Source organism: Melospiza melodia, chromosome 6, assembly GCF_035770615.1.
Source record: "Melospiza melodia melodia isolate bMelMel2 chromosome 6, bMelMel2.pri, whole genome shotgun sequence".
NCBI classification, from domain to species: domain Eukaryota; kingdom Metazoa; phylum Chordata; class Aves; order Passeriformes; family Passerellidae; genus Melospiza; species Melospiza melodia.
The window spans coordinates 13,951,717-14,023,805 of NC_086199.1; the positions used below are offsets into that span (position 1 = coordinate 13,951,717).

Sequence of the window (72,089 nt, forward strand, 5' to 3'; positions counted from 1 at the left end):
GCTTTCAGCAAGTGGCTGTGGTCGAGAAATGCAAAATTACCCTGAAGAAGGAAGGATAGGATTCTTGGTCTCTGTAAATTCCTATAATTTGCTTAGTGCTTGTTTCCCAACATCTGTCCTGTAAAAACCTCAGATTTCTGAGTAGAGCAACTTCAGAAACTTAATTTTAAATTGTTATTTATTTACCACTCTTTCACTGAGTGTGAAAGAGTGTGTATGTACATGTGAGTGCAATGAGTGACAATTTCCCTGTACTTGCCATGATCTGAATCTTTTTCTTGTTGTAGGACCCATGTCTGCACCTCTATTGTCCTGCATCTTCAGGCAAGCATTTGTATCACTGGGATGCAGATGCTAAACAGCACTATTGCTATCAGGCACTGTCTCACACCCACGCTGAAGTGACATAAATGACTGCAGAAGATGCACAGCAAAGGACAATCAGCCCCCAGGTTTCTGGGCAAAGTACATGGCTCTCGATTCTGCCATTGATTTGTCAGGAGATGTATACTCAAGTAGATGGCTCAGAAGAGGATCCTTTAGGAAGAGTGTGGTCAGATTGACCTCACTTTCACTGCACTGACAGCCTTGTGAAGAAAGTTAAACTGAATATCAAAATCATCAGCAAAAACCTCCTCTTTCTTTGATTGTACAGTTTAAGAGGAGCCATTCGAGCTCAATTTATTCTCTACACAGGAACTTCATTGATTATCTCAGACATTCATGCAGGAAGGAAGATGAGATAAGAAAGTTCTTTTTTTTTTAAGTGATTGCAAGATGGAGAAAACTGCTTTGTGAATGTAATATATACCATAAAGTTCCCTTTGTATAATCTGCTACTGAAAAGTGAGGAGAGTTTACCTTTTCTGAAAAAAAGAAACATTAGGGATGGGCTGATGATTACCAAGGGCAGAGATATGAATACTACAATTAGGGTATATATTCAGATATAGGATTAGCATACAAAAAATAAGTTTTGCTGAGAAAAATTTTGTGAGGGTTTTGCTATATTGTTGTCCTGTCAATCACTAGCAGTGGAAAGAGTGACTGATCACTATTCTTTTTTTTTTTTTTTTCCCAAAATGATATTCTGGTTTTATCTTAGGCTATCAACCATAATAGGGATTTCCACTGACTTTGAGAGGGAATCAATCCCAAATCCAGAGTGCTGCCATGAATGGAGATGGATATTCAGGTATTTTCTACCAAAGTCAAATGAACACTCCAACAGTCCCACTCTGGTAGGAACTTGAACTCTAGGAGCAAACAGAGGCACTGCAGTTCTGCTTCCCTCACTGGTAGGTTACTGGACAGGTAAGGAAGCACCATGTGAGTTTCATCTGAATTTTGGTGATTTTACTGTGAATTGAAAGAATTAAGTATGAACATACCCTGGAGGGTCTGTGCTCTCAGATCAGTTGCTCAAAGGCAGGTATTCCCTTAGCAGAAATCACCACATGCCCCAAGGAGTCAAAGCATGCTCTTTCACATCAGGAGTGTTCCTGTGCAGAAATTGATTGATGCAGAAATTTTCAGTTTATGGATTTCTTGGGTCCATTTACAGAGTAACAAAAACAGTTTCAAAGGCAGCGTCTCATGCAGGCAAGCTTTTATGGTCACACACTTTAAAATTCTGTTTCAGCTGAGGACACCTAAGTATTGTGTGGAGAGAAACTGGAGTGGACAGCAAGACTCAGTCAAAATGTCTTAGTGCTTTTTAGATTTTAGGATTGCTGTGTGTCAGTCTAGTCCTCTGGTACAAGCCAAGGTGACATGTATCAGTCAAGAGTGGCACTAAAATTATGCTACAATTTGTGCTTTTATTCATAACACCTCTGCTGACAGCAGCTGAAGCTTGGCATGGGGGCCCCTGGAATAGCTGCATCAGAAAAACAGCAACACCTCAACCATCCATCTTTAGGTTTCCTTTAGAAAATATCTGAATAGAGATTAATCTCACCCATAACTTAAAACAAAGTTAGTATCTCTAACGTCACTGCTAGGCAGTCATGAAATAAACCAGCAGAAGCATTTTTACTTCACAGGACTTTTCAACAGGGTCACAACCGAGCTGGATGTGGCTACTTCAGGAATTATGAGCTGCAAAGGCAAGTGGAAGCATGTCTCAGAGGAGATAAGCAGATCAGCATGGGTACACCACGTCCTCTATACCTGTTTAGACTGGTCTTAGATTTTGATGTAAGTATAGAATTAAGGGACTTTTGAATTCTAATATCCTCTCTTACATGAAACCTTTCGGCTGGCCTTGGGCAAATCTCCTAACTTTTTTTACTCATATTTTTTAACTTCACAAAAGCAAACACTATACCACCTCTGTCATATTAGTGCTGAGTGTTTGTACACTACTACTGATTTTAACCACAGATTTATGCAGAAGCAATATTTCCCAGAAAGAGCTTGCTGCATCATGATACACCTTTTGAAAACTCAGTACAAGGTAGAATATTCACATTTTGCATTTCTCTGGCACATGTATGCAGGGTGGTATACTTTCTAATATTTATTTTCTCCCAAATGCTCTGAAGCTGACAAATCAGGCATTATTAAATAGACACTTTAAAAAAATTACTCAGCTGCTAAACCAATCACTGTAGGTTGCAGCTCAAAATGAAGTTGGAAATCTGCACCTTTTAATAAAACAATCTGCTTGAGAGCTGATGATATTTGGTTATGGAATTTATCTGTAAATATAATTAAAAATTCAACGAGAGAGTGCTCTGAACTGAGGGGTAAATATTCAGCACGATGCAGAGTGCTCAAGCTACATGATTCCCATTATCGTTAATGGGAGTCCTACAGCTAAATCCCTAAGCATCACGCTAAAAATTTACCCCCTAGTGTTTGCAGATGGAACAAAAGGATTATTGTACATACCAGCTGAAAATAAAGTTACCACTGACATTTTGACCAGCAAGCTTCCATCGGGATTGATCAGTGAAAGATTTAGCCTACTAATTCTCTCACAGACTGTTTCTTTGGGGTGTCTCCCATCTGAAAAGGCATTCTTGTATTTTATTTAATTCACTTCTATTTACTGGCTTTCATGTCATTATATCTCTCAAATTCTTCTCCTTCTGGCTTCCTACCAGAACACTTCTCTCTGCTGCACACCAGGCTTCCTGGCTTCTGTATGCACAGATTTAGGTCCCTGAACCTTAAACATAATGGACATAAGGACAGAAGAAAAGTTCCTATGTCAATGACCTTTCAGCTTAGTTAGCTGAATGTGCAAATTTACCCAGCAACAAAATGCTGCAGGGGACTTTGGAGTGATTAAAAAGTTGAAGGGGGAGGGGAATTCACACAGACTACTTTATTTATGGTTTGCACCTTCTGCTCTTGGGTGTGGACTGGCTACAAGGCTCCCACTCATGAGATTTCCCTACCCTGGTGAAATTAGTATCAATTCAGGAGTCTGAGCCTGATCCTGCCAGCAGATTTAATTAGCACCAATTGATTAGGTGTGGGCTGGAGCAAAACAATGTGATCCATTCACTTTCGTAGAGCTTTTAGATAAAATTTTCTTAAATAATGGAAAAAATGCTTCGGATCCATCTTTTAAAGTGTATGCATATACACACACACATACATATCTAAATGAGAGGAAACCTCCCATTCTTTTAATTTCCAGTCTTGATTTCACATATTCTAAATCAAAAATAGGCAAAAGGATTTGTTTATCATTTGCAGACCATGCTGCAATCCTGAGTGAATTTTATAGGTGAGTTTTAAAGCCCTCAACAATAGAGGCTTATGATGGAAACACTGATAGACTGTTATTATAGTGCTGGTGATAAATACAATGCAATTTCATTTTATATAACATTCTTCATACAAGATCTCACAAAAAGTTTTACAGTAAGTATCAATTGAAAGCTAAAGGAAAGGAAAAGAGAATTTTAAGGCAAAATTTCATTGACTTAAGTAAGGGGGAAAGAATTCCTTTACGAATTATACAAGTAAAAGTCCAAAATTTTCTTCTGTCTGAAATTTGTGTAGAAGTCTCTTATGAGGATGAGAATACATACATAAATCATGCCTTTCTCTCCAAAATTCAAGATTTCAGCTCCTAGTTCCACTATTTATATATTCGTGAGGCTCCATTACATACCTTGGCAAGGCCCTTCATTAGATAGTCTGCCAGGATCAGACGTAAAGTCCTGAATTGTCATTTATTTCCACAGGGCTAAGGGCACCTGACAGCTTGTAGCCTCATAGCCCCGACCCAAGAAGAGCAGAAGGTGCAAAGCAGCAAAGAATGAAGTCACTTGAGTGACTTCCCCTCCCCCCTCAAATTTTTAATCACCCCAAAGTCCCCTGCAGCATTTTATTGCTGGGTAAATAATATAATGAAAAAGTGCCTACATGACACAAGCCGCATGGGCACAGACAGCTATTAAAACTGAAATGATTTATTTCGTAACAATCTGAGGTAGCACACTTTAACTCTAGGTATAGCAACCCCTCCATTTCTGCTTGCCTCATTTGCATAAGTAATTGACAGCTTGTTAACAGCTCATTAGGAACACTGAAAACCATGTGACAGATACAAACCTAGTGCTAGAGGGGAGAAAATCTGTGAATTACAGTATATTGAAAACTCAATCAGATTCAGAATTACAGGTCACAACACAAGTTGGTTATTTTATTAGGTTAAAAAAAATTAAAAGGTTAACATACCATTTTTCGACCTGTATTTTTAAGATAGCAGGCTACAAGGTAATTAATTAAGAATCTGATTGGGAAATGAGCTACTCTCTGCTTCCATGGGTAGGTTTAGGAATGGTACAATGTTAATACATTAGGACAAATAATAATTGCTGAGAATTAAAAAAAAATGTCTTGATGTAGTATTCAATTTTAGTTTGGGAATATACCTTCCTCAAGAAAGCAAGTAGCTTCCAGACACTGCAATCTAATATTCTGTAACTGAGAAAAATGTGAGGAATAATTTGATTTTAGTCTATAAAAAGAAGATAAGTGTTCTGATTTGCACACTCTTACTATCTGTAAATTTTGATGATTTTTTTTTAAGGACATTTAAATATAAACAGTGCAAATGACAGTTATATCAGCAAATCTATTTTTTTGTATTAAACACACAGCCCCCATAATCTTGCTTTTCTAGCACTGTTAGCAGAAATAGAGTAACGTGTAGAAATAAAATTATCTTCTTGCAAAAACTCTCCCTTTCTTTGAAACCGGATATGGATTCCCTGTAACTCAAGTGGCATTTGCTGATGAGGGCAGAGCTGGCCAACTGCACACTAGTCTGTAGAGAAAACCAGTAAGCTGGATGATTTCAGATCTTTCAAATACCAGTCGTTTATAGTTTCTTCCCTCTGAAAAAACACTAAAAAAATGTGATCAGATCTAAACCTCTGACTATGTGGCCAGAGAAACAACAATGTGAAGGTGTGGGATTATCAAAATTCTCAAGTGCTTGTTCATGTGCAAGGTTGCACTGTTTCAAGAGGTGCAACTGCTGCAATATGAATATATATGTTATTTAGACAAGTCTCATAAAAGTAAGTTCTGATAGAGTCTCTTAGTGAAATTTTGGATCTACTTTGGTGCTACGAATACAGGTGTATGACTACAGTACTCTGACTGGTGGGGATAAAATCTCCTTGTTGTGTAGGCATGGTTTAAGGGTTATTAATGAATCCCTGACCTGTGGTACAACCAAAGTGGCGTTTATGAGTCACTTCAGCACTTTTGAAAGCTCCATCTTTAGTCTTCATTACAAGGAACGGCCGCAGGGCCGTTGTGCCCCCTGCGTTAATTACACCGACTCCTGCACCGCTGAAGTTACTCTGTTGTAACTACAGCAATATAAACTTCTAATGCAGACACGCTCCAGTGGTATAAAGAGAGCTTTACACAGGGTACAAATGACCCCAGCTTTACGCTGAGCTTAGGCAAGGCATGACTCACATACACTGAAGAAAAATTAGCTCAGTTTTTGCCCTTGAGGCCAGATCAACTGAAGCGTTTTGCCCAGGGAAAAGTCAGCGCATGACTGGTGAGAGGCAGTGCCGACAGTCAAAGTTCAAGATCACAAACCAAGCCTTATAACATGGCAAATGAGAGATGGTAAACTCACCACAAGTGAGAATAAGAAATTGGTAAAACCTAAAATTCCAAATAAAAAAAAAAATCAATGAATTTTACGTACACGTTCTTTTTTTTTGACAACAACAGTACAAACAGAAATGCAAATGCTGTGTTTGACAATAGATCTCATACCTGAATACTGAACCAAAAGTCTCAAACAAAAAGGGCTTAACTAGAGGTTTTTCCCATGTCATGCTTCATCCAGTATATGGCTTCTCTAACAATATTCTTTGAGTCCTGGGCTTAATTTGAAGTTCTTATATTTTCCCCTCCTTTATTTTTTGAATGAGAATCTCACTTTGATTTGGTTCCTGTAGGTCAAAGATAAACACTGAAAATCAGTGACCACCTTCAAAATGCAGATCAGTTTCCAGTTAGGCTGGACTGAATTGCAGCTGAAATTCTGGGAATATATTCTTTTTCTGTATTAACCACTCAGTCAACCTTTATAAGCAGATGACATGATTAAAATGAAGTTTGAACATTTTCTGTAAATTAATTCTCTCACTCATGACAAGAGCCTTCTAGTTTTCATTAACTTAAGTGCCATTTCCTTGGGACTCTTATTTTAACAGTTTCTAATCTACAGTTCTGTAATGACCTGGTCTCAGGAACATACTATGCTATATTTCCTTTCCCTCAGTCCTCAAGCAAGGGGCATACAGGCTTTTCAAAAAAGGAAAAGGGACTGGCTCACTTTGGCATCCAGCTTATGAGCACATAAGATATTGCATTTTGCTACTGAGAGTTCGTTATGGTGAATCCATAGCTGCAGTCCTCTTGCTTGCTTAACAAAGCTTCAGGTTTCAGTAACAGTGGTGAAAAGTCTTCATCCAGCTATTGATACCTCCTTATTCTTGGAGCATCCCTTTCCTTACCGACATCATGTTGCCCATCACTTTACACTGGAGTTAACTAAAGATTCATTTCCAGAGTGCCAACCACCACAAACCAGCTGCTTTGGCATCCAGGTGTTCAAGAGCACAACTGTACTTTAGGGAACAGAAGTTACCTGCAAGCCTCTTTAGGAAGCATGGGGTAGAGTTTTGGGTTTGCACCTGTGTGACACTTGTTTTGAGCAAAACAAAGTCATTCTTCATCTGTTCATATCAGAAGCTCATACAGGATCTGTTCTCTAGTATCTTATCCAGCCCTTGCCGCAGTGCCAAGTACATTTACTCACTAGCCTTCTCCTAGTTTTTCAGTTGCCAACTGTGATCTTAGGGTGACCTCAATATACATGTAATAAATATCAGATTAATTTTATTTTTTCAGCTCTTTCCTATCAATATACATTGTTTATGTTTGATTATTGACAAGAAAATTTATTAAAATATATCTGTAAAGTTAATTTCTTCTTTTTCTTCTAGTGCAGCACTAAGTAACAAAAAACTTATATATAAGCTCCTGAAGGGCAATAATCTCTGCTGTCAGGATCACTACCAAAGACATCTCTTTTTTACATTGTTGGAATGTGCGTGTAAATGACACTGTTTTTTTAATTTCATACTTTCAAGTCTATTCTTCAGTTATCCCACTTCTGTTCAGCTTTATCCACCTCATGCTTTCTCAAATATTCTTCCCATTCAAACAAATAATGTAAATAGGTGTAATATGTGCAAAGCCTGGGTAAGATAATGTTCTCTCAAAGCTTGGGAAATAAGACCAGATTTCAGTACTGGCTGATGAACTGATAAAAAATCAAATGAATACTTTCTAAGAAGATCCGAGCATCAAAATTTGCAAAAGCCACAAGACATCTTGTAATGTCAGAAGTCAAATTTTGGAGCTGGATTTTGTTTTGAGGGAGTAGAACTCAATGGTGGAGCAAATTTTGCATGTGTTCCTCATAAATTACTACATCATCACATCATTACAGATTGACACTCTACAGACAGCCCCCATTTAGACTTTGAGCACCCTGCAAAGTACAGCAGTTCTTTAATGAAATCTGAAATGAAGATGTATCTATAAATACTGTGTTCTAGGGATAAGAATAAATCATTCAAAGCAAACTCTTTGAGTTGCTACATCTATATAGGTAATAGGCAGCAGACAAGTTTAAACGATAATCAAATCTATGAGTGACATTTTCTCCAGAATACTATCTTATTTTCTGCTGTTCTCCTAGTGGACATCACTTCCTGTATAAGATTGTTTCTCCTATAAGGTTCTGAGAGCACAGCATATGAAAGAACAGCAAAGAGAAGCAGAAAAAATGCCAAGCTGCAAATAAGCTACAGGGAAGGCATGTCTCTGAATCAGTCCATCTACAAATGTTTGAATGTGATCTTGAATATGTAGATACACTGGAAATACCTCTGTTTATACCAACTAAAATAGCTGGTTAGATAAATGCGTATAAAGAAATAGCCAGGTGTTCAAACATCTTTCCAGCCTTTGAAAACATTGCCATCCAAAGAAGTTCAGTTAGCACATCTCATTCATAAACAAATTTGGAAAAAATTATGTATTTTTAATTTTTTTTAATAACTTGGGCTATAGATGCATGCTAGGTGTGTGTCATAAATTACAGCCTGGTTTTATCCACAAAGTGAGACTCACCATAGCAAACCTTTTGAAAAAATCAGAATATATCTAAGTATCAAAATATCTGAAAACAATCCTATACTTCTATGTTGCCCCTGAGTGGTGCAGTTGTATGTATGTATGGCTCCCCCCACCAAGCCCACAGATAACATGGTCTTAGGACTCCATAATTACTAATTATTAATTAGTCTTCCATCAAACACGGGTTATTATTTCAACGTAATACTTCTGTATGTACCAGTTTCAAATGCAGGCATATTTTTAGGATGGGTGTGTTTATGCGTATGAGTTTATGTTGATGCCTGTATGACTGTTTAACTGCACATGTTTAATTTCTGTGTATTGCACAAATGCACAAAATCTCTGTTTCAGGTCCAAAGCTACAGAAAAACACCTCCTTTTAACATCACCTACATGCAGAGGCAGTTCCCTTGGGTACTCAGTTACACTGCTGTTGGGCTGCCTTTTTCTTTAGTTTCCCTTCCTGAAACCTTGGAGGCTTCAAAAACCATTTATTTAATATGGCAGGTGTGGAAAATCTAAAGCACCTCTGGTTTCTTGGACATAAACTTTTTGTCTTGTCATCATTTGCTAACTCAGCTGCAGTGAAGGAGAGGTGTATTACAGAGATTGACCTGAAATTGGAGGATTAGGTCCTATGAATATTTCAGACAGCACAGATCACTGGACTGGGATATCTCCATCCAGAATTGTTCGTAGTTCCAAACATCACAGCAGAAAGTCCCAATAGTGCTGTTGTATAGGTTAGTGTTCATTCAGATTTTTTTAAATCCCTACTTTCATTAGGAATACATCTAATTAAAGGTCATTTACCCCCCACCTGGGAGCCCCTTGTGCACGTCTGAATGAAGCAGTTCAAAACTCTGTCCTTTTCCACTTCCATTTCACTCAAGTAACGACAGGGTTAAATTGCTAATAGAGGTTTCATGAGGTCTGCCAGAGCCCACTCTCCAACACTTACATCTGTTCAACAATTATTACAGCATTTTTGTCATAAAAAATTCAACACCCTGAGTGTCGTGCTAGCAAAACCTGAAAATTTATGCAGTGAATAGAATAGCTAATTTCTCTGAGGAAATGCAGGGGGGAAAATTACAGATTTAACTTAAATTCTCAAGTACTGTAGAGCACACATCTGACTCCCTCTTTAGGTTTTGTCACCATGTAGCATAAGTAGGAACACCATCTACAGTAGAGCAAGAAACCTTTGCAAAGCAAATTTATGCCTTCGAAGAAACAATGCCTAAAACTCAGAAGGGGGCTGTACTGGATTCATCGTTTTACCTCACAAAATCTCATTTAAATAATAAATTATTCAGATTATTCTCAGGATAGGGTTATTCTCTCACTACCTCTTGCTGTTACAGAGTGAGCCACACCCTCTGCAGGGTACAGGTAACCGACAGATATGCGGAGACAAAAAGCCAACAGAAAAACAGTCTTTTGTCTCCTGAACTTTGTGTCTGGCTGCTTGATGTTTGTGGTAAAAGGAAAAAGAAAACAGAACCTGCCTCGCTTCTCCACAACGGTAGGAATATGGATTTTATGCTAAACCTAACGCTGTCTAGTTAAGATGCCAGTGGACTGGAACAACATGCTAGAGGCTACAGCCTTCTATTCTCCAGGGCCGGACTCTTACTTCCAGTTCCAGGGGTTCAGCCGTAACCATAATTGCAGCCATGACGAGCGGGGAGCTCTTTCAGTGTCACAAGAGCAACAAATAAAACAAATGGTTTGGGAGCAGAGGCGGGGGCCTCTCTCAACACATGAGGTGCAAAGGGGAGGCTGCTGGAAGCGAGGACGGATGCCGAGCGTTCCCTTCCTTCAGGCTGAACCCTGCTGGGGTGATGGGAGCTGGACAAATGCTGCTGCTGCAGAGGCGCTCCTGTGTGAGTTCAGATAAAAACTGCACATTGGCTCCAAGGATATTTGTGAGGGCATTTTTGCCGTTTTTCACAAACGGTGCAGCGGGGTTACAAATGTACACACGCTCAGTGGAATGTCTGTAGGGGCTGGACCTGCTAGACCAGTCTGTCACTTGGGCATCGGGAGCCACGAGTGCCAGCCCTCAGGGAGTTCATAGGGCCTGATTTGCTAGCAGTAGAAAAACTGTTCAGAAAAGATTTGCCCTTGGAATTAAGCGCTGGACCAAGGTTTCAAATAGCCAGCATACCAGTGATGTTTGCATAGGAACTGCCAGATTTAGTTCTTACTTATTACTGCATTTTTTTCTGATATCCAGATTATTGATTTGGTTGCAAAGAGTAACAAATGTGTAAGCAAACTTAGATTAAATAAGAATAATTTTCACCCTAGAAATCAGCAGCTAGTGCTAGCCCAGGATCAGCTTTGGGAAGCCTGGGACCTGCAAAAATACTATTTCAATGTTTATTGTCAGTCACTATGTCATATCTATAAAATCAAATGTTCTCAGAATATTTTTTTCAAATACATATTTTTAATACTTTATTTTTGTGTAAATAAAAATTGCAAATAGACAAAATGGTTTGCTCTTCCAGCTCGCATTTCTAAATTTCTGTAAATTTTATGAGTTCATATGAGAAATGATAATACTTTGCTACTGCTCTCCTTTTCCTACTTTTTCCAGCAGTGGAGTCAATACCCATGTAGGATTGCTGGCCATCACAAGACACAGATGCCAAGTGCTGGCAGATATTATTCCAGTGTCAGAATCTTTTTCCTTGTCAGACTCCCTAGGCATTTGTGTTAATGGCTCTGGAGCTGCCTCTGGGTCTGTCACGTGGGGTAGCAGCTGATGGGTTTTCTGCAGTTTGCTCCTGCATGACATCTTCCTTTAACTCATCTTTGGTTCTGACGAATTTGTACATTATTACCTACTTGGAAATAAGATTCTATAAATTTTGCACTGGAGCTATGATTTCTTCACAGATTTGTGTACTTTCCTCAGAACTCACATGTGTGCATGTAGCACATCCTCTCAACAGCTTTGAATGGCAGCATGCAGTTAAATTATATTCTGGCAACAAAGAAATATTGGAGCAAATTAAACTATTTACTAAGGATTTGTTTCTCCTTGTCCTCATCACCATCCTGTCCTCTCTTGCCCCCATTTTTTTAATGATTAGTGGATCATTCTTTGTTAATTGAAGCAAATCTTCTCTCTCTTCTCTTCTTTCATAGGCCAGAGGACAGCTTTCAGCCTGTAGGTTGTTTACAGACTGGTTGTGTGGATTATTGGCTGTTCATGCTGCATGAGTTTGCCATTTAAATTTCAGGATCTTAATCCTGAAAAGATTAACTTCAACTTGGGTGGGTTGTTCAGAACACATGTTAATCTTTGCTGCACTGCAGCCTTTGAGGACCAGCTCCTATAAAGTCTTTGAGGTAAGGAGCCCCAGACCTGGTCATCTGTGCTCCTGTCCATCAGAGAAGCCCCAAGTGTGAGAGTGCTCTGTGGTAAGAACCAGAGCAGGACAAAAGCACTCAGCAGTTTGCAGTGGCGGCAGTGAATAGAGACGAGTCCCTGAGGAGAGCTGCTACGCTTGACTGCAATATAAATACTAAATGTAAACAAATTTGTAAAGCTAACCCACGTCATACTATCATTGCTGTTACTCAACTGAAATATTTTAAGAAGGAAAATAACTATTAGCAAGAGGGAAATTACACACTTTCATGCAAATTTTGAGAAACATTCATTGCAAACTCTGTGAATCTTTCCATTTTTGCAGGCACTTTCAGAAACACAAGACAGTTGTCCTACACATTTACTGCTAGCAAATCGTGTCTCCAACAAAAGAAAATCGGCAATTTTATTTACAGTTGATTTGGTGTATATACAGTAAAAAATCTGTGTTTTTTCTTTCCCATTGTTTTTGTTTTGATAAGAATCTGTGTAATCTGGTTTGGGATCTATACCTTTCTTCCTAACCTGCAAGGGAAGCCCCATGGAGTCTATAAAGAATCAACTAATCCAGTTTTGTAGCAACAGTCTTTGTTAATGTTGTTATCTTTACTTTCTTTTTGATAACAACAGTAACAAAAATCCTGCATCATATTTTCCGATTTCTGCTTCGGAGGGGAGGGAAGCCTCCTTTGATTGCTCTCAGGCTTCTCTGATGTGAGCAAGAAGCAGGCCTTGGCAATATGTTCTTTTCTTTGGCGGCAGACATGGATTCAAGACAGGCTGTGCCAAGGAGTCACTTCGCAGGACAGCGTCACAATTGGTCTTGTTCAATATAGAGAGCAACAAAATACTGAGCAGGAGGGGAGAATGTCATAAATGGATTTTGCCATCAAAACAATGTTCAAGTTGCTGCACCATGAGCTAAACTTCAGAGGCAGATCCAGTGTAAGTGTTGAAGAAAAGGATCTGCCCTCAGGATTTCAGGTGCACCCTGCCCTTCAAAAGAAGTGAGGCTCTTTATATACCTTGTGCACACAAGCAAGCAGGAGATAACCACAACTAACAAACCAAAGTAAGGAAAACAGTGTTTAGTTAATTTTCAGACTGCTTTAGAGATCTTCCTTGTTGATAGCATCTTCGTATAAATTTTGCAGACTCCATTTGCCCTTTTAGCTGCAGGTTCATTCTTCATCTCTAAAAATAAATCCTTGCTAAGTTAAGGTTTTGAAACACTCTCATAATACTCTGGATGAAAAACACCTGCAGTACAGAGGAAAGACCTGATAAGTCCCCACAAATGAAAGCAACCAGGAAATGAAAGTTCCCACCTCCTAAATGCTACCTGCCTTCAGCAATACAACTCTTCAAACCCATGCATAAAAAGCCAGCTACTCAGTTTTCTTTCTTATGCCACAAAGGGAAAAAAAAGTTTTGAGGAAATATCTATAAAGCCAGCTAAAAAGGCTGGAGGGTCAAGGCCATTCTGCCCTAAATTCTCCCACTTTTTGCATTTCCACCCTCAGTCCTGACTGAGCTCTTGAGAGTTACGTACATCCTAGGGTCACTAAGATACAATTCACATTCAGTCTTATTTAAAGTCAAAATGCAAGCAATTATAAGTAAAATATAGATTTGTAAATAGATGAAGTGGGTTTTTTTGTATTTTGTATTTGAACTATTCTTCACATCCTTGTTCCTTATACAAAATAAGAAACTTTGGGGGTTTTTTTAAGTTTTATTTCATAACTTGGTCCTCCTTGCTATCTTTTGTAATCTGAGAGCAGAGAGACTTGAGCTATGTGTAAGTGGCTGATAAATTTCTCTCCTACACAGGCCAAAGACAGGCTCAGCAGCATCTACTCTCCTGTGCCAAAGCCACTCCTTGATGCAGCAGCACGGTCTGTCCTTGTGGGGGGACTTGAGCAGCTTCACCTCCCAAGTCCCGCAAAGTTTGGATTTTCCCACACACCTCCCGCAGGCTTAAATGTTTATTTTATCCTTATTATATTCTTAACCTAAGGCTATTTGGGCCTGATTTTTAGGTATACCCAGGCATGCACAAAGATGCAGCAGCACAGATTTCAGTGGGATCACTTCTGCTGCACATCTGCACAAGCAGCGGCCCAAACAGGACCACTGTTGGGTTTGAGTTTACCTGGCTTTCCTTCATACTGATGAGTCAGTACAGAGTCACAGCTATCTCTTATCCTCCCAGAGTATGGCTCTGTTTCAAAAACTCAAAATAGCAAAGTCTGCTGCACTGCCAAACAGGAGACCCAGATTAAAGAATTTCAGACAGCAGTCTATCACAAGCCCGTCAAAACCATGTATATCGTGCAAAATAGTGATCGGAGAGACAGATCAGGTGACTGAACCAATATAGCAGTGCAATATGTTCGCTACCTTAATTATCTCAATTTTTTTTTTTTTTTTTTTTTTGGTAAGAAACCAAAACTATTTGCTTCTTCCCTCCTTATAAAGATATTTAGTGTTACTACGCCTATGGTTATGGAAATATTTTTAACATAGGCTTAGCAAAGAGGAATGGTTTCTGAAATAGGTCTTTTGTTTAAAAAATGTGTGGGGCCATTGAGTTGGTACTCCAAAGTAGACTTTTATGCAAAAAAAAGTCTCTCTCCACTGTTCCTTCTGTTTGCCCTTTCATCCCTCTCCTTGGAAGTTCATGAGGCTGTGTCCTACCTTTTATTGAAGAATCAGCAACCAAGACAAAGTAGTACACACAAGGGGAAAAACAGAAGAAAGGAAAAATCTATTATTCTTTGAAAAATTGTCCTAGCACTATTTTTAATCTGGGCACAAACAGAAATCTGTATGTGAACACTGCTCCTGTTTGCTTCAGTTTATAACATGGTCATTAAATCCATATCAAACATGCGTGTTTTAGAGTCAAATCCTCTAAGACAAAGAGATGAAATAAGTAATCATTTGATAGAAGTACTTATAATGAATTAGATTTGAAAATGTTGGAAAGTCATTCAAGGAAAATCCTTCTTTTACCTTACACTGAAAACATATCATTAGCTTTAATTTAAGTCAAGGTGAGGAGGGGAAGGGAGGTGAGAGAAGGGGAATAGGCATCGCAGGAAACTCTTGAGTGAGTATTGTTTAATCCCATTTAGGGACACTTTGAACAATGACATATATATAATGAGATATTTAAAATTCTTTGGTCAATCTCTAGCTAAAGGCTTTTACTGTGGAAAAAATTAGTAATTCAATACGGACTACACAGTCTTTCACATGCTTTTATTCTTGATTTGTTGGACATGTATAACATAAATTTCAAAACCAATCTATTAATGACTTAAATTGGAAACTGGTTTCCTTTGCTTTACATACAGCATTTCAGTAACAAGCATAATAACAGGTGGATCAATAGATGCTATTTGGTGCAGTATTTGAAGCATGTGAGCATTAGTCCTGTATCTCTATTATTGAACATTATGTCAACAAATTCCTGTTTCAAGGAGGATGGCAAAAATATTTTCCAGTGTCAAGGTTATTTAACCACATGAAACGGTGAGAGTTTTTTTGTTTCCTCCTAACCTTGCCTCTTCCTTCTTCTTCTTTTAAATAATCCATGTTTTGATCAAATCAGTGGATGAAAAAAAATATTTTTGCATCAAATCTGTGTGCTGTCAACTAAGATTATGTTCTTTAGAATGGATAGTGATTCTGGGAAGAAAATCAATTTTTTTCCTCTTAGAGAAACATAAAAAAAGAGAAAGTCACTACTGTAAACACAAATTTAGAAAGTAACAGAGACAAAGTGAGAGAGAACAAAAACAGTTGAGTTTACCATTTGAAGAATTTAGCTAGGGAATTATTTCTGACCTATAGTTCTCAAACACAGCATGAAAAGAGAGAAAAATGAAATTTTAGTCATTAGAATTTGACAGCTCACAGTCATAATATGCTGACATGTGTAACAGGAATGAAGGGGTTCTGCAGGCAGAATCAGCACTAATATTTTCTTAGGCAAATAATTTCTTTCAGCTCCATGAATCACACAGCATTGGAGAATCACTGGACACTTACAAGTGACAGGTATAATATAACTGTACTCTTCTTTATATCCTTTATTAAGCAGCTTTAATCCAGAGGTATTCATTGCCACCTAACTGGAACAAGGTTTGTATGCCACAAATAAAAGGGGACTCTATGTGATGACCACAGCAGGGAACAGCTTGATGGCTGCAGCCAAAACAAATTCTGCAACTTCTTGACACTCATCTCTAAACTGAAGGTCTATTTTTTCATCTGTGAAAAAAAAAAAACCAAAAAAACCACTTCAGTAGTCCACCATGGGTGTACCATGTTTGACTAATGCTTGGCCTCCAGGGTGTGACTGCACCAGAATTTCTCAGACCTTGAAGGTGTGAAGCACTCTTTGTTCACCTGATCTTTAAGAAATCCATCAAACATACAGTAGGTTGCAGTCTTAAAATGTCAGGTTTGTGAGGAAAACCAACACATTTTATCTACTTAGTACTACAGACAAGTGCACTTCAAAAGATTACTTAAATTATTTCCCTTTTTACAATACATTTTATAGATGCCAACATGTTTTCTGGACCCTTTACAATCCGTTCGGAAGAACTCCTGGAGTTTTAACCCACAAACTCATAACGCAAAGACCAATCCCAAACACATATGATATTTGTGTTAGTTATATGTTGGACAACCCTATGGATCACATTTGTAGGGCTCAGGCAGCTGATGAGAGCTGGCTCAAGCTGGGAAGGTGAGCTCAGTTGGCTTGAGCTGTGTGGTATGGCAGCAGCTGAGCAGCGGGTAACAACGGCAGAGATACAGCACTGCTTTCACACTTCAGCATATGACTCATGCAGAATATGAGTGACTCACATGCAGCATGTCATACCCAACAAAACTGAGCATACTCGGGGAAAACCTCAATATAATACAAGTGCCATGCTCATGCCCTAATCACCTTGTAGAACTAGCTGGGATAAATCCCTACTGCCCCCTGCTTCATCACTAATAGCTACAAAGAGTCAAGGATGAACTCAATATGCTGATTTCAGAACATTTCTCCAGTAGAATCACTGGCATTTTATGAGCACTACATCATAAGGCTTGTTTCCAGCAGGTGTAACTTTATAACATCCAGGTCAGGTGTATTAAGCAACAGGGGATGCATTTCTTTGGCAGTAATCTGCCACTGTGGCACAAACAATCAGGGATGAGCATCTGACTCAACAAACAGCTGTTGAAATTCTCCCTTGCTTTTTGTTCCTAAGCAGATGGCACAACCCACCCAGCCTGTACCCTATGCTTTGTGCAAGTTCAACAAGCTCTTCAGCCGGTGCAGAACCAGTTCCTAACTCAGTACCATAAATCTGCCAACTTCTCTTTGCATATCCTTGAATCCTGCAGAGAGGATAAAAATATCTTTGGAGCTGACAGTCTTTATGTTTTTACAGTTCTTTGTTGCATAAACCCTGTGAAGGCAAAAAACCTTGGTAGCCAAATGTTTCCAGGTAGTAAGGGATGGGCCAAGGGCAAGCAGTGCTACTGGAAATCTTTTTGACAGTGTGTCATTGGCTGTTGGGGGCTTAAGGACTGTCTTTTAGGGCTACAAGGAGGGTTAGTCATACTCTTCCATCATTTTGCTTCTCTCTGTATATTCATTTCTGTTGACCATAAATAAAATCCTGTGTCAAATCCATGAAAATTTCAAAAGGTGAAAGCAGAAGTAGTTCAGAGAAATTAAATAGCATACATCTTGGATCCTGGATCAGTTACTCCTGCATCAACACTCTGAACTCCCTATGCTTTTCTGAAGCTTATCATATGTATCAAAAATTTTTCCTTCTGTCTTTCCTCCTCACTTGTATGCCAGGTTTTTTTTCTCCCAATTTGAATTTTTCCTTCTAAAAACCCATCCCCTTCATCAGAAGAGAATTTGATTTATGTGCCAAGACCCGAGGAATTGCTATGCTCCCTTCTAAAACTTTTGTTTCTATTTCCATGAATTCAGTACTAACTCTAGATATGTGAACTTTTGATGTGTTAAATTATCTGATGTGTTAAATTATCATCTTCTGTCTTTTGCCATGCCCTGTATGCCTTCCTTTGGATTTGCACTTGAAGATGCACTCACCTGAAAACATACTCCAGACTCTGCAGTGAAAGAATGAAAAGGATGAATAAATGAATTCTGCTTGAAGTGACAGTATGTATTATGAAAGAAGTTTTAATTTCAGATAATAAAGACTGAACCCTACTCTCCAGAGGCCTGTGATAATGAGCAGACTAATGGTGGCAAACCCCACCTCTCAGAGATACTGCACTGTGTTCATGGGCTCAGCACTGAACCAGCAGTGCCCTTTATTTCTTCCTCTTTGGATCTGGCATGTGTCAGTTGAGGTATCCAGAGACAGCACAGATGCCCAAACGTGGGCAGGAAGCCAGGTTGCAGGGCTTACAGTATAAATATATATTTTTTTTAACTTCATGCATACCCCTTTTCCCAGTAAGTGTGTTTTTCGGGCTTAGAAACTCTGTGTTCTTAGCTATTTTAAGAAACCTGAAGGGTGAGAGATGGAGAAGCAGCAGACATGTTGGCAACAAAGATCGCTCCATGAACAGAATGCCAAGATTAAAAACAACCAAGGGAAAAAAGGAAGGAAAAAAAAAAAGGAAAAAGGAGGGATACCTTTGACTTTTTCTTGCTCTTTCATCTCAAAAAATTGGCTCGTCTGAAACTGTTGGTTTCTGGCAAAGATTTGATATCAAATGAGAGAAATAGCATGTTCCTGAAGCAAGGTGATTTCCAAAGTGAGGCTAGATGTGCATTCAGCTTCTTCTACTTGGCAGCTATCGTGAAGGGCAGAAAGATTTACCATTTCTTCAGAGGGTATATAACAGGGTTGCCCCAATCTGTCAGGAAGTGTTAGAACTCAGTAAGACTTGAAGTGGGATTTAAAAGTTACTGAAGCTCATTTGTTCACAATGTCAGGTGTGGATCCACCCCAATCAAAATAAAAGATAGGAAGAAGGAAATATTGCAGAGTCCTAAAGGGAAGTTCTTCACACAATCAAGCTTAGTGAGAACACTAAATAAGGAGGGAAAATGCAGAAGTCCTTGCAGTTACTGTATATCAGCTGATCTGTTGGACCATAGGCACATAAATTCTGTTTGTCTATACCAAATGGAAAAGGGTAGTTATGAATTTTATATTTGCAGTGTGTGTGTGAGAGAGAAGAGAGAAAGAAAAAGAAAGAAAGAAAGAAAGAAAGAAAGAAAGAAAGAAAGAAAGAAAGAAAGAAAGAAAGAAAGAAAGAAAGAAAGAAAGAAAGAAAGAAAGAAAGAAAGAAAGAAAGAAAGAAAGAAAGAGAGAGAGAGAGAGAGAAGAAAGAAAGAAAGAAAGAAAGAAAGAAAGAAAGAAAGAAAGAAAGAAAGAAAGAAAGAAAGAAAGAAAGAAAGAAAGAAAGAAAGAAAGAAAGAAAGAAAGAAAGAAAGAAAGAAAGAAAGAAAGAAAAAGAAAATGAGGAAATGAGAATGTTATTTATAATATCAAACTGATTTTTGGATTTTTGGATGCTCTCTTACAGTTTGTATGAGAACATAAGGATGGGATATTAACTAAGGCTCTACATAGGGTTTTTGCATTTTTAAGAAAAAGAAATCTAAAAAATAGCACTGCATAACCTCTACAAAATGGGTCACAACTGGACTAGAAGTAATTGCAGAAGTCCCATTTTGTCTAACAACATTTCTCCAATGGTCTGTCCAGATTTCTGTCTAATCTAATCTATCCATACGCCTATCACTTTGAAAATGACTTGCCATTTTTCACATTTTATTAATCCACCTTTGAAAATTCAAAGTATGATTCAGAAGCAGGAAATGGCCTTGTGAAACAAAAATAATAAGTAAAAGCACATGCCTAAATCTGCACACTGCCTTACTATACAAGAATTAAAATGCATACTGCATCTCAAAGATCTTTTTTATTCTTTCAAAGCAAGAACTAATAGAATAAGGGAAAGAAAAGTTTCCACGGCCCAGATATGTCTTTGCTGAATCACTTTGTAAGGTGTGGACAATTGAGTCATAAACTTTCACACTACAGATGGCTGTGTTTCTTTCATAGTGAATCAAGCTCTAAAAGATCTGTGACACTTTATGTTATATGTTAACTAGAGAGGCATATTATGTAAAAAGCACATAGGGTTTCACATGCACTAGTGCTCTCTGCACAAGAGAGCATCATTTTCAATATTCACTCATAAAACCAGCTTCCATTTTTATTTACTAAATTTCTTGTGCAATTGCCTGAAGTACATTCATACTGCTATCAGACTTGCTGGAGATCCTGCTTTGTAGAGCTTCACAAATTTATTAAATGAATTCTTTTATATCCCATAATATATAATTTTTTTTTACTTTGAAATAAAAAAAATCAAAACATAATATCTTTCTAGATTGGCACTCCAACTAATGCTACTTTAAGAAATGGAAGAAAATACAAGCAACTTGATATATATATATGTGTTTTCCTGTATGGTAAAAGTGTCCAAATATTTTAAGCACATTTTAGAATTTTAGAGTTAATATGACAATGAAAAAATACTTGCTGTCTATCTTAAAACAAATCTCTCTTCAATACAAGGCCTCACAACAGAAATGCTGATACCTGTAAGTACAGGTGCACAATGTACAGTTACAGCGATACTGTAAGGGTTTAAGAGCTCCAGTAAAAAAATTCTATTTATTTTTTGACTGCAAGTATGCTCCTTATAAAAATTAATTTTGAAACCAGTAAAAAAATCTTAAAATCATGCTTCCCCAGCTGACAGGTGGTTCTGTGGCCATGAACAAAAGGGCAGTCACTGAAGAGGATCAATAGATAGAACAAAGATTAACACTTTGTTTCTTTGAGCAGAGAACATTTTGTTCTCATTTTTCTGAACCAGTAGAAGATTGTTACACACTGTAAAATTTGTTTCTAAGGCAATTATAAATAATTGTGTATTTAAAACAAATAAAAATGATAGGCTAAAAAAAGATTACTACAGTCCACCTCTCAAGATATATTTACTCTTCTTTGGACACTACTGCTTTGCATGAACCAATAATTTGATATTGAAGAGAACATTTTCTTAATTAGAAAATGGACTGTATTCATTACTATGCTACCAGCCAGAAAGGGGCTGATGCTGGGGATTAATCCCTGTGTTTTTGAAACTTTTTCTTCAAAAACTGTGTCATTTGAGCTTTTCTGAAGATGTAAAAATGTGTCCGGCTGAATTAAAAACTATGCTTTAGATCAAGCTGGCTAAACATCTTGACCCAGCAGATAAAAAGTTCTTGGAGTAACTGAAAGATCACATTTCTGTCACATCTCTAGGTGCACAAACTAAAGGAAACAGTAAAAATCGGTAGTGGATAAAAAGACAGACACAATGAGAACAGAAATTTTCAACTCTCTTTCAGTGTCTTTTGAGATACAGATTATTTCAAACACACTAAAGATTCCACACAGATCATTGTTCTCATGATTCAAAGTTTGTTATTAACACTTTTTAACTTGAAGTAAGAATCATATTTCCTAATATATAATCTATATAAGCACTAATATACTTAATTTGATTTTTTTCAGCTTTTATCATATCCCCTCAACCAGGTTGTCTGTGCTGAAAAGGTCCATGCAAAGTCTGTTTCACAGACACCATTATTCCCATTCATCTGAAATTTCTGACAAAAGACAAACTTTTGCTGCCACTTTTGTTCCCAACTGAAGGCTAAAATTGCAAGTATGGTGTATGTTTTAGCATCTCTCAGATCTTAATTCTGTTGTGATCTTTAAATACCTTGAGGTATTTGGATGTAGTAGACGAGTCACCTAAGCCGTGGAAAATGTGTTTCATTATGACGATACAGAATCTGCAGATTGTTCTAACTTAAACTGCAGCTCTCTTATGTTTGCTACCAGTCTTCAAAGACATTTGAGCCCATTTTGCCCAAATGAGCCACTGTGAGCTCTTTCCTTTTGTCTTATCTCCCTTACATCACTTTGGTGTTTCAGGTGTGCATTAAAACCTCCTGCAGTTTTCTGTTTATTGCACATAAGCTCTTTTACATGTGGCACAACTGGAGTTTCAGACACTCACTCAAAATAACCTGCTCGTTAACTTAATTCTACACCCACATATTTAGACAGATTATGTAGGTCTTGCAAACTAATTTGTCCCACCTAATTAGGTCCTGAGAGCTTTGCAATATACTTTCTTACTATGCTTTAAATTCCAAAAAAAACCTCTTTGGAGGTAATTTGACACATAAAGTGCATGCAGTCCTCAGTATGTTTGCCACATGTTCTGCTGTTTCCTGCTATGTTAATATGCCCTTTCATCATTTCCTCTCACCACATCCTCTTGACTGTGCTTCTTTCACCCCCTCCTCCACACACTTTCACTGACTTATCACTACTCCTCAGAGAGTTTCACTTACACTAGGAAGTAGCATCTGTAATAGAACCAGTTGGTTATAATTTAGAGAAGAAATTATGGCAAATAATCAACATTTTGAGTTTTAGATCAGAATATTTTCAGGGCAACTTTCAATTTCTGTTTCTACTCTTTTTGTTCCAGCCACAGCTAATTATCTTCTTGTATGTGTTCATACCACATTGAACAAGCCCATTGAAATGCATTTTACTGGCAAGTTCAGAAAGATTGAAAATGAGTGCTAACAAAATGATGCTTTCCTGAGTAAGGGCAGGTTTTGATAGACTTACTCAAGTAGGAAGCAATATGATCTCCCAAGGAATAGAGTACCAAAAAGTGGATGTTAAAAGTGCTCCCAGTAGAATCCTTAACTCCCTTGCCAAAAGACATTTAATGTGCAACCATCTCTACTGTAAAACAAATGCTGAAGAGGTGCAGTCAGTGATATTTGCACAGGTTCATTCTCATTAAAGGCTTTTATAATAGCATTCACTCTGGTGTAAACTTTTAAAAATTGACTTCTAGATCTATTAATCCCCTTCATCTCCTTCTCAGGAGCTTTATGTGTGACATTGTAGCTAAAAGGACTAGCTTGGTCCTTAGTTGAATAAAGGGGAATACAGAGTAGAAGCAGAAAAGTTACATGTGCTTTTAACAGCAGTGGGAATAGTCCTAGAAGGGTTGGAAAGATTTTGGAGCTGGAAAGACTTCAGAGATGCAATTGGAGGAGGACTCAGAGTGAAGATGTAAATAACTCTGAGTAATGCAAAGGATAACTTGATTACAGTTTAAGCACATCTCTAGAGATATATAAGGATTTAATACTAGTGGAATCTTCATCCAGAAGGAAAAAAAATTAAATTTTTTACAAAATTGCAAATATCAACAGCACATATCAACAGCTTAATACTTAAGTTATATTCCAGATTCTCAGTGTTAACAGCATTGAAACCTCTAAGTGAAACCTCTAAGTGAGGTTTAGGGTGGATTATCCCCTGCTGCAACTATCAAATGTGTTACTGGATAGTTGAAAAAGGTAATATTTATCTAATGACAGCTGTTAGATGTGAAGCAAGAGTTAATACAGAGAAGGTCTATAACCTGTGATATGCAGATAAAATTTTTAATTTTGGTCTACCTTGTTTCTAAAAAGAATTGTTGCAGTTCTTTGCACACTTGTGGGAGGGCACACTTGTGATACTCCTTAGGCTGTGACACTCCCAGCCTGGTCACTGCACAGCCAACATCCCCAACAGCTTTCTATTAAGTGATAGAAAGGGAGAGACTCTCAGGAGAATGTAATTGTTGAATGCCTACACAGTGAGACCCAGCATTTGTCTCTCTTCTGGCAGTGTCAAGGGCTCCTCTGGAATCTAGAGCTCCTGAATTATGATTCAAAACAGCAGCATTAAAAACCTGCATCTTTTTTTGACTGTACATGAAGTCAGGGATCCTGATGATACATAGTGGGATGGCAGGACAGCCATGCACAAGCATTCTGTCCTTGCAGCCCCTACTCCCTCCCTATAACCAGAATGGAGGCTGTATGTGAAAAAATGAGAGGAATGCTGCTTCTCTGTTTTCTCCTCAAAATCACACATTCTGCTGTGACCTTCCCTTGTGCTGTTTCACTTCCCTTGTTTATTTCTATCTCTTCACCTTGTTTGCAGAGTAGAAAGCCAGGCTGTGAGAGGAATTGCTGGGATCCCTGCCTAGTGCAGAGAATTCTGCTCCTGGGGCTATTTTCTACCCTGATGGATCTGCCCACAGCTCTGCCTCTGCAGTGGATGTTTCCCAGGGTCTGCATTGGCTCAGTTTGTTCAGGCTTCATCACTAAACATCATGTTATACATTGGGATAATGCTTCTGTGCTGAGTGTATGCATTTGCCTGGCTGTGTGGGCACAACAGGCAGGATTAAAAGTGTTTTCCAAGGTTCAGCACTGAGCATATAATGACTGTCACAGGGGAGAGCCACTTCCCTAAATGATGAAAGAGCAACACGCCATTACACATTATTTAAACACTCTCTGACATCTCCTGCAAATGCATAGCCACAGTGGAGTGGCAAACTGTGTCTTGCCACACAGCTTCAAAAAAAATCCAGTGTTTTCTGCACTGAGGACAAGCATCCTCAGACCATGTCAGGAAGAGCATTATTACAGAGATTATGGTCTACTCCTCACTCACCATGAAACCTGCCTTCCTCACTTCACTCTTAGAGGCCAGAGCAAAAACTGTACTCCAGAGCAACACAGTACTGAAGAGTTGGAAAGACCACCCTTTTCCTCTTTGCTTATCCCTCATCCTTCCACTAATAGGAGCACATGGTTAGCCCAGGAGACAGCACTAGCTCAGCGCTAAAAAGAATATTTTGACCAAGAGTAGATTAACTTCTGTTTGCCAAAAGCAGAAGACCTGTTGGTGGGTGCTGCAAGAGTCTGATGAAGTGGGATGCACCCTGGCACTGTGGCCTAGCACTGAGATAGAATTTCAGGACTTTCCTGACCTGGCTGTCACAAAATTATCCTAAGTGAAGATGGAAAAGATGAATGAAAATGTATGAGGCTGAAGATACCCTTTTGAATGGAGGTTTTTTTCATGATATTATGGAAGCAGGATTTAAGTATGTGCCCCTGATCTGTCTTGTGCATGTACATAAAGAACTGCTATGCAAATTGTAGTTTAGAAGAAAAGTTTATCTTGACTTGTGCAACCAAACATCCCTGAAATCAGCAGGTACCACAAACAATACCTATTTAACAAGAGAAATACTTTGTATTTCACTTCACAGTTACCTCTGAAAATAACTGGGATTTCAGACTGAACAGGAAGGTTACACCAGCCACATATGAATTGATGTTTATTCTTAAAAATAATAATTAATCTTTCTAAATGTCAATCTATTTATATACAACAGAAATGAGTCACTATTATTTCACATTAATGAGGAACCATCTTCTTAATGGCTTATGCAGACACAAATATGCTGCTTTCTTGAAGAACACAGCAATATAGAAAGAAACACTTCTGTTAAAATTCATGCATAATCAAAACAAATTGAATATCCACTTTTATTTCCATAGGGAACAGAGCTATAAAGATTAATGCTAGACAATGATATTTAATTAAAGGTTATTTACTTTATAAGTACTTCCATGTTTTCAAGAGTGGTCTCCTCATTTGAGACAGGAAGGTGTAATGCATTTCTGAGCCATCTAACAGTTGCAGGTGGGGGAGACCAGTTCTGATCACAGCACAGTGCTCACAGCGATACTGACAAACTGTCTAGAAAAATTTTTCACATTAAAGAATTCTGGTGTTAAAGAATTTAAATGCATTTTAATTGACTTTTCAAAATTCCATTTTTTATTCACAAACACACCTGAACACAATAACAGGAATTCATTTTTATATGCATTATTCTCTCTGATGGCATGTTGTTGTACTGTACATATACTCCTCTCTTCATTTTTGAGAAACAAAATAAAAGGTTATGCTCTTCCAGGTAATAACCAAATAAGTTTCCTTTCCTTGGAGACTATGCTGTTGCTGTTTTCCAGACTATTTCTTTTTTTAATAAATTGCTAACTACTCAGTGAAATTAGGGGAACTAGTTTGTGTATGAATGCAGATACTGACATGAGGAACTAAAGGGAGTGCAGAAGAAAATTGCACTGCATGGCACTTTCATTTGTTTTTTGAGGCTAAAATTTACAATTAGACTTTGGAACACCACTTTCTGAGAGAAGGTTTATTTTTAGAATGCAAGAATTTTTGGGATATATGTAGCTGATGATTGTTTCTCATCAGTGTGAACACACAACCCCAAACCCAACACTTTCAATAACAGTTGTATTAGCCATCTACAGCTACAAGACTGTTTAAAATATACAAATAAAATGGCTTTATTTGGATTGTAATTAACATGGCAAATATCGCAATATTCTACAGGAAACAAACATTCCCAATCTATGTATTTTATTTCTTCTGACAACTGGCAAAGTATATTTTACTGCAGAATGCTTTATTGCTTCTTAACTATTCACCCTACACAGTATACATAAAAGCTTAATGAGTATAGCTGCATAAAAACTAATTTTAATGCTTTTAAAATCAATGGTGAACAAAATGTTGTTTAGATTGTTTTTCAAACAACTATACCACATCTGATCCTTTGAGGAAAAGCAATTACTTCTTCTTGTCATAGCCAATACATTTCTTCATTCTCCCATTTCAGTTGTACCATTCTTAGGGACCTTTACACCAGCTACAATGCAAACAGTTAAACATTTGAGCAAATATAAAAGAATATTGTTATTAAATGTCTAATCAATAAAATGCCACTTCCACTAATAGGCTAGCAGTGAGGAGGGCAAGAGGAGAAAAAATTAAGAGGTTTTTTATTCCAAACTAACAAATAGTATATGCAAGTTTGACTAATGAAATGCATCTTCAAGGAAAATTTACAGAAAAAATTTATTAAAAAGTATACAAAAATCTCTATAAAACAGATTCTATAATCTAGATTTAGCTCCTGCTTCTTTGAACCACTCTGTGAGTAAACATCATCTTTTTTGTATTTTATGAAGAAACATCAAATGTAATCATTTTTTGTAAGTTTCAACTGCTATAAATCATTGGGAACTTAATGCACACCTAATTTATGCAATTGCTTTGGTAGCGAGGAAATCATCATTGTTTAGTGTTTTGTATCTCTGTCATTCACTCACAGAGAATTTTATTACAGTAGGCACCACAATTGTTGAGAGTTTCTTAGCATTTATATTAATGAGACCAATTTTTAAGGTACGTAATTCAGTCATAAAAACTGAGATCATAGCCTGAAAGAGTTAGTTTGTGAATTTCCAAACATGTGCACACACACAGAGACACACACACACGCATTTTCTGATTTAAATACTTCTTTTTCTTTCCCTTAACCTGCACTCCTGAAGTCTAAAAAATATGTTCCTCATTTTTTAGCAATTTTTGCAGACCATCAGGCCAGAATACTGACTATTCCTCTGCTACAGTCAAAGAAATAAATAACAATAAAAACAACCAACCAAATGGCTGAGGTATTGAGGTTTATAAAGCATCCTTAACACATACATGAGTCACTTTCCATATGCAATTGTAATGTCTTCAGTACTATGTTTCAGAAATAGAAAAACATACATCTTATTAAATGTGCACTGCTGTTCATAGGTTTTTCTCTGGACACATACGTGAAGTGTGTATTGAGTCTGTAGTAAGAGTTGTGCAGAAACATTACTAAATATGCTTGTGCATAGCCCACATTCTCCTGTAATTGCAGCACAGCCTCTGTTGGCAATGTTACAAGTAGGTGTTTCTTTAAAAAATCATGTTTCAGAAGTTTTTTGTGTGCAAGAGCTGCAGTTTCAAGCTCTGCTTTTACCACAATACTGCAGCTGGGTTTGGGGCAACTTGCTCTTACCACTGTAATTAATTCAGCCATTTGGAAAGAGGGTTTTGTGGAGCATTTGCTTAACCTCCTTCTATAGCTGCCTGTCCCAGTAAAAATCTTCAACATCAAAGGTCTTGTAATTTCTAAGCAGAGTTATGTAAGTGCTTCTTTTGTAATTATTTTGTTTCTTCCTTCAGCATGTAAATAGTTAGACAGCAATAGACACAACAGAACCTGAGAACAAAAGTACAGGCCCAGCCATTTCAGTAAGGAATTAAGTAAAAAATCGGGGGGATAAAGAAAAAAAAAAAAAAAAAAAAAAAAAAAAAAAAAAAAAAGAGAGATTAAATTTCAACTTTAAGGTAATAAAAGATGGAGATGGAGGTGCCAATGAAATCTGCTGAAACTAAATTTCAGAAGCACGGCTTTCTCATCGTGAAATGTTACATCCATAAAAGCAGCCTATAAAATTAATCTACCTGGAGATTTTCCATGTTAAATCAGCTCAGAAATAACTTTTGAGCACTTATGGCATTATATCTATAATACACATTCTCCTGTTGTCCATATATCAAAATCCTGTATATTTTGAAAAATAAGCTCCGAGCTGCACTGAAATGTTTGTATTATAAGAAAGAACAGTAATAAAGTATATCACTTTCAGGGGGATTTGACATTTGTAAGCGTTCTCTAAAAATTTGCATTGGGTTGCAGTATTGGGTGAGTATGCTGCTTAAAGCTTCCTAAATTCACTTTTTTTTTTTTTGAAGATAAGTATATGGGACAGTGAAAGGCAAAAAAAAAAAAAAAAAAAAGGCAAAAAGCATATATTTTCACCTGCATCCAAAAATGAAATTCCTAAAATGCTATTGTTACCCATTAACCAGAGTGAAGCGTGGTTCATTCATATAAACTCTTTCATTCTGTTTGCTCAAGGGAAAGGGACATTCAGTAAGAGAAAGAGAATATGAGTGGAGTAATTTCCAAAGAAAACATTTACTTCTCACAGAAAAATAATGTGCATTTTCAGTTTGTCAGAACTGAAAATAAAGAGCATTTAGATAACAATATTCATATTCTAATCAATTTGCTCAAATCAGGTTCTTGTAAAAAATAACATGAGGTATATAATAATTTGTGCAAATTCAAAGGTCGCATTTTTTCCTGCCTAGAAAGCTATAATAGGCAAAGTAGCTGATACAAGTAGAGAAGGAAAAAGAGAAAAAAAAAAGATGAGAAAAAGATTCCATACATTTGGGTCCTTTCCAAGAACTTTACCACATTTTGCAGATTCTCAGTTTTCAAATAAAGGTGTCTTAGCCCTTTGAATTGTGGAGATATTCCTGCCTCTGTAAATCAATGTGTTGTTTCTAGCCAGCCTTGCGGAAATCTGCCTACAGCCAGTCAGACAGAAACAATAGGAGTGACAATTATATGTACTCTTTTCCCTCCCTCCAAAATTATTGTGGTTTTGCCTTAAAATTGCATGGCAATTTTATTAAAGGATGTGTTAGTGTTCAAAACACTAAGTTAAAAATGAGCAGGGGTTGCACTGCAAAAGTGCATATAACTAAAGTTTACAGACTCCTTTTCCTTTTGCTTATACAATGTCAGTTTGTGTTACTTTTATTAACTGAGCATTGCAGATTAGTCAGGGAGACGAATTCTGTAAGGAAATAAATTTGGGATGAGCATTTGGATTTTATCAGGTCTGGATTTTTAGTCAAATATGGTGTTTCAGGCAAAGTTATTGAAAACGGGGAGAAAAAAGCCAGTTGCAGACTGAATTGAACCAAGTCAAACCACTGTTAATGCACTGCATTCCATGCAGGAAGCAGCTTCAGAAAATCTTGATTAATGTGATAAAAATGTACTGGTGAAATATCTCAGCATTTCAACCGACATAGCTGAGTTCAGGACATAGTCCAATCCTTTCTCTTTTTTTTCATTTGCTCACCTGAAACTCCCATTAAAATCTATTTTGCCTTCCTGTTCCAGCTGTTAATAAATTACCTTAATTTACTTCTCCAAAAATCCACCTGAACTTCAGTGAAACATTTGGTTTCACAATTTATCAAAGGTGGTGTGGTACAGCATGTTGTTAATGTGCTTTATATTTCTGAATCTGGAAGCTCTCAGCGAGTTAAACATGTTCACTCACGTTTCTGACACATTTATCCGCAGAACGGTTTCAGAGGTGGACATTCTTTGATGTGAAATCAAGGTGCTACAGAATTCTGCAGAATCTATAGAAATACCTCCACAGATTTTGCCAAAAAACCTCAGCAGATTTATATTGGCCCTGCCAATGACTTTCTGTTTAACTTGTAATCAAAACAACTCAAACCCAGTTACTGTTTGCATATCTGCCAAGCCTCTCAATTTCAGCAGTAGGCAGCAGACTCTCAGTATGACAGCCTGTCTTTCAGATTCAAGCTGAATCTGCCAAGGCTCCACTACAGAGGCAACTGGTAAATTAAATGCCAACAAGCAAGGACATTCATGTACCTTTACACTCTGCACATGAAGAGACATCACAGGCCTCTTCATTCTAATGGGTGCTTTGTGTGTTTTGGGCTGCAAAGTAAAGAGTGCCTGCTCTTATGCATAATGAAACCATTGCATATATATTAGTTTAGCTGTATTGCTCTAATTCTATGGTCACAAATTACCTAAGAGGTTTTTCCTTTTACAGAAAACCAGAAAATCCTTTTGTTAGTGAAATTAACACACTGAAATAGAGCAGAGAAAGAAAAAAAAATCAACTTTTAAGTCCTCTTCCACCTAAAGACAGCAGATAACATTATGTAGCCAGGTTACAGCAGAGTCATTGTCAAGGGTAACCGAAAAAAAGAAACAGTCAAAATCATACTGTCAAATCTTTAATTCTCTTGTTCATAATATGGGCACGCTCTCTGATTCTGAAGAGGAGGATCCTTTTAAAACCATCAGTACTACTGATTATTCTTTATACCAAGCAGAAGATGTTAATTACATTTATGTAATATTGACTCTTATTAATACCTACAACTTGCATGAGATTTTTTGATTATTGATAGCTGATGCAGTCTCTATTGCCAAGCTTAGATTGTATTAGAGATTTTGAGTGCACAACCATAATACAACCAGAGATATTAATACCACTGAGCATAAATAACAGCACTTGACAGACTCAAGTAGGGGGAAAAGCACTAACACTGGTTACTCTAATGGACAGAATAAATGATAGAATCATATAATGAGTTTACAGCAGCCAGGTTTAGTGAAATCTATTTCTGAAGTGGGAAGGGAGGGGGGGAAAGGTAGCAGTTTTGGTAACAGAATGAGGGTATGAACACATTAAAAATTAACAGGGTGTTTTCAGATAATTGAAAGAAAAAGCACCGACAAGGGAAATTTAGCTGTTGTAACTCACATGGCTCTACAGTGGGCATTATCACTGTATCCTGTCATGGATTTAATCCGCCATCACACCTGTAAATGAAAGAAAGAAGTATGAGCTTCCCAAGAGTTCCTACAATAACATGAGAGGGCTTTCTTTTTCTTTTTCTTTTTTTTTTTTATAGAGTGGGGGAGAGAAATCTTCAGTTACTGTTGTGCAAGTGTCTTTTTTATTTACTGTAATTTGGCAGACGCATCTCTGCAAGTCTTCAGAGCTAAGAAAGTGGAAAACTTCGACATTCCTTTGACTTGAGCTGGTTGAGATGTATCTTCTTAGTAATTGTAGAGAAATATTATATTGTTGCAGCCGCCTGGTGATAGCAGTGAACTATGCTTCATTTTACAGTGCCAGTTCTTCCTTTCTCCACTCCCATCCAGCATCTGCAGTACTTACCTTTGTGACACCAAGATTTACTTTAACTGGAACTTTGTCAGGTATCCCCAAAAAGATGACAAACTAAAACGAACCTATAATTGTAATATGAGTCTGAAGGCATGCACTTGGTGGGAAAGAATTCACCTTCTATGGACACACATGCACGGGAATATTACAGGGATATTTGCAATTCCAGACCTCACAATTTCATTAACCAATGAGTAAATCAGTTAGCAACCAGTCATGCTCTTTTGATGTGTGACATAATCTTTAGCTTGAACTCATCATTTCCTTATTTTATGTCATTTCTAGGGCCTGATGCAGTGTTCACTGAAGCTACAAGAAAACCTCTAGTGAATCATTGAGGCTGCAGCATCAGGTCCCTGAATCAGTCCTTCCCCTTGCATTTATTAACAGTATTTTGTAATTACGTAAGTGAAATCTGTCAATAATAATATGTGCTTAACAGCGGAATTTATAGGCACGTGTCCTTCAAAATTAAAAAAAAAAAAAAAAAACACAGCTCCAGAAATCCTTGTGGTTCTCAAGTTCCCTTTTTCTCTGCTCCTTTATTTCAGCCACCTGTCTGTAGGCTGGAAGTTAGTTGCTGGCGAGCCTGAGATAGGGATGGTGCAGCCAGTAGGACCGGCAGCTGAAAATCTCATGTATCTCTGGTATATAAAGACACGCTATCCCCTCCCTGAGGCCTATCTAAGTTAGAACATAAAGTGCAAGTACATACAAGTTAAAAATAATGAAACTTCTCCAGTCTCCCGGAGCTACTGAATTTGACTTCTGCGAACAGATATTTCGATGTAAATATTCTCCCAAACCTAACTTTAAACAATCCAGTTCTGTTTGTCTCTGCTAGATGTGTTTTGTTAAAGCCTTTTTTTTTTCTTTTACAGTAAAAAATTCTCATTGAAAAAATGATTAATAGATGCAGTTTAGGGAACAAAAAAAAACAAAAAAAAAAACCCCAAAAACCCAAAACCAACAAAAAACCAAGAAGAACAAAATGCACACATACGTAGTTTTCATTAATAATAGGGTAATAATTTCCTGGTTTACATTCTGACCCACCCGAGGGCAACTGGCTTGGGGCTGGGGGAGGGGAGCAGAGCTGGGTGATTAAAGGGTTAATATTCAAATGAGAAATTTGCAAGGCCTGCATAATGGAACTGCCACCCTGATAACAATAGGAATTTTTAACAATATCGAGCCTTGTTAGCAAGAGAGTTACAAGCATTGAGGGCAATCAGTGTGTCTTGTCAGTTTCTTTTTATCTACCATCTCCAACCGCCAAGGAACCGAAATGAAGCACTTTGGAATTATCAATTTCAGCCACATTTGCATAACAAAGCCCCCGAGGAAGAGGCATGATAAATGTGAAGGACCCCTCTTGGAAAAGGAACTGTCAACCGCGCCCCGAAAGATTCTCCGACCGAGCGCATTCTCGGGGATTGTAGTCAGCGAAAATAAAATGAAAGCATTAAAGAAAGTCATTCTCTCAGAGAGAAAAATCTCCCCCTCTGCACAGAGAGAACTGGATGAAATGACATTATGCATATGAAAATGTCCAGAAAGATGTTTGATTTATGTATGCATTAGATGCAAATTCCATTACCGCACGCGCGCTGTTGTGTGATTTGGCTCTGAACACATCACTGCCCTGATCAAATCTGATCTCATTAATTCCGACAAGGAGAGAGAGAGGGAATTGAGAAGAATTTATGGCCTGGACACTTGAAAGAAGTAAATTGTAATTCTGTTTAAAGCTGTAGCGAACCTTTTAAACACCTTTTATTATAGAAAAAAGCACTTACTTTTATAACACTGTTAGAACTTACTTAATCTTGTACTTGGAACTTCTAGTCCTCATTTAAAAAAATCTATGACCTTGTTTGGTGGGGGAGTGGGAGGGGAGACAGAGACAGAGACAGAGACAGAGAGAGAGGGAGCAAAAAATACGCGTGTCTAAGACTGAAATCCAGCAGCAGCATCATAATAATATGATCAAAGAGGACCTATTGACTATCTGAATAATCGTGTGAAAATTCTGCTCTGCTGGTGTATGTTTATTTTTAAACAATCTTTTAATATCCTCAAATCAAATGTCAAATACTTTACAAGTGTTTTTATGAGAGATAGACATTGCATGCTTAAAAATGTTATTAATTGTGATCTAGATTAAAAAAAATGAGCACATGTTTTATAACAATATTCTCAAGCACTGCAGTGGTGTCAGCTAAAACTGATATGTGTTCCATTCTGAGATACAGACAATTTAAAGACAAAAAAAATCCATATCTTTGCTAAAAAGGAAGTATATTACTGTAGGGGGAAAAAAATGTTTCTTACATTAATAAAGATTCTTATCCTTGTTTTGCTCCTGAGAAAGACCTTAATAACTCATTTCCTCCCTTCATGAAAGATAATCACCCTTCATGGGTGAGATATCCTGTATTTACTTGATACCAAGTGTAAAACTGAAATAGTGTCTCAATATGTTATTGCATTGTATAATCAGTGTTCCTCCCCCAACATTCATGAACCCCTAGGGTGCTTCATAGCCTAGAATAGTTTCATTTCTGTTATGCATCTTCCGTTTTAGTGAGATATGATGAAGCACCTCCCCAGCAAAGAAGAGAGAGGAAGAGAGTGAAAGGAAAAAAAAAAAACAAGTGCCCCTTGATTCCTAAAATCTTAGTTGCCTATTACGATTCATTTACAGAGAAATGAATGATTTCTGCAGTCTCCCCCATGAAGCCTGCAGCTTTCTTTGATAATCTGATCCAATTGAAGTAACTGTTGAGCAAATGTTACCCAGAGATACAGAAAACTTATAATTTATTGTATATATAAACACAAAACAATAACTTGTAAGTAAACCACGTGAACACAAAACTTGCAGGTAAACCATGAGAATGTATTTTAAGCATCATTCATATTTTCAGTGGTTAATATTGATTTCTAGCAGAGGTTTTTTTCTCAATCTTGCCTCATTCAGAAACTATGTGTTTACATATCCAAACGCAGAAAAATGTTACCCTTTGAAATGTTATTTTAGTATTTTTGGCTACCAAATTCAATCATTAGTTTATAAAAAAGGGAACACAGTCCTGATTTATGTAGAAATTTCAATGGAATCCTAAGTATGCATTCAAAACCCACTTTGCAGAAACATGCAGACATTATAATATATAAATGAGTACAGATATATCCTGTCATTTTATTATTGTGTCCTCACTATGTAGACATTTCTGTAGAAGTATTTGAAAGTGCTTATGTATACATGAAAAATAGCAGAGAAATATATTTTGTAAGCTTATAATAAAGTGGGCATTTGTTAAGGTGAATATGAATGCTGCTTTTTGACTGTACTAAATCGAGTACACCGAAACATGCAGTGTGCATTGTGCTGAGAGCATGAAACAACTTAGCAATTTGTATATCTAAAATATAATTATGTACGATGCAATATTTATCTGACTGAGAATTCTAAAGAATTATTTCTTCTGAATAAGCACTCTTTCCATTATTAACTAGAGTGTGGATAACTTTACGTTATATTTAAGGGGGGGAAAAAATCACTCAGAATATTCCTTGCGTGTTGACTTTCAGAAAATTAGAACAGTGTGAGAGAAACTGTAATTGCAAAATTTGGTTTGGTGTTTTACATAAGGTTATCTCCCTCCTTCTGCATACCCTTTAGCATATCACTGAATGCATTTTATTAAAATATTCAAGCCACCTGTCCATTTGAAGCTGTTTCAGTTATCACCCAAAAATAAAAGCAATTTCGTACTTCAGAACACAAGAACCCAGAAATAAGTTTCCACTACTGGTGGCTAATTAAGCAGACTGGGCTTGCTGTCCCTTTAAAAAAAAAAAAAAAAAAAAAAAAAAAAAAAAAAAAGACGAAGAAAAAAAAAAAAAAGCCCAAGCCAAACCACAACAACAACAAAAGAAACCACATCCTTTTTGCCACCCTAACCCCTCCTCCTGGTCCCCCCCAAATACACACAGAGACACACAGACTACCCTTCAATGAGTGGTTCAGGCTCCCTGATTAAGGTCATGCCGTTTGTTCATTACTGGCCTGGCTAATGTGATTGAATTGGAACAATACCTTTGAACTCCTTGGCTCTGATCTGCATACTAATTGACTCTCTTGTCCTTGGTAGTGACCTTGACAGGCTTTCCACCACTCTCAGAACGGCTGACCAGTTTCTTATCAAAAGTTCCTAGTAAAAAAAGCCCCAACTCCAAAATACGAATTAGTCATTTGTACTACTCTCTGTATTCATATTTCCTTATATACCATTAGAAAAAGCAAAATTTTTACTCCCTAGCTCCCCCTGGATGCTTATTAATACTTGAAAATCACAGTGTCACTTTAAAGTACGGAAACAGTGACAGCATTGTTTTGAAAGAGTTCATTGTTGCAGCTCAAAACACATTTTACACATATTTTCAGGTGGCTTTTTCCTTATTACACAGAGTTGCAGTTTAACTCATGGACCTTTACATCATCAAAATTTTTCTTTTTTTTTTAATACAAAAAAAAAAAATCTTGGTTGTAGCCTAAGAAAACAGTACAAATTAGTTTCCTTTTCAGAATTTACATTAGCATGTTAACAGTCTGCATTTCAACAGGTTCTATAGTAATAGAAATACTTTGGTTTCAAACAAAACAAAATCAAGCCATGCAGAACACTGCATCTAGAAAATGCCAGGTTTAAGGTAGTGAGCTAAGGATTTTACTTTTCTATCTCTGGGGCTCTAAGAGCAATGTATTTCTCTGGAGAGACAAGATTTCTATACAGAAGACATTATTAAGCACTGCACCAATATTTATGAAAGAAGCATTACAGGAGAATATTCTTCTGACTGGAAAGGAGAGGTTTACTTCGCTTTTACTGGAGTGGAAATCTACCTTGTGAGACAAGTGTCAGCCACCTGTGAACTTTTATTCTTAAAGTAACGAAGTAATAGCTAAATCAAACTAAAATTACATATCACCAAGAAAAAGAGATGGAAAGTATGCCAATAAAGGTACTTTGTCAGGCGGTCCGTGAAGACCTGCATTAGGAAAATCTATATTTTTTCTTTAATATTCATTCTTATTTAAGATTAAATCTATTGCAGGGAAAACAGCTGGAATTTTAAAATCATTTAATAACACCTTGCACTTCTCTAGGTTCTCAAAGGGTTTTAGAAATATGAAGGAATTAATATGTATTATTACCAGGTGAACTATTATTATGGAATATTAATAATAAACTGCAAATATACAAACGCTAAATCAAACCACAAAAATTTTAGCACACATTTTTCATGCCATTTCCATTTTTATTCTGCTTGGGGTAACCAGATCAGCTGTTTTGAAAAAAGCCTCAAAACAGAGGCTTTCACTACGGAGAAATTATTTTTTTAGTTTTTTAAGGCAATAGTATCCAAGTACTTTGACACAGGAGAGTTAACAAATTTGGCACCCTGTTCAAAGCCATTATAGAAATAAGCCATAAAATTCAGATCTTGGTCCAAACTTCCTTAAAAATTCAAGATCGCCCTGAATCCAAAACTCCAGCATGAATTCCAAAATTTTATTACAAAGGAAGGTGCGGGGCTTGGTTTGGTTCCTACGAGTGCTTCTGCTCAATACAGGAGTATGGGGACAGGCTTCTCGTGGCCCCACTCGAGTCTGCACGCATTATCACACATTATCTGCGCTGTCCTTGCGCTGCTGGGGAAAGCCCAGGCTCTGCCAGGACCCCAGGAGGGGCTGGGACAGGAGAGGCAGCGAGGGCCAGGTGCAGAGTCCAGCATCTGCAGACACCTGCAGCAGCAGCAGCAGCAGCAGTGCAGGGAAAGCCTGCAAGCAGGACCCCTGCCACGGCGCAGGCTGAGAGGAGGCACGTGCAGGTAGCTGGATCTGTGAGCAAATTAAATCTCCACAGCACCACACAAGCGACGCAGGACAGAAGAGCACATTTCTGAAGGTATTTCGGTGCCTAAAACATACAGACAGTTTTAGGTGTTATCAAATTCATCTGGGCCAAATTCTTACGGACTTCAATTTGCCTTGAGACCCTGCAAACAGCAGCTGAACAGGTGAAGTTAGCATTTATATAAATTACCAATCAATTTTTCTCACCAAAAATAGCACTGATTATATAAAAATGTAACATTTTTTGGTATTCTGAGACCTTCTTAAAGTATACCGTGCATTACAATATATCAGGTGTCCCTTCAGCAAGAAAGCATGCAGAGGAGGTTTTTTTTAGCAAGAGCACTTAAAAGCAAAACTGCAAAGGAAAGGTTAGCTAGAAAGAATGCACCCTTTGAAATAAGGCTCTGCTCTCTCATAGATTTTATTTTTTTTCTCACAATTTGTCCATCTTTGGTTTTAGGACACAATCGAAAACTGGTATGCCCATCACTGTCACTATTTAATTTTATTTAAGCAGTGAGCACCACCTACTGCAGGGGAAGATTGCAACCTATTTAGTCACTACATCAATCACTTCCTATAATAATTTGTTTTCCTAAAGCTGTTACTGCTGAAGTTCTGACCAGACCTATTTATAGATTTCATATGAGATAGGAGCTGATCACTGCTCAAAATGGAGTTTTTGTGAGCTATCTGTAACACATCTAGGCCTTAGATACTAACCAGCTAAAGGAAAATGAAAAAGATCTAATAAATTAACCTAGTGTAAAAAGACAGGCTCCAAACAAAGGCAGCTAGTGGGAGAAATTAGTTTGTTTTAGTCTTGATACTTGATCTGTGACTAAAACATTAGAGAAGCTGTTCACTGACTGGGGTAACAGGTAACAGCTGTTCAACTCCTTAAAATAATAAATCAGTGAGTTTGAGCACTGAGTTTGTTGCACTTCTGTATGAGCGATAGATTTGGTTTAGGAAAAGGAAGGAGGGGCACAAAAATCTCTCCCCTTTCCCATATCACAAGACAGGCAGGGGTTCTGACATCACTTATGTGGTGCTCAGGCACCCTCTTCTCACTGCAGATGAACCCCCTCACCTGCTCACCTCTTATCCATTTCCTCACAGCTGCCACTGCCTGCTCACCTAATCTGATTCAATAAAAACTATTTCCTGAACCTGCATCAGTTTGGCTGCCTTGGACTGCAAAGTCATTCTGTGACTCATGGCAGTAGACCCGAGGAAGCAGTAACTTTCAGCAGGAGCCTGGGTGTGAGCTGAGGGGATGCTTAAGCAGGAGAAATCAGGGTACCATCTGCAGCCAGAACAGGCTGTCTGACTGCAGCACAGAGCTGTTGCCAAGCTATGCTAAGTTACTCTGGTCACAGAGGTTCCTCAGTGCTTCTGCCTGTGATGCAAAGACAGAGGAAATCTGAGCTCTGTCAGTCCTGGTCCTGCCATCACAGCCAGGATAAAAGTAAAGACCCTCCCTACCTCTGAGGATGAGGCAAATAAAATGCTCGGTTGAATGCCCTGCTGGGCATTGCACATGCCTGCACAGTGCAACTGCAATGTATGGCTGTTAATATGTCAGAGGACTATTAAAATAAAAATGTCAATATAACCAAAACACCTGCAAAACAATATAGACTTCTGCTTCTAGCACTTATCGTTTTTTACTTGCAGCTGACATGATGCTGGCAGAGCAAGGCAGAAAAAAACCATCCCCTCCAATTTCATCATAATGACCATTATCTTGATTTCTTTCAGAACATTTAGCAATATATATATCTATATATGTAGATACATACTGATTATAAAAATGAATCCAAAATTTTCTGTGTGCCTTTCTGTCCAAGAAGAGCGCAAGAAAACTAACACGTGACAGCAGTGGAAATGCATAGAACAAGACACACTGCAAGTGTGGTGATGAACAAGGTGTAGTAACCAGAAAGAAAAGAACATAATAAAAGTGAAAAGTATTAATTATTGATAAGATAAGGGACAGGTAATTACCACACTTCATATCTGCCTACCTGCTATAAGGATAGAGAAGACATTTTTTAGCTAATAGGTAGAGTGGTGGGTGTTTGCTCTTTTGGCTCTATAGGCAGGTTCTCTTCTTCCTTGCTGGCTGGCACTGTCACATACAGGCTGTATTATTCCAGGTAATTGTCAGAAGTCTATTGAAATCACTTAAATAACAATAATAATAGTAAGGATAACTATTACAGTCAGATCTGATCAGAATACGGGTTAAAACAAAAGTCCAAGACTAAAACACATCCCTCAACTCGGACATTTACTATAAGGATTATAGATAATCACATGAAAAGAGTCCATTATTTTACTTCATATAAAAGCTATAGTGAGAGATTTATAGCCAGCAGCAAACTTTAAAACAATTGAAACCAATGAGAGAGTAAACACAAAACATAATATGTGCGAACACTCACATGCAGAACTTAGGATATACATTACATGTCTCATACACAGTGGGTAAAAAAGCTTAAGTAAATTCTGAACATTTACCTTCTAAACAGAAAGCTGAGGCAGGTCTCATTTGCTTTTGCTCTTTTCCAGTTTTATTCCATCCTTTGCTGTATTGCTTTTGTCCACTCATGCAGTAATTTCTTATTTAAGAGGATAATATTTCTCACCATTTTATTTCAATCACCATCCCTTAATGACTACTTCTTTGTTAATTGAATAAAAACTTCTATATTTACCATTTAATCTAAAAGATTAGCATAAAACCATGTGACAGCAATATAACAACAGCAAAGCTGAACCTCAAGGCACAAACTCTATGCTGTTAGTTATCCCTGACACACTGTAATGAGAACATTCATAACAAAATCCTACTTAGTGGTAATGCACCTGTCTTCAGGCTTGCAACATATTTGTTGTCTCCAAGCTATCTTGATAAATGTCAAGTTGGTTTTCATTCCTTTTTGTTTAAAAGTGGTTTTAAGTTGGTAGGTTGATGGAGAAAGCATCAACATAAGGTCCTGCACTCTTTTTTCTGATATGGCAGGATGTGAGCTATCAGCTGGTTAGTAGCCAAGAGATTCTGGACTTTTGATAGCCCTCTGACTTGTCAGCCTATGGTCAGATATGAATCTGCTGATATTCACACTCATGAGAAATGCCAGGTTCATGCCCAAGAAATCAGTGGGCCATTATGCTGTGTAACAAAAGCCCAGGGGCTAAAGCAGTTCAGTGATACTGTCCTCCAAAGCTTCTCTCAAGATCCACAGCCTGGCTACACCCACCTCATGCAAACAGCTGAGGAGTGCTGAGCCCGTGTTTGGACTGAAGGACAAGCCAGACCACCATTCTGGATCTGTGTTTACTTGCTTCAGAAAGTCCCCCTCTCTTTTAGTATCTTTGTGTTGCCCTTTCACTGAGTGGAGACACTAGTTTAGCAGTACAAGACAATCCCCAACCTTTCAGGTTATAAAAGGTGCCATTTCTCTAACATTTCTTGCTCCTGTTAGTTCACAAAGCAGAAGACTTGAAGGGCCTTGTGCCATGAGGATATTCATGAGTTCAGTGATTCCCAGACAAGGGATTGTGACCTCTGGTGACATGAAAGAGATTCAAAAATGTAAAATGCAGCAGCTTTCATCTGACAAGCTGCAACTGAACAGGGAAGTAGACTATGATGTTTGCCAATGTGTAGGTGCCAGAAAATGGGTGCTGGCAGCTAAATCACTTGCCTACCTGAAACAAATTTGTTTTCCCTGACATACCCACTGTGAGCATAACTGCCTAAAGATATATACTATAGGCTGAAAGCCTGACCTTTTAGTCACTTTTTAAAAATTGAATTTGGAGGAAAAGCAACCTCAAAAACAGCAGCATGGGGACAATGAAATTAGCAGACAGAGAAACAGCTATCAGATGGGGGCACCACTGTGACAATCTAAACCTGTTCCCTTGACTAGGGTTAGGTTAGGCATCTCTGCTCCTCCATCAAAATTCTTTCTCTGGGGATCATCAACCTTCAGCTTGGTTGGCCAGGATGGTCCACAGGCAGTGTCTTAAGGGCACACAGCAGAGCTCAGGAGCTGGGAGACAAAGCACATCTTTGGAGATGTGAAAGGCAGAGGCTCCCACACCTTCCACACTCAACAGGGCTGAGAAACTACGGCTTTGTGCAGAGACATGATACCTCCAAAAAGGTGATTGGCAGCATCTTGTTCTGTGAAAGGCAGTATCTCCCAGCTCTTGCTGAGTTTCAAACAGCATGCTTAACTTCTAATTTGGGAAAGAAAAATACCATCTGGCACCTCAACTTTGAAAAGTTGCCAAACCTTGACTTACTCTCTGAATCTTCCCCAGGAAATCATGGGAACTACCTACCAAGTAAATCATTACAAAGTGTGAACAAGGCTCACACGAGCTAGCTGCATGTAATCTATCGCAATGTGTCTTTAAGCAGAAAAATAACTGATTTTTGGGGCAGTTTAGTCAAGCAATCACCTTAAGAGCTAGCTTGAATCTCCAGTTCAGACTCCAGCTGGAAGCTAATGAATCACAACTGCAAATTCTTGGTGGATTTTCAGAAAAAGGGGAAAAAAATTTCTTTTCTAAATTAAGAAATTGAAGATGACAATTTTAGAAGGATAGTTAACAATGAGCACTGCAGGGTCATGCTGGATAGCTCTGGACAACATAAGGATTTGATTCATGTTTGTACTCATTAGACACTTATTTGTGTATTGTTAAGAATTCTATTCTTTGTATATAAAAATATTGTAAAATAAAATACATCAGAAGAGTCAGTTTGTCAGAAGAAAATGCATTCATGTCAATGAAAGTATTTTTAAATTGAAGTCAATAGAGAATGAAGAAGAGAAATCTAAGAAAAGGGAAAATCTGAGAAGAGAAATACAATTTTTGTTCTTCACTACCTCATTATTTGTAACCAGTGATATGTAAACTTCATATTATAATACAGGATCGATTGAGATGCAAATATCTGAGCCCTAATTGTATACATGGAAGAAAGAAAACAGTGAAAATATTCAAGCATGCTTTATTTTGCTATTTCTATGTCCTCCAAGAAGTACATTCAAAGTTTAAGCAGCAACACATGACCTGGGTAGATTTATACAGAAAAAAGTGAATAAATGCCATTAGAAATATTATGTGCAAATTGAAAACCATAGAAATACGCATTGTACTATAGTCAGACTGTAGCAAATTTGTAATGTTATTGGTTCACATTATTTTAGGTTAGATATGTTCTATAGCAATTGTATATATCAAAGTCACTAAGGCATTGAACTCATTCCTATGTTGTTTTACTCAAGTAAAATTTCTTTTGAATTCAAGCATACAAATTCAAGCAATTTATGGTGTTAAGTCTCATACATGTATCTGTACAGAGATGAAGAATGTATCTATTTATTCTTTAGCAATATGCTGAATAAAGCTCAAGTGTACCAATTTTAGAACAGTCCATTTCTTTAGTCTAATTGTGAAGTCACTTTTCCATGGGGACAGACCTTCTTCTGCTCAAGTCTCTCTCTGTGATTCAATATATGCACAGTTCTCATTATGCTAACTGGGGCTGTGTGTGTAGCTGGGTGCAAAATTCACATCCCTCATGCAAAGCCAGATATTACAGTGTTTGCTACACTGAGTCCTGACACGAGGTTTTGCAGATATGGAATGCCCTTCCACAATCCGCCTAAGTACCAAAATCCCTGAGTCTCACTTCATTGTATTCCCATCCCTCCTGTTTTTTTCAATCAAATCATATAGTTTGCTTTTATAATAAGGACTCAGGCCAAAGCTCTCCCCAAGTCAAAGGAAAGATTCCCCATGTCTTTGACAGGCTCTGGAACACACTGTATTTTCTTTAGCCGTTCACAGCTCACATTCCTGCAATGCCATGGGAGACTGTGTTATGAAAATTGACCCCACAGTGTAAACAGTGGTACAGAATTTTCTCCTGTGAAGGTTTTTTTCTTCTTTGCCTTGTGTGCAATTATGTGAATTTCAGCATCATTTCAGCATCTGTATAGCATGGAGGGCCCAGTTTCACCCAGATATTATTGCTGGCAAAGGAAAATCTCTATCTTAGGCCATAGTTCATTCTCTAAATTCAGTTTCATTTACAGGCATGGTATATATAAGATATATATCGCATGCATACTCAAGATATTTATAAAGTTTGGGAAAAGGTTGCACACTTTAAAGGCCAGACTCTATGCAGACATGCACGTGTATGTCCTAACTTCGACAAGAAAGGCCTTGTTGGAGACAGCACATACAAAGTGGGTCAATCTTCTGTCTATGGGTGATGTCAAAGGTCAGGAACTTTCTGTCTGGTCTGGTAAGTACGGAGGAAGTCAGGATGATGATTTCACTCCAACTCATCACATCCTCCTTCAGTAGAATATTTCTGCTGTGAGAAGGAACTTGACACTCACTCCATGCACAAGTGAACTGGATGGAGGTGGAGAACTCAAAGCGAGGCCTAACCCTGGCTACATCATCTCTGGAAAATCTCTTCTGTGTTTTCACAGTGCTCTCTAGCAGTGCTCAGCTTACCAGCACATTTGCTGCAATACATCACTAAACTGACACATGCCAGTGTGTTCCTCTGGCCACAACACAGCCAGAAGAAGTTGTAGTTAAAAGCCTATGAGAACATATCGTATCCTGCAGCAGCATTATGAAATGTAACATACATCCAAATGTGCAAAACATAGCATAACTGAACTCCCCACATGTATAGGATGCTTTTATTCAGGCAAAAAATAGGATGGAAGAAAAAAAAATATAAAAAGTTTCTGACTTTCGTTAACCTTCCCTTGTAGTTCAGGTTATTTCTTTAATGCATTTATCTGCTTTAAAATTGTCTCCTTAGCCTCTCAAGGGAAACCAATATAATACACCATCACATTTCTCACAGGAGAAAAAAGAACACTTACTCTTAATAGGTGGCAATTTTGCCAGATGTTATTGACATAGTAAGTGCGAAATTTCAGTGATACTAAATGCAAAGTGCAGAAGATTAAAGAACAATGGAACAAAGTGCAAAATGAAGTTTAAAAAGCAGCAGTGTCAAAGTCAGAGAAAGTGTGAAAAAATTACATTTTAACAACACTATTAAGAACAAGTTTACTAATTACTGTAACTGGCACAAATTTAAAAGTGCCTTCCTTAGACTCAATAAAGTTTTTCAAAGTGTGATATTTCTTTTCTTGTCAGCATTTTTTTCTTTTCTTTATGCACTGTGGCAGAGACATAACATTATTGTTACTAAAACAATCACACTTGGAGCTATTTATCTTTCACTTTTTTAACCCTTTCTTACTAAGTAATATTTCTACAAATCCCTCAACCTGAGGAGGGTAGTGAACTACAGAAAATGTTTTGATAACTAGTATAGAACAGTTTAAAATAAACACTATGGAATTTAATCTGTCATGCTATACACATCCTCTGACAATAATGAAACTTATAAAATAAAAATTACTTCTCATTAGAAGTTTGGTAAAATCCCATTTTACTGTTACAAAAACAAAGAAAAAAAAATCTATACAATGTGCACAGTTTCCTCATATTCAACTACTCACTAAAATACAATAATAAAATATTGCAGTTGAGGTGCTCCTCTTCTATAAATCAGAGAAGCTCCATTGCTTTCATTGGCATCGTACCAAGCTTGAAGAAGCCCATTCCATTTGAGTTTTTCATACTGTATTGACAAACAGGACCCGTTTCTCACCTGGCAGCTGTACACGGATGGACCTCTGCTGAATCTGTTGCAGCCCCTCTTTGCTGAGCCATCAGCCCCAATACTGTGGCCCACACAATCTTCTGTGACACTATAACCAGCAGTAGCACAGCTAAGACCTAAGTATATAATCATAAAAGCCAAAATAGAATTATTTCAAGCACATGAAAGACCAGGTCTGCTTTGGTGCTGTAGAAGGGACTGCTCATTTGTGGCAGTGCTTCAAGGAGTTCAGAAGTCATTGCCCTGAATGGAGACAAAGCCATTCACAGCCATCCATTGCTAGAAAGCAACCTCTAGAGTGGCAGATAATTTCCTCACTCTAAACTGTTCCGGATGGTTTTTATACTTTTTGAAGACCTTAAAGTGCCTTAGATATCAAGGACAATTCTTAGGCCAAAATCTAACACAAAAATTGTCTGACATGACTGAGAGTAAAAAGAAATCCAGAGTAAATCCTTTACACACTAGTTTTCTATATTTTTTCTCTGCGCTTTCATTGTTCAGTGGATACATCCAGAATGTAATTGGGCAAGTGACATCAGTGTGAAGTTCCCATGATACTTTGATGCAGATAATTCAGACAGAAGCAGCACTAGAACCTGCAGTCCATGGCAGTACCCACCCAAGCCCAGGGTCCTTAAACAACCCCCACCACTGAATACCAAAACTTCATTTCAGCATCTCATAAGTAACATATACAGCAAGAAAATTCCAAATACAGCTCTAGGAGGCAATCCCAAACACCAATTATTTCTCATCTGAGAAAGGTTCTAATTTAAAGTGCATTTGAAAATGCAAGCAGGAAGGCATCAAGATTTGTTAAAATACTACTACTCTCTTGTCTGTGACGAGGGAGAGTTAACTTTGCATAGGATGCAAGTAACATGCACTAATTATGGTTCCATTAGTGGGAGTGCTTCTAGTACATCAATGGCTACCCTTTTCATGGAAATCTGATATTATGCAGCTGAATACATCTGCACAACTTTCTTGAGGCATTTTTCTTCAAAGTGCATTTATCATACTCATCTAGCACCACTTTTCTACCTCGTGACTGCACTTGACTCAATCAAGTAATTTGCAAACTAGAAATAAATTCCAACAACTTAAAAAATGGTGTACTGTACAATTTGATACAAAGCCTACGGCTCTACCCTCTTGAGGAAGAAAAGATGGGGCATGGTAGATGATTCACTTGCCAAAGGATCTAATTCTGTCTAACAAAAAAAACTCAATGTATACAAAGTTATGAAGAAAGCTACTGGGATTTTATGTTTTTTTCCTGTAGAGTTGGGAGGAGGAGGCTGAAGTGGCATCATTTCCCATAAATGTGCTTTTTAAAGCCACAGAAAACAAGTACAGATCTTGCAAACTGATGTTCAGTTAATACCATGCAGCTTAATATTGTGAGCACCGAAAAATTGTCTATAGCATATTTAAAAGGAAATATGTTTTTCTGCTTGTATTGGGGGTGTAGTTTGCTCATTTCTGCCTCGAGCTGAGTGCAGATGATGGTGTTCACCTTTTTCATTGCTGTTTGACAGAGCTTTTCAGCATTGGCTGTATGTTGTCTTCCCCTCAGATGTAAGCTTGCAGTGAGTTTGGTATGTCAGGTCTGCAGTGACCAGTAGTTCTTGGTTTCACTGTATCAAACAGTAAATAAATGATTGCCCAGATGACTACAAAACCCTCAGTTTTGTAACAGCAAGGCCCTGGGTGTCTGGGTGTCCTTGTTCCCTGGTTAGTCACCTCAGCTGTTAGTTCCAAATTTTAAAGCAGTTATTTCTTGCAATAATTATTTTACTTATTTTTCTGTACTTTCCTGCAATTTGTTTATAACGGTTTTGTCACATCTGGGGGTGCCTGTCAAAATCATGCTCTGTAATTGCTATCTCTTATGTTCAAATCCACAGACATCCTTAGCCAAGGGCCTGAAACAAAATGTGCTGGGATCCTGGAGGAAAGTATGCAATGTGAGGGGTGCAGAGAAGGCAGTCCAGCTATCAAGACTTGAGCAAGAAAGCAGGAACTGTTTTAAAGCACTGTCAAAATTTCAGTGTAACTCAAGGTGAATTTCTTTGGCTTCTCAGCACTCTTTATTTCCTTTCATCTTCAGACAAAGAGAATGATCGTATTCTTTGCTCTATTTCAAAATGTTTTCAGATTTCATTAACAACAAACATGAAAGGCAAAATTTATCCATTTTGAACTATTTCTATAGTAAATTTTAGCGTGGTAGTTTGTAGTGTTTATGTGTTAATCTATGGCCTCAGCTGGACTTTTTACCTACACTCTCCATATGGTTCCAGGATTTTTGAACTGTGGTAATGTTATCTCTTCACTTTTTCATTAAAGAATTGCAAAAACAATGCACCTCCAGAAGTCTTTCCCACCACAACTAGTGGAAGAATAGGTGATTTTTTTTTTCCATTTTCCCATTATGGGATATTTTGTTTAAATTTTGTTTCAGTAAGTTCAGGGTAAGTTTGCAAACCATGACAAATTTTGAACCATGATGTCAGGAAGGGGGTGGAGGGTCTTTACGTGACTTGATATTTTTGTCTTGACATGTTTGTGCTAAAAGAAAGTTCACTGTCTAGAATTTTATCACATTCAATTATTGCTATCAGCTTGTGCATTCAAGATGTATTTCTAAAAACTGCCATTAGAATAATTTGTTCTGCCTCCTCCTTCTAGACTGGCAATAATTTCCCACCCATCTCCCCCCCTCTTATCCCCTTCTCACCTATTGAGTCTCTTCCAGCTCCCTAGGGGAGTCTCATCAGAGCTATATAAACCTTTGCTATTTATATACATATATTTTGCCTCCTACTGCACTATTAATGGAACTCCTTGATCTCTTGCTAAACTATAGTGGACTTCTCTGAGATAATATTTAATCTTTTTCTGGACTTACAGATATTCTGTAAGTCAATAAAACTGCCTTTTAAAGTTACAATTCTATAAGGAGTCATCTCTCTATTAATCATTCTGCATGAAGGACAGTATAGAGTTTCTTTCTACACTATACCCAGGTTGTAGTACACCCCCTCATTCTTCTGGAAGTGCTTTCCACACTACTTTGGGGATAGCTGAGGTCACACGTTTTGACTGTGACTTTTTTCTTTTTTTTTGTAACTCCAGAGAAACTTCTGTAAGAATGCCATAAAGATTCTCGTAATTTGTGGCTATTTTAAGAAACTCATAATCCAACTGACACAGAGAGATTAATAATCAGCAAATGTAGATGATGGAACTTTAACAACAAATTTCAAAGGAAGCAAGATACCATATCAGCTATGGTAAACATCCTTCATTCAGTAATTCTACTAGTTTGATTTTATACAAATCAACATCTCTGATTCTTGTTCAGCATAGTTAAAAAAATGCATCATTCATTCACATGCAATTGCATCTCAAGATGACAAACACCATGACTAAGACTTTAGAAATTTAGTAGATTGGTGCTGACACCACAGATCTGCAGCTTTCTGAAATCTGGACAATGAGACTCAAACAGTTGCCAAAGCATACCAGAAATCCAGCCACTGCTCTAGAGTCAACATCAGCTGTTAAACTGCAAAGGGTGGTAAAATGCTCAAACCACATATGAGCAGCTATCATTACCTGTCTTGTGAAAATTATATTAAGCTCTCTATATTATATTGATAATTTCAGTCTGGCTATTAGCATTCTCCACTATAAGCAGACAATACTTACTGAGAAAGATTGAATGAAATTATGAAAATAGACAAACCCAAATTCCACACTTTCTAACCTTTTGAAGGACATATCTTTCACCTCTCTCAGTGATGCATTATAGCAGAGACGTAAATCACTAAAAATCTAAATAATCACGAAACTCTGATTTTTCTCACCTTTTATTCTGCATTCATTTCAAATTCAACAGTGGCTGCATGTTCTGGCTGCATTTTCTGCTTTCATACAATGTGCTCTGGCCATGCCTCCAAAAACCTCAGAGTAGAAGGAGGGGAGCAATAACAGAAGGCTCAGTCTCAGATAATTTGTTCAAATAATCAACCACTCTTGTTTGGCCACATGGGTTAGACATCTAAACTCGAGATGACTTTGATACTTCTGGCCACCAAACATTGATTTAAGGATCCACTTTAAGAACTGTTTGGAAATTAGTGTAAAGATGGATTTCATCATACTTGTGGTGAAATATTGTGTTTCTACATATTGCAAGCATGATATGAGACAATTAATATACACTAGTAAAAAAATGTTGCTTTTATGATTATTAGGTTTGTATATTTTTTACAATCATTACAGCTTTTAAACCTCCCAAGAAAAACCTTTCAATCTACCTTTCCCCCCTGAATTTGCATTAAACTGGCACCTTTTTTTTTCTAGAAATCCCCATGAAATTTACACTTTTCCCAAAAGGTAAAAAAAAGTTTTATAAAACTGTTTTGGATGCAGTATTGTTTACTGCAACAAGTTGGTTTGAATGCCTCTTTTTTGATACACTATTGAGGGATATTTTCAGTATGATGAGGAAGTGATAGACTACAGTAATAGTAGAAATTTGCCTTCACTTCTGTGCCTGACTTGACAACTTCTTAGAAATCTACCAACAGGTCATTTCTGAATTAACTTCTCTGTGATGTCTTGGAGAGGGAAAGAACAATTTTGAGACAGGAAAGAAAATGATCCGAAAGTTTTTCAAGATGTATTGAAAATGCAATTGACCTGTCTTTAAAACTGTATCTGAATTAATGGTCAGAGGGTAAACAGTGATGAAAGACCTGGAAAAAATTCATCTCTCTAAGCCCTCATCATAGTGATTTGAAGGAATATAAAGGGGGTAAAACAAGTGACATTATTTTCCAAAAGAAAGAGTTAATTCTGTTTAGAATCCTGGAGTGTTTTTCTGCAATTTCAAGTGTAAACTTAACTTCTAATTTTTATTTTGATAATTACAGAATTATATCCAGTTATAAAAATTGTTGCATGCTTGTATCTTCAGTCCTGATGAAAAAGTGTTTTTCAGTTAAGTGTTTGCATAGTGGATTGGAACAGTGTGAGAAGTGGATTGGAACAGTGTGAGAGACAAGTCACTGTGGATTGGGTAATTCCTGTGAATTCCTTTTTTCATAATGAAATGTTCTCTGAATGACTGGGATAAAAGAAAAATATATATGCTTCAACATTTACCTACCTGAATGATTTTTGCTGCCTTAAAATCCTAAAAGTACTTTTGCCTCCAAATTGTTAGATTAAATACTCTCAGCTCAAACTTCTGACTGCCATTTTTGTTTAAAAAAATCTTACTCTAACTCGTTTTTCTGAGTCTGTCCTGCATTGCTGCTTTTCATAAAAACAGGCTGCTACTAGGAGTATGCTGAAGCCTTCAAAAGCAAAGATTAATGGATCAAAAAATACGAAGCCTTATAGGTGTGAAAGGCAACTCAGGCCAAGAGAGTATAAGCAGCATAGCCAGAAATCTAATTTTTAAATGTGTTTTATGTTCTGTTTTTCTAAATTAAACAGGATAACAGATCCAGGAAATAAATGTACATAAAGGGATGATAGAGGGAAAAATAGGAAAAGAGGAAAAAGGTATAAAACTGAAGAGTAAGGAGTTGCATTTAAGGGTAATTGAGGAAAAAGCACGGTGCAATGAGCAATGGACTAGAGGCAGGGTTAGTACAGAAGGGTAATAGAATTTATTAAACCAACTGATTTAGTTAGAAAAGAACAGACGAGCTTTCAGGTGTGCAAGCCCTTCTTCAGATATGAAACAGCAGGGAACACAATGAAACTTTTCAGGTACTGGATCCCACCCACAGACAATGTCAGAACCCTGACTGGCAGAGGAGGCATAGATTAATGACAGGTGACACCATCTGAATTATTCAAAATACTGACACACAGAAAGTATTAAGACACCACCAAGTTTAAGACATGCTACTAAACCTCTTGGGCGACAACTAAGTTGGATTAAAAGAAGGTAAATCTGGGGGCCTGTTCTCGTCCCATTCTTAACTTCTCGCTTTCCTTTTTAACTTTATTTGGGGTTAGCACAAATTCCAGGATTCTCCTGCAGTACTGCTAATGCAGCACAGCTTGCTCTTACACCCACAGCTGAGCCCATAGTCAAGGCAGCACTGTTTCGTTCTCTCATTCTGGTGGGAGAAAGAGAAGTGCCCTTAGGTAGACATTGGAGAGCAGCTCCAGCTCCCAGATCAACCAAATATGATCAGGGTGCAGCACCCAATTCTTTAATGAACATCTGAAAAGAGGCACAGCAAGATATTCAATATGAGGTAGATCTATTCCATGAGGGGTAGAACAGAAGATTGCATAGAGAAGCACAGCACATATAGTGTGCCACAACATTCTCAGTTTCACTTCAGTATTACTGTTTAGCCATTGCCCCTCTTGAGAGTGATGGTATCATCCCAGTCCAGGTTTGCCACAGATTGGTTTTCACAGATGAACAGATGATCAATTCTGTGCCCACTATACGTTAGGGGCATGTGTGCATGAATGTATTTGAATAGGGGTTGATGGTGAAGGATGACAACCACCTGGAACACACCTGCATTCATCAGAAACTCAGGGTTTTCAGCAACTGCCAGGGTCAGGGATAGTATCTTCCTGAATTCACTGTAACAAGGACACTATCTACCACCAAAGACCAGGACTTGTAGTGCTGTCAAGATGATCCTTCCATTTCACTTTAAACTACCACAGGAACAGCAATGTGTTACAACGACAGAATGTTTCCCAACCACTACTATTTATCAGAGCAGCTCCTGGAGGACCAGCAGGTCAAGACCTTCTTGTACTTGGTGTTGTTCATGATAAACAGTATGGCATAGTCCCTGTCCCCAAAGCTCCAAAACTAGTAAGCTGACACACACTGTAAATATTTAATACACTTTCTGTACCAACATAAATACCTCACTTACATCAAGATGCTACAAGATACAAACCAATGTCTCATACTGTAGTAATCTAAAGAGTAGTCTGAATATAAACTAATATTTTTCACAGCTTTCCTTTTATTCTTAAGAGGACTGGATATTGAGGGGCTGAGAGAAGAAACTTGCTGTGTGTGCCTCTATTGCTAACAAAAAAGGTTATAACAAATGGCAAACATACTATTGCTGAAGCAAACAAACCTATTGACACACAGGGAAGAATTCTGTGCTTACATATACCCATTCAAAAGATGTGTGTTGACTTCTAGAGACTTTTAGAGAATGGAAGACTATTCTTTCAGGGAATAGAAACGCTATGCCTGAAAGAGTCACTCCTAAAGAATTCTGTGGGAGCAAGGATGGTACATCTGGGACAATAGCTATTTCTGTCATCTAGACAAGTCCGTCTTCTTTCAGAAAAAAAAATAAAAATGGGCCAACTTCTCTGAGTCACACGGATGCAAACCCATTAGCACTGTCACATTTTAGAAGTGCTATTATGAGTGCCTCTCACACTGACATCCTTCACTGTGTATAATAAAATCATCACCTTTTCTATTGGGCGGCCCCACAGCTTAATAGGTTCTTTGGTTTCTTTCCTTCCATTTTTCCTCCTATAAGCAGCCTGTGTCCAAATTCTGCCCTTTCTTGTGTCTTCTATAGTCAGGTGGTTTTTATCTGACTGTATCTCTGAAACATCTGGCCAGGCCTTTGTTTTCTTTTACCCTAAATACTCCATCCATTTCAGCTCTTCCTTTCTATCCTCCCACATATACGTATCACCTTGTTCCCTCCACAGTCCTCTACAACTAAGGAACATCTGCCTTGCCCTTCAGTCTGACCTGATGTATCTTTCCCACACCTTGAATTCATCAATCCCCTGATTATGACATTTCCCCCCATTTCAGAGCTTTGCTCTGCTTATTTACTCAAGTTGGCCCTTAATGAACCTCCTCCCCACCACTCTGGCACCAATTCCAGGTTTGACAGCTGACTCCCTATTTTTCTGTCAAACTAATAATGGTCTCCTCTTTGCTACCCTTTTTTTAGACAAATAGCAAGGTCAGTGCCCTATTTTTCTTTTAAACTCCTTGTCAGTACATTCTTCTAATGAAATGCCCAACGTGAAAAAGTGCAGTGAAGGCTGGTAAAAATGCTGGGGTAGGAATTGAGATTGGGAGAGTGCTTTTGCCTAAAGCATTCAGAGCAGAAGCTGCAGGTGCTTCCCCTTGTTCCTGCTCACTGAGGGTTTGCAGGTCTATGCTTGACCACTCTCCTATTCTGACCAAGCTCGATGCCTGCAGCTTTACAAAATCTATCAGCCAGGACAAAATTCAGCTCAGTCTCCATCTCCACATTGCCCGTCACATTTGAAGCTGAATAGGTTTTAAGTGAGGGCAGAATTTGGCCTGTTTCCTTAATTAAATATGGTCCTGTCAGAAAGCTCTTACATTAGCTGCGGACAAAAAGAAAAGGAGAAGAAAAATTAAATTATGGAGAAAGGGTTTAAATCAGAAAAAGTCATTAAAAAAGACATCATTAAATATATGGGAATTTAAGCAGCTTTTAACAAAGAATGTGGCTGGAAAGAAAGCCCAATTGTATTTTAAAATCTGACAATTATGTTCTGCTTTATAAATCCTAATCTTTAAAAGACAACACTACTGTACATTGAGGAAAGCTAGGGAGAATTTTTCAAGCAAAGTCATTGACAATCCTAAAATTCAAGGATGGATCAGAGGTATGGTTAAGTCATATGTTTATAAAGTGCAACCCATCTACACTTGTATAATATATATTTGCAGAATCCTAAATCATCTAATGGAGTGATAAAATGCATGTTGGCTCAAGAGTCAGCATCAGAATGTTGTAATAAATTAAGTTCTAATATGGAAGCATAGCTGTGCTTATCTATGCACAAATACACATTTGCACACATACAGGGAACATGTGACCAAAATCACAAAACAAAACCCTGATTCTATGTCTGTATGATGACAAAAATTCCAGCCATGAAAATGCCCAGTGCAACCACATAGTGCAAACCCCAGTCACACATCACCTCATACAACATTCTACAATATTCCCCATTAATTCAATTAGAATAGGTACTCCAGCACTAAGTGAATATCACATAAAAATTAGATTAATAACCAGAATCAGAAAATTACTATTACTGGTTTTACCTAAATATTGGCATGAAAAAGTTGAAATTATATGGACCTTATATATATCTCATCAGACTTTCTAATGACTCATACACTGTTAGAGTGGTCACCATTAAAAACTTTAGAGCTTAATTTTTCCAAATATCTAGCATTACTCTGCTTTTATGGTATTTTCTACAGTTAGTGTATAGAATATCTAAAGAATATTAAGATAAAGTTACTGACTTGCAATGTTATGTATAAGACTTTTAATGGAAGTTTCTGTTTTCTGTCTGTTGTAAAATGTGCAGTGTAGAAACTTAACTTGTTTTCTCTGTATTGAATAACTGCTCCAAGAGTTTCCACATATCACCAGTACTTGTAAAGAGACTACTACTGTGAAAACCGAAAATCATCTCACTGTACTCTAGATCTAACAGCAGTGTATGCTTTTATAACAAAAAATAGCTGGCTAAGGCCAGCACTTTTTCCTCATTTACTTTATATTGATATATGACAATCCTGATAAGAAAGAGATAGACCTGCCATATTTATAATGAATAATTTTATAATCAAATACTGTATATTAACCTGGTCTCTAGCCAATCTAGCACCTGGTTGCCAAGTTCATAATTACACTGTTCTACAGTGAAGGGTGTGAAATAAATTAATTTAATGCTATTTTTGGTCTCATGCTAAAATAAATTTATTAGCTGGCTAGTGTCGACAACAATTAAAGTTTGCTAATTCAGGTCTTGATTTTCCCTATTTGAATTCTTTTTGATGTTTCTTTGCTCCATATTGTCAGGTCCAATCCATTTTTTATACTTATTTTGCATGTTCTTTCTTTGCTTAGTGATTTTGTACTTTACAGGCTTGTTCCAGCTTGTTCTCTACTGAGTTCAGTTGGTATTTACACCAAATCCAACAAGTCTAAAGCTAAAATCAAGAATATGTTTAATATAAAATTACATTTGAGTTGCTGATTTCTATGGCAATCCAGCTGTAATGATACTTTACTTATCAATCCCTCATTTTTAATGTCAGACATGCTATGTTAAGCTAGCTTGTTCACGTAATGGATTTACTGATTAGTTCCTGTTTTGGTCTATAATTGTTCAATGATTTCCTCAATATTAGCTTAACCAAAAAGCTTATATATAATTCTTTGCAATATGCTTGACAGAAATACAGAAACATTCATGAGAGAATCACAGTTTAAGTTAATCAATAAAGGCTTTATCAAGAGTTTTTATTTATAGATAATGCAAATGTTAAAAAAATGTTACAGCCATTAATTATTAGCAGTTTTTTTAAAGCACAAAGTAAGAGTTGAATAAATGTACTTTAAGACACTTAAAGCCCAGGCATTCTTTTTAAAATGACTAGCTAAAGAGCCCCTTGGGCTGTCTTTTTACTGCTTTTCAAAGCTCTAATAGCACTTTTTCACCAAAGACACACCCCTTGAATCCTCTGAGAGATACAATAGCATAATTGTTCTTTTAGGTTTTAAGGCCTTGACATATCTGTCACTGAAAGAACAGTGAATAATAATACCAGAACTATTTTATGCAAATTCCACTTAGAGGTTTCAAGATTTTTGTGAGACGCATCTAGCCTCCTTGTTGACAGTTTTATTGTCACATTAGCTTTACATGAGAAAGTGGGAAAGTTTTCTTCTTTGTTAAATAATGCCCCATTTTAAAATCTTTTAGATAAAGTTAAAAACAAATACAAAAACAATGAGATGGAAACATCAATTTGGAAAGGTATCAAAGGAGAAAATAGTAGTCACTTGTAAGATTTTTCCCACTAGCTTTCATTTTTCAAATTATAAATCACACTCATTATAATGTGTAATATGTACAAAATGAATATTTACTTGCATATATGTGTATATTTACATACACATATAGGGTTATGAATAAAACATACCAGGATGTGTATTCTTAGGCTAGTCAATGAGGAATGGCTCATATCTCAAGGTCACAAAGCTACCAAATACTTTCTGTGTATATATGTTCATAGGCAGGTGATTGTATACAAACCAAATGCATACTAATATATTGCAACTCCTACATTCAGTTGGCAGAGAGGGGATGAGAGAAATATGTGCATACAGCTTAGAAGATGCTTTTCATTTTGCAAAAAGTTTTTTGCAAAAATTTCCTGAGATGCAGAGAAGTGATGAAGGTGCAAGAGTGACACGTTTAACCCTTCTCTGCAACTGAGCACCACATGGCCCCTCACTCACTCTCTCCAGGAAGGATGGGAGGGAGGATCAGAAGGGTAAAAGGAGAAAAACACGTGTTGAGGTAACAGCAGCACTGCTCAGCAGTGCCTAAAACGTGTTACCAACATTATTCTCACCCCAAATCCAAAACACAGCACTGTACTCCCCACTAGGAAGGAAATTAACTCTTTCCCCGCCAAAACCCTGACAATATCTAAGACACATTCACAAATACTCATAAATACAGTAGATGGATCCTGCAGCCTGCCTACTCCAGTAGCAAACTGCATATATAGGTCTCTGCAGAATTTAAAAAATATCCTTCTGCTAAAAGGTTTTACTTTTCTACCACACTGAAAACAATTCTGCATTTTTTCCTGACTGTCCATTCACTAAGGAATAACTTTAATCTGAACCAGAAGACTGTTTTTTTTATTTACATGTAAAAGTATCCTCAGAATTCTTCAGACCATAGCCCTAGAATCAGTCCACTCTAGACCCAATCTCTGTGACCCACGTTTCTCAAAATGCACTACAACAAGAACAGCAAAAATGACTATAGAAACCAAGGTTTAAAGAAGAGATGAAGCATGAACCACACCTCTCTTTTTTGTGAATGCCTGTAGAATAGAGGAAAGAAGTCCATTTTCCTTTCTACAGTGTGATCTCAAGCATATTTGCTTATATAGTCAGAGGTTTAGCCAGCTGAAAGAATGGGACTCCCTCTTAGCCTGGCTTTTAAGGAAAGAATAAGACCAAAAGGAATGGGAGAATATGCCCCTACAGTCCCAGTATTTAACCCTCAGATTCACTATAATGGGATCACAGAGGCACAGATAATCCTTCCTGGGAATGTGAGAGGAGAAGAAGGAATTCTGTGATATAGTTCCATAACCTGTTCAGGGATGTGTCCAAGGATACAGAACTCCTCTGCATACAAATAGTAGGGAGAGAGGACTCAGAATCCAGGAAATTTATGCCGTGCAACTGTTTTTGCAATGGATTTTCCACTCTTCAAATGTACTCTTGTACAAATATCATGCTTCTAATTTGGCTGTTTTCAAAGCTTTTTCTCAACTTATAGACCATCATTTGATTGCACAGGCTTGAGGAACTACCCAGTCCTGATGGAAAGATAGCTCTGCTCAAGGGCATGCTATGAATCTGTATGATTATGAAAATAATCCTCGGATATTTAATATTCATGGGGAGCAAACATGACCTCCAATTATAAGTTCTTGCCTCTGAAAACACTATTACAGAGTAAACTGCAAGAACTGTAGTATAATGAAAAGTTATTTTGCATAAAGTTGTGCAAAAACTTCTACATGCAATGTAAAATGGATTCATACTATTTTTACACCAAATCCAGCTGCATACATTCTTAGTTCAAGCACCAGGTTCAAGTATACTTAGTTTTCCCTTGAGTTAAACTCATTAGACACAATTCAGATACAAATTTACCAACTTACAGCTCATTTGCAAAAAATGTGGACATTCACAGGACTCTTCACTCTCAGTACTGAGTTAATAAATACCTCTGATGTGCAAAAATCCACATTTTCATTTCTAAAGGATTGCTATTGACCAGACTGAGTACCTCTTTAGTCCTGGTGGTGAACAGCACCTTTAACTGAGAACCTGTAGTATAACCAAGAGAATTATGTGTAAGATTCACTGATCAGCACTGTGTGAGGAATTCAACAGAGTTCTAAGAGGATTCAAAACATACAATGCTAATGAGACAGCTCACACTAAGTCACAGAATTGCAAGCAAAAAAAAAAAAAATACAAAGTCAATAATGTCTAGGTGACATGGACAAATGCAAATATGGCTGAAAATTTCTTTTCCTGCCCTCACGACGTTATTTTTTAAGCTGTTCGTATAATTCAGATGATAAGTACTTTACCAAATTCCACACTGGGCACAGTCCAGCCCAGCCTGGACTGCTGGATGTTACATGGCAGACAGCCTCTTTCATAGGAACGGTGAGGAAAGAAAAGCCTTTAGAGAAGAAATCTACCCAAAGCAAATTTAGGAAGTGGTATTCCAAGGTATAGAACCACAACAACACAAGGTATTTGTTGATGTGTATCAAACCATGGACAGTTGGTGCTTACATTGGTTATATAACTACAAATTACACCTTACAGTCAACTTCCTTGAGCTGGAATTGGTTTCCAAAGTCACTGGGTGAGAAGTGGTTGGATGCCAAAACACTGGAGAGGAAGTATGCAGTATTCAGTAAAGCAGAGCATCTTTTTCATAGTGAGAAGTAGAAGCAAGGAGAGAACATGGATTTTCTGGGAGTGGTGGCACCAGAGGGCAGCATAGAAGGTGCCAGGCTGGTGATTTCTGTCTGGTGCTAGAAACAAGTGAGGGATTTTTAAATGAAGTGGGAAAAAAAATGGGGATAAGACCCAATTTGAAGTCTTCCCACCCTGCTTTTGCCCATGTGGACATATCATCCACTGAAACCACAGCCTAGTGATGTGGGAAAGAGGAAATTGGTTTCTGAAGGATTTCTGTGTGAGCCATGGCAATCCTGAAATGAGGAATATCTCCATCACAAGGGGACAGATAGAACAAAGCCCTCACTGGTGTCTTACCATAAGACAAAGCGCTGATTGTGTATTTTATCACTTGTTTCAAAACAGAAAGTGCCCCAAAAATGGTGGATATGGGAGGCAGAGCAAAAGCCCTCGGATGACAGAGCATGCATCCCACTGCCTCAGGCAGGAGCAGGGCAGCTGAGGGGGCACAGAGGGTGGCACCAGCACCCAGAATTTGGCATCTCCCCAGAGACAGAGTCAGTCTGGGCTGGAATGTGGCACACCAGTGGTTTGGTAGGAGCTAGGACTGGGACAGGACATGGCTGTGTGGAGCTGGGGATTGGCATTGTTGTGGCAGGGCTGGTAAGGGATTGCTGGCCTAGGGGGCTTAAATGGGGTCCTGGGCCAAGGGAACAGTGGGGTAGTCCTGGGGGGAAGAGTCCTTCAGTCCCCAGTGGGAGGAAAATATTTTGTTTGACCTACTTGGAGGTTTCAAGTGGGAACAACCCATTGCTGAGCAAAGTACATGGTCTGGATCTCAGACCCCAGCAGGGATGCAGACAAGAATGCTGTAGGTGACTTTCATTTTGAGTGCTCCATCTGCATGATCCATAAAGCAGTTCTATTAAACTGCTACAAATTCTGCATTCAGACAAACAGTAATATCATAACCCATACTTCAGGGCTCTGGTTGGTCAGGAAAGATTTATTTCTTCTAAATGCACAAGTGCTCAGCAGCAGGAGAAAACTGACTTGTTCTGAATCAACATAGACTGACTATGACAGGAGACAAGCACACTAGATAATATATATCTAAGGTGAATTTTCATTTACAGATGCCTGATTGATATAGCTTTCTTGAATAACTCAAACTGGTAAGGATACCCAGAATTTTTTTCCTTTTCTTGCAGCTTGAGTAGGTGCAATTCCCTTCATTTTTTTCTCCCTTTCTAGGAGCTTAGGTATTGGTGCACAGTGGCCTTTCAGTTTCTGTGCCTGTTAATCACACAAAATCCTATGGGATGAGGTGCTTGGTTTTAAAGTAAATTTCTGAGGTAATCATGATTATTCCAAATAATAATGACCTAACACTGTATGACACTCCATGGAAAAAAAACCTTATTCTGAACCCTTTGCCTCTTTGAGCTGAATTTGGACAGAAATCTAACATCTACTGTATTAATATCTAACATATCTAATTAACTCAAAATTTTTCTGAAATTCTAATTAATTACAAATTCATAGTAGATATAATATCAATTGTATTCAGGCATCATAAGTATATTATGTATAAATATTAAAAATAATTTAATCTTGTTCATATGTTCCCTGAACTAAAAATGGTATGCTAGAGATGCAGACAGTTCAGGAATTGTTCATGGTGAGGCTGTATTGCAGCTTAAAAATTCCAAATATAAAGGAGAATATTTGTCTTTAGAATAACTTGAGAAATTAAAGGAAGATTTTCCTTTTTTTCCAAAGTCAGCATGATACATGAAGGAGAAAATGAATTTTTAAATACGAGTAAAGTTGTTTGTTTTTTTTCTGCTTTGCCTTTTAGTCTAGTCATCTCTTCATTTTGTGGATTCTATCTTTAATTTCCTAAATAATCTCAAGCATCAGCCCTAAAGTGAGATAATTCCTTCTTTACATCTTCATGTATGCAGATGAAACTTCTCTGCCTGCACAAGTTTATTTCCTGTTGGTTTAGGATGTGCAATTAGATGTCTACATCCAAAACACACCTTTCTATAAATCCTACCCACTGAATAAAACTCATTATCTAAAGATGTTTCTATGGACAAAGGTTATGCTTTTCTGAGCCATATTAATCTCTTTGTCTAAACATCAGAAGCTTAATTGGTTTAGATCAGAGCTATACTGTTTTGAGTAAAAGGGTGTGATTAATGTGAAGTAAATATGGCTGCATCAGCTCAGCATCACTCTGCAGTATGCACAAATCCATTATCATTGGAATTGTGAGAGTGCTTGGTAAAAGCCCAGCTTTAAGCCAGGCAATTCCTTGTAAAAACCACCAGAGAAGGTGAGGAGATGAAAGATACCTTAACTGTGCTGAGGGCTTTCCGTCAAAAAGGTGTATTGTGAGCCAAGAACATTTTCACCAGTCAGGAGGGCAAGCTATGACATGAAGGTTTATGCTTCACATTTAGTGTGAAATTAAATAAATAAATAAATAAATAAATAAATAAATAAACAAATAAATAAGAACAAGATCCAAGAGCTGCAGGAGCAGTCTTTTCATTTCCAGGCACATTTGAGCTACTGCTGTGAAAATAAGGAGGGCTGGCAGAGGCTGGGGGAGCTCAGGAGAATGAGGGATGGGAGAAGTCCTGCCCTGCAGAAGTGCTTCCTTGCATATGTCAGCTGCCTCAAAGGACAGAAGTCACTCTCTCGGTTGACAAAAAAAGCAGAAAAGGCTCTGCTCTGGTGGAACCTTTTACATTGTTCAATTGCTGAGAGAGCAATAGCGACAGCCATTGAGGCAAATGGGGAGACTGGGAAAAGGAAAGTTGAGCAATCTCATAACAGACAGAAAACAGCACAGAGATAGTACTGAAGAATTCATCTTAGGACAATAAATAGAAAATAAAAACAGTAACAAAAGACTCCATGGAAGTATAAGGGGAATGGGGAAAGGAACACCGAATGGAGAATGTGAGACATAAGCACAATTGTGCACATCAGTTTCAGAGCTGCTCCACATGAGAAAGCAGGGACACCTCAGCATGCCTGAAGATGAGCTCCCTCCCACAAGACTTCCAAGCATGGCTCTCTCAGGCCCCTTCCTTTCCATAATTAGAGAGAAAATGCCATAAACATCAATCTCCACTCCACATGACAGGCACATAGCATGGTAGGCCTCACCCAAAAACCTCTACAACCCTCCCTTGAAGTGGCATCCCTGGAAAGCACTAAAGAATTTCACACATCACCTTTAATACAATGAAGTTTCATTCTTTAACTGCTAATACTACAATTCCCATAGCAATACAGTCATTTTTTCCTTATTTTATCTGGTTGTAATGGCAAAACTCATCTTTATCATGGTTATAGGAAATAAAAACAATGAATTTCTGCACTTATAGCACTGGATTTTTTGCAGCCACCCAACAGCATCCCTTCATGGCTGAGCTGCAGGATCTTATGCATCCCCCCGTTACAAGTCTGTCTCTGTTCAATGTAAAATCTAAGCCTCTCACACACATTTCTTTGCAGATATAAAATAGCTAGAGCTTAATGTGGAGAGAAAGAGTTGTTTTCCCCAATTCTTCCCAATCACTGAGAATGTGGACAATATCCACAGCCTTTCCCCAACACAGGCCCATAAAGTCAGAACTCTTCTATACAGTGCCCTCTGTCTATGAGCTTTAAGTGACATTTGCAAGTATATCCAAACTCCCACCTCTCCTTTGAATTGCTGCAACATCCTTTACTCAAATCTTGACAAGAACAGCCAGGCCATGCTCAAATCCATTCACAATTTCTCAAGCACTTAGTATAAATGGAGAAGGGAAGAACTCTGCTGCCTTTTGTCCACTTCTTCAAAGAAATACTACAGGTGTCCTGTTCCAGTTCCTGCTGTTGTTCTCCCTTCTCATCCTTTAGCTTTTGTCATTTTTGGAAGACTTCCAGACAATACCTCTTCTTCTAAATTCCATGTGACTATCCTATATGCATTTCTGGTCACAATCAGAGCTCAACCTAAATTTCCACTACATTTATTTGGACCCATTCCAAACATATTGATAATTTCTGTAGTGCTGCTTCCTTACCTTTCTTATCAGATATTCTTTTCCAATAGACTTTCAACTGATTCTGTTCAATATCTAGGGTGTGCCAGGAGCTATAATTCTACTCTCTATTTCACCACTGCTATGTAGTGCAAAGTAAGGCTTTCTTTGGGTAATTCAGACTTTTAGCAACTGAAACAATAACAAAGTATAGCTGTATAATATGACCATAAATGCAAATAAAATTAATTTTGTGGACATTATCTAGTAATACGAGTCAGTCCTAAAGTGGGGCAGTGCTTAAAAATGAAAGTCCCCACTAATTTGGATTCTGGGAAAAGTGATAACATTTAAATTTCTGTAGTGTCTTATGTTCTGTGCCTATTATTTTCCTCATGTTGGTCTCTTCATTGCTTGAGGGCCAAAATGCAACTTTAAGAAAAATAATCTCAGAAAATAATCACACAGATGTATAGAAAAGTACATAAAAGCATCCTTGACACAAAAAATGTAAATCACAACACTTATAACTTATTTCATTTTCTTTCTCCTCCCCTTCTTTTTCTAAGGCATAAAAAGAATAATAATAATAATAATAAAAAGTAAAACAAACAACAAAAAAAGGAAGCCCAGCATAGTTATCATTCATGTTGATGTCAACAGCCCTGCATAGACAGGTTACAGGAAAATACCACCCCAGGGATCCTATTCATGGTACACAGCAGGGCCCTGTCTGTAATTACTGTGGCCTAGTTATTTCTCGGGGAAAGAAGTCCACCACCAGATCCTTTTTTTTTTTCTTAATAGGTGAAGTTGAACCTAAAGCACTGTAATTTTAATCAAATCTTTCCCATCTGCGTGTAGTGTCTCTAAGAAGTTGAAGATTTAAGTGTATGTTGTAGGGTTTGCTGAATAGTCCCAGAGGGGGGAGAGAGGGCAGAGAGATTGCAATTATGTTACACTTAAAGGTATTTCTGTTGCCAAGAAAGGGATGGGAGGGGGGGTGGATGGGGGCTGAGTCTTGTGAGGGTTTTTTCCCTTTCTCTCTGTGTCTCCTTTCCCCTTTCCCCTAGTGAGAGTTAAGATGATGTCATGGACGGAAAGGAAATACTGCAATGGAATAGAAGAGGAAGCCAGAGTGAGAAAGGGGGAACAATAAAGCAGCAGTTTATAATGTGCCCGTTAATTGTTTTAAAAATAAAATGTTTCAAAAAGGATTATTAAATAGTTTAACATAGCATTTTCTGCGTTGCTTCTTTTCCCCAGGGAAGTCTCGTACTCAGAAGCCATAAGACCTTATGTCGAATGTTACCTTTAATATTTTGATTTCTAATCTCTCATCACTCTTTATGAGATTTCATAGTTTACATGAAAAATCTGCTGTTTGTGCCTTTTGAATTGGAAAACACAGTTTCACAATTATGGCAAAATTTATACTGGAGAAGGATCCATTTCCTGTATCAGATGTTTCAGTCTAGCAACTCCTTGGCCATAAAGATTATTAAGGATGCATGTCCATTAGTACATTTTGGAAATGAACAGAAGTCACAGAACTGACAGGTAATACAAAAATCTTGTCCAGAGAAAGGCTCATTCAGCTGTTATAGTTTTAAAACAACAACACACTGAAAAATCAAGCTGCTATGTGCTTGCATTCTTAAAACAGGAGCTATCAAAATAACATGTTGTTTCTTCAAGTTGCGGTTTTCTGTTTTGATCGGTTGCCACTCTGGTTTCTAGACAATACCAGCATAACAAGGGTGATGCTTAGTGTTCAACTGTTGCTTACAAATGAGTTTTTCTTCCCACTGGTTAAGTTATGTGTGTTTTTGGGCAGCCAGCCTGCAGGTCTAAAGCCAGTCAAATGCCATTTCCCATTCCTAAGACATGTCCTGTGAGCAAGAAGGTACATGCACTTATGTAGGTGTTAATAATAATGCAAGTAACTGGATATCTCAAAAGTGCAGTCTAGACAACAGAAAGTGCAGCTGTGGCACCTGCCTTGACAAACTCTCTACCAAGGAAATTGTGATAAGATTCTTTATTTACTGAAAGCAAAATAACCCCCAAATTATTGACCGATTTACTCCAATACTCCAGATTCACTCAGATGGGTTTATTATCTTATTTTTCTGAGAGGGCGCAATGTGAAATACTGGTACCAGTTTGTGTCCACAGATTTCAAATTTCCTTACATACCTGCCTGGGCATGTTTTCTTTAATGTTAGACCAAAAAAAATTGTTGGACAGAAATAGGAACATGAACAAGTTATACATCCTGAAGCAATTGTTTCTTCCAGTCTACAATTTACCAGGATGTTCAGGAAGGTCACCTAGATTCTACCTTGCTCATGTGTCACTGAATTGAGAGAAAGTGTCAAAGTTCAAAAGCACAGACCAAATATGTGGTCAACACTTCTCAACTCCAGAAAGGATGGGAGAAATAAAAGATATCATTTATTTTAAAAATCATAAAACTGTGAAGTGTAGGAACACTTAGAGACCTTTTGAACGAAAAACATTCTTCCTTTTACTGAAGTCACATTAATTGGGCTTCATTATAATCTCAAAATAAAATCAAGTATCATTAACAACTTAGCTATTAGGAAAAAAATAAGGAAAGAAGGAACACGAGAAAGCTTTTATTTTTCAGTGAAAATTTCAGATAATTTCTACAGTTTTGTGTTCTGACTCACGATTACCTCATGATACATTTCACTTGACACTAATCTCTCTATTCTTTGTATAGCTATACTCTTTAATGTTTTTAATTTAAGTATTTTTTAATTCAAACACAATAAATAGCACAGCAAAGTTACATAACAGATATTTGTATATAAAAAGCATAAAACTATAATATTTTCAACATGTATTCTTCTTGATAAGTTCTTCTAAACAGTTACTTATTGTCCAAGACAATTTCAGATGGAATAACACATATTAATACAATATTAAGTTAGTCAATATCAGAGTGCAAGAATGAAGGTAACAGTTGAAAGTAGTGCATGTTCAATGTCAGTATTTTCTCATTTTATGTTATCCATAAATAGTAATTATTATAAGTAACATGTCTAATAAGAACAAATAAGAGAAATTTTTCACAGAGAGGAAAACTGTGAATTATGTTGGAAGGCTTTTTGTTTAAGATCAGGTTAGATTTGGGTTTGGCTTAGTTCACTTAGCTGCTCTTGATATTAAAATGCCTGTTGGCCTAGATTACTACAATTTATGAGCCAGAAGAAAGAAAGAACAGTTGAAAGAAAACAAATGCTGCTGGCATTGATAACCAAACATGGATTTTCTGGATTTATCCTGTTGATAATAAGTTGTTCCCTTTCTAGAAACGCAGGGATGATATGGGTTGAAATGTTTAACTTAATGTTTTGTTAGTGAAAAGTAGTTTTTACTTTTGGTACATTAGTTAAAGATTGGTTTTATTTTCCCAAAGACCCTCATAATTATATTAGGACTCCCATCCTGCTGAATCAGTTTACAATTAATACAATGGCAGCCTGCTCCTTAGCTTAATGTGTATCTCACTCTTCTGAACGAATATGACTGAACATATAGCAGTGTCTGAAGGAACAAAATTTCCAGACTGAGTTTTAATGCAATGGATTTCTTTATGGAAACTTGCAGACAACCTGGAAGAAAGTCATAGGATGAAAGCCAATATTCATCAAATATAATATTCACTATTCCCTAAGCTGTATTTCCTGCCCTGTGAGTGCTAGGAGTCCTATCTCCCACCCTCTGAGTTTCTGTCAGCAATCAACACCATTTACAACACATGCTGCATAAAGGAAAATGGCATTACAATGATAGTTGATCTCTGTTATGACATGTATCTTCATGGCTACAGAGGGGAAAGATACCTCATCCCTGAAATAGCCATGAATGATATATGTGTCTTTTCTGGTAGGAAGTGTCATAATAGATATTGGCCCTCATGTGCTGCCTATTTACAAAATCATTGTTCTTCAGGAAAGAAGGTTATTTATAAAGACTAAGAAAGTTAAAGCTCAGAAATATAGCTAAAAAGGAATTTTTCAGTCCTATATGACTTAAAGAAGTTTGAATTTTATCATTACATGACATACCTAGATCCAACCTACATATAAACATTAACATCTGACAGCATATTGTTGCATTCATATTTAGAAGTGTAATATACACCAAAATGATACATCAAAATGTTGTCCTTGAAGAAATTTAATTATAGATAGCCTGTTAATGGGTGAGGCAGGTATATGTTGTCTTCAAAGATTGCACATGAGCTCCAATTCAGCCTTTATGACTTTGTGATCTGTCACATGTTCTACAAAATTAGAAACTGTCTTCAAAATGGCTGGAAAAGATTGCTCTTGGCTGCTTTCTTACGGAATAAGAGAAATCTCTTCCACATACTTGTTGGTCTCTCTCTGCACCTTTCAAACCACTAGCCAACTGTAGTTACATTTGAAAAAGTAAAACTTTTAAGGACCATTAAATTCCTAGATGTTTTGTGAAATTCAGTAGCCGAAGAAAGAATGTTTCTCATGACTTTCTGTCTGGGAATTGCAGGGTGAGCTTGGCTGTTACCTGTGCTCAGAGTTGCCACAGAGGTGATCTGAAGTCTGGTGGAATGATAGAAGAGAGAACCTGGGGCATCACTGGGGCCCAGTGACATCCAACAGGTGCCCTGGGAAACCTGGCCTTACATGTTCTACTGCTCACAGACACTTCAGCTTTTGAAAAATGAAAACATCTCCTCTGTCACTCCAGGTGTACAGTCAGGGCTTCTCTAAAACCTGCCTTTGTCTTGGGCAAATTTCTTTTTAAGAACTTCAATTCATGGGTTGTATGGTCGGAAGGGAATTTCTAAAAACCTAGAGCTCCTAGCTTGACCTGCATAGCACAAGCCACATAATTTTATCTCCTACTTCCTGCAGGATTATTCTCCTTTGCCATGTAAGTGAACTATATTGAATTTAATAAACCTACAGAGCAAAAAGATTTAGAGATGAAAGATTATTTTCTTCTCCTGGCTAAGGCTCTTTCCAGAGAAGAGCTCAGGAACTGGAAAAGTCATATGCATTGGGTAATAGTATGTGTCAAATTAAACATGTATTTATGTTTTTCAATGGATCTGAACTAAGCTTATGGATTCCTATGAGATTAGGCAACTGAATTCCTTTCTGATCTTTATAGATGCAGCCTTCTAAAATGCAATGTCTTTAGTCATCAGTCTGAAAAAATCAACTCATGACATGTTTGTAAAAATGCAGTTTTTCAAACTCTCCGAAAAGTTATTGATAGACTAGGTTACATAAGATTAGGAAACACTGTCTAAAGAGACAGATAAGAATTTAATTCTCAAAATGCTCTTCTTATACACACCGGGTTTGATTTAGGAATAATGACATATTATGCTATTTTATTTCACTTGTACCCTGACATTCTGTTTTCATTATAATATACAAATCACAATAAACTGAAATGAATACTTTTCAAGCTGTAAACCTATAGAAACTACTACAAGGTAAATTAAAAACAAAGTAATATATTTATATTTTAATACCTAGCAACTCCCATGATTTCTTAATTAAAAGCATTCTTCCCTGATAAAATATCCATAAAGCCTACATGTGATCTACTTTATTTCCCCTTAACTATACATAAGATTTATAATTTAATATTATATATACAGATGTAAGTATTTAAACTTTACGCTGTAGTTTAATATATTAGTAACTAGCCACTTTTGGTGCACCTACACTTTTGATTTTTCCTAGACAAAAAAGATATTAAGAGAACACAACAAAAAAGTAATTTTACTAATGTATGGATTCTTCATTTTGCACAAGAAAAAAAATATCAAGTGCTAACCACACATATAGTGAAAATAATGTCTTAATTTGTCCTCTACAAAACCCAAGCCAAGTCACTAACTTTTTCAGAATTTTTGGGAGTTTTGCTTCTCGCCTCTGCAAGAGTTCAAGAAAAAAATGCCACACTGAACCCGCAGAGACACTTTTTTTATCTCTTGAAATTTTTTTGGAATGTTGATTGCACCTTGTGTTGTCCATCCATTTTGATACATACCTGGGGATATATGGGGATAATTAAATGTTTGGGTTAGGAGGCATGCAGAATACACTTATGATATTACAGTATGTCAGTATGGTTCTTAGGCTCTGATGTGTATTATGAGTTAATTAAGGCATGGGAAATAATGTATATGAAAAGATATATCTTCTTTACTTTCAATGAAATAAAAATTTCAAATCAAAAACATCTGTCTTTTTTCATTTATATGTCAAAATATAATTGGCTATGGTTGGGTTTTGTTGCCTTTATTACTTTTAATAGCTGTACAGCCACTGATTGCCCAAGCTGATGGTTAATTTAATTTCTGTCAATACAATATTGGGGCTGTCTGCATATTCAGGCCATGATTAACTGCAGCAGAGTCCATAACAGTAGTGTTATTATTACTGCATTTAACTACCTCTCGGGAGAAGACAAATTAAATTATGTTGAAAATGCTGTTGATTATCATTACAGACTTATTTGTAGAGCACAATTACTGATCTGTTGTAAAATAAATCAAATTTTTTATCATCGTGGTATAAATTAAATGTAATGTAGGCGAAAGGAGAGTGGTTACTGAAGGAGTTCAGGCAGCTTTGTATAAGTCAACTGAGCACTGAATTAAAATAATAATCACAGATGAACATGATATTATATTTTAATAACAAGCTACTTCACGACCAAGTGTTCATAGATTATGGGACTTCAACAATAAAAAAGCAAACTTAAAATGCTTTATGTGCTGTTGACTTAAACAAAAGACTGAGGCCTTCAAATATAAATTACTTTCTACTGCTGCCTCTACACAAACTGGAAACTCACTTCAAGTAACCAATTTGAGGCACCACTTTAAAAATATAATTACACTAATAGCTTACATATGATAATACTTTAGCTCTCCTCCTCCCTCTATGATATACTAATCTCTGCCATACTGTAATAGTGCCTTATGAAATGTGAGCCTTTCCTGATAACTCCAGTGAAAACAAAATATGTGCAACGTACTAGCAGATATTTAATTACACTGAATGCTCACTAATTAAATGCCCCTTAACCCTACATCTTCACAAAGGCCAGGCAGTTACTCACTGATTCATAAAGACAAAATGAGAGCAGGTATACATGGTTTTTACCCTGCTTTCTCCATAGATAAGTGATCCAGCTTCAGTCATGTTTCTTTTGACCATCAACCATGTCAGGAATCGAAGAAGTAATGCCAGGGAGACACAAGCAGAAGCTACCCCCATTTTCTTTCCACCCCCATTAGCAGAGTTCAGTCTGAATCTTTCTCATGGGAGTAGTTCCTCAGCTGGCACGGACATTGCATCTCCATCAGCTTCACCAAAATTCTGACAATTCACATCAACAAGGGATCTGTTTATCAGGGACTTGTACCACCTATGTGTCCTTAGAAATTGCACTTGCCCATCAAAACTATTCCTCAAAAATCTTTGATGCAAAAAAATTTCTTACTAACTACAATGTATTCCTGAATTCTTTACACAGAAAAAAATCCCATTGACATTCATGGACATTTTGCCTACAAAGAAATCACATAAAGTGCCTCAGAAGAAGCTGGTTCAGTAGATGTCCATCAACTCATAGAATTTCAGATTTCTATTTTTAATTTTGCCAGACATTATTACTTTGGTCTACAATCCTCCAATAACTGTCTCAGAGGAAGCCCTTCTCTATCCTTGCTACATTTTCAGCAGGAGTCAGGCATTCCCATGAATGAACTACATCAGCACAAAGGGTGCTTGAGCCCCACAGTTCCTGGCACACCGACTGAGATTTTGTTCCTGGCACACTGAAGCTCCTGACTGTGTTAGGCATGCCTGGAGCTCCATGGCACTCCTTATATGTTAATCACATCCATTACACTCCATGCCTTGCAAAAATTTATATAGAGATCCAGAGTCTACAAGCAAATTACATCTGTAAAGCACCCTTTGGCCCAGCAAAAATATGATGGGCAGTGAGCCACGAGTTCTAGTCACAGCTCTTCATCTGACATTAATAATTCTGTGCACCACAGAACCCTTATTATGCAGCAAGGCCTCATTAAGAAAGAGACAAGTATCATTTGCCATATTTTGCGGAAGGATTAACTCAGGAGTTGTCATTTGTTGTGCAGCAGGACTCAAACCCCAGGTTTTTAAGAGAGCAAACCCATGTTGTACACACATAGCCAAGATGCATTTCAAATCTATGTGCTTGTCTGGGCTTTCCAGAGTTATCAAGCCACATTTCCATATGTAGCCCGAAGATGAACCAAGAATCTGATAAATGTATGAACGCTATTTTACATGACAGCAGTTCTCTTGCTTTGTTTTCTCTTGTTTAAAGACATGAAAAATATCATTATCATACAAATTTCTGTCTTTCAGAAAAAGAGCAATTGAAATCATTTGTAGAAGTATCTTAAGAGATCAGATGATTCAAAGAGTGAAACCCTTGTACAAAACAGAAGAGCAGAGAATGAGGCACGAAGAATTAGTTTTTATCTTAGTTGAAATCTAGAGGAGTTGAGATCTATTCTCACTCTGCTAGAAACTTTCTTAAATCATGGTGGGCTCCGGCTTCCCAGCTTAAGCCATAACCACCAGTGGGTGTTGTGATAGCTGCATCCGTCTGTGGACATGGTGGCCAAGGGCTGTCTGGAATGGTGTCCCAGACGTCTTGCTGGTATGCAAATGTGACCATAAGTCACTCATCTTCCCCTATAAATAGCAGACAGCCCAGAGCCCGTGGAGCTCTCCTGCACGGCAGCGGGCGGCGCGCCAGGGTCTCTCCTTGAGCAGGGACACCTCTCAAGGTTACTCC

The 72,089-nt window shown here is 37.5% G+C and overlaps 1 long non-coding RNA gene across 1 annotated transcript; it reads right to left on the bottom strand.

The window, feature by feature from the left end:
* Window positions 1-26,756: 26,756 nt before the first annotated feature.
* Window positions 26,757-36,033, bottom strand: LOC134419758 (uncharacterized). Its single transcript, XR_010028141.1, has 3 exons — window positions 35,974-36,033; window positions 31,440-31,498; window positions 26,757-26,863 (listed from the first exon to the last, which is right to left on the bottom strand). It is a non-coding gene; the product is annotated as an uncharacterized LOC134419758 (long non-coding RNA).
* Window positions 36,034-72,089: the final 36,056 nt, after the last annotated feature.